We start from the raw sequence: 72,089 nt of genomic DNA on the forward strand, positions 1-72,089 counted from the left end.
AGAATCCAGGAATTAAACGTACAAATTTGGCAACAACGCATTATGGCGTTCTGCGCAGGTTTCTTCTCAAAATCTATTTCCTTAAATGTAAATTAATATTTAAATAAAATGTGAAACATAACACGAAAAACAGTCAAAGAATATATCTATTTTGTAATAAGATCGTTACTTTAAAGTCTTTTACACATTCAAATAAATATTTCATAAAACTGAGCACTTCTTGTAAGATCTAACATCAAGTGCCATCTTGTGTGCTCATTGTAAAACGAATCAAATATTTTTTTCTTTTATTTGTTATCGTTTTCGATATCAGAAGACACAACTAAGTGAATCAGTGTCTTGTGTTGTAGCTGAAACATAACTTTATCATATAACACAAATATTTAAAATATGTACAGCTCACAGATGACGAGAAGAACCCTAAAACAGGGGTAGCGGGGAAAGGTCAACGACACGGTCAAGTCCATTTTCGGTTTTTGAGATGTGGTCTATACTTAGATGTCGTCTGCTACTCCGGGTAGTTATCTGTGTGCTATTCAGTGGTGTCATTTGAAACCCCCGTGTGAAAAGTGGGCGAGCCCATACCTACGTCACACTACTTCTGCTAGGGTTCTTCTCGTCATCTGTGAGCTGTAACGTTTCATAGCGCAGTAGTTAAGAGAGCGAGCTGAAATATGTATGTACTGTCTTCCGGATGGTGATCCACCATAAATGGAAGTAGTCAAGTTTGAATTCAGTGAACTCTGAGAACGTTAGATGGAAGGCATTGGCAGAAGCTTTCGGCTGTCATAGATATTTCAGTTGGGTTTTATTCTCTTCTATCGTGTCTATTCGCAAGTTAGGAAGGGAAAGTAAGTATCACACGTTTCTCCATCTTAATATTGATTTATGTAACAAGCTTCCACATTATACAACCATTGAGACCAGTTTACATTGGAGTCACTAATAATCCATATAAAAATAACAATGGCAGTCAGCCAGCCACTATATTAAAAGGCACCATCTTGGCGTTCACATGGTGGAGTTGAAAAAGGCGCAGTTTGCCGTGGAGCCGGAATCTTTGGATTGCGAAATGAGAACGCTCACTTATTGTTCTGAAGACAGCAAAACCTGATTTCTCTTGTTTTATCCTTATATACTATTATCATACATGGTATTTCACCTAATTGTGTACGTAATTATTGGCATTTATTCCAAAGTTGGTCGTCCGCCTGATTTTCGAAAAAAAAAAAAAAAAAAACTAATAACAGCTACGAAAATTTAAAAATCATCAATTTTTAGGGTCACCTTAATAGTGTATAATGGAATAGGGTAGGGTAGAGTAGAGTAAGGTAAAGATAAGTAGGGTAGAGTAGGGTCAGATTAACTTAGGGTTAGAGAAGTTTTGAGCCATTTTGTTAAAATTAATGTAGAGTTTAATTTCTCGTCTCTGTACACTTGCAGCCAGGTTCAGAATACAAATGCTCGTTACTGTCCCACAATCCAACCATGCGGTAACCTTGCGCGAAGTAGTTCCTTCCGCTTAAGACGACACTCTATAAAGGTCCTCAGTTATATTTATATCTAGACTAGGCTACTAAAACCACCGTAACACATTTTATATTACATTTAATATTTTCCTTTTTATTATGGCACATAATTACTCAAATATATACACACCTCAAAGATTATGCTTGCAGCTTTTTATAAGATGGTTCCGGAATTATATATATTGATACTTTGTGGCTATGACAACGAATCTCTATTTTTAACACAAAATAGCAACGTATATCAACAACAAAGCAATTACAATTATATATATATATATATCGTTTATATATTTCTTCTTCGTTTTCTTAAATAGTTTGTGTATCAACTGAAAGTACATTCTGCCCAAAGATGTTGAAATACAAGTAAAAATACAGGTATAATTACACGCTTGTCAGTTTCATGTTTATAATCGCTTATTAAAAAAAAAAAAATAAACACAACTTCCGCTCTCCTTACATATCATCAAGCAAACGAGCAAGCTATTCATTTCTTTCCGGTAAATTTTCAAAATCTTCTCTCGATAATACCTAGAGGTCTAGGTAAAAATAGAAATGCAAAGACTTGAAGAAAGAAAAAGATTGCCATCTGTCTTTAAAAATTTCCATTTAAATGAAGAAACAACAGTTTGTTTCATCTTTGCATTATAATACTAATCATTTAATTTAGAATCTGAAAAGAAATAATTTGTTTCCAAGAATCAAAGAAAAATGATCATTCTATAAGAAAGAATACGACGTGTTCTTCAATTATAGCGAATGTTTTTGTAGTTGAGAAATAGGGTCGAAAAATTTTATCCTCATTGTAAACCTGTATACACCTAACACTTTTCTCAAAACAATGTAATAATTAAATTAAAACCAATCATTATGATTAATCAAGATCAATTAAAAAGGGAAATTCGAGCAAGTAGATGGAAGGTGCTATTTTGAACACTGCCATATACCTTCAATTTGTTTCATACCAAAAAACAAAAAAAAAAAAAAAAAAACTTATGGGTTATCTTTTTCGTCAACAACCGTCAATTCATGGTTTGTAGAATCGTTAAAGTAAAATCTGTTCGGTATCATCATATACAGTTTCAGAATCGCCCCCCCCCCCCAAAAAAAAAAAAAAAAAAAACACTTAAATAACGCCAACGGACAATCCTCCTGTTGACAAAAACTGATCCGCCAATGCTTATATGACGTTGTCTTACGTCTTTCCAAATTCTCAAGAAAGGGATCTGATGTTCAGTGATTCTTTTTCTTTTTTCTTTTTTTTTTTTTTTTTTTTTTTTGTCAATTTTTAAAAATCATTTTCACAACAGTTTTCTTTTACTTTCCTGTAACTCAGATAAAAGAAACATTTTGCTGCGAAACTAGAGCAATGTAACACAACAAGCATAAATATCTCCCTTGAACATTGATTAAATACTATAGCAATAGAATAATAAGCGCTATATAAATAGTAACTATTGACTGTAGCAAAACCAAACAAATCTACTGTAATAGACGCACTCTTCACTTTTGGTAAACACTGAAGTCTACTGTGTAACACAGATCGAATACTATTACCAATATAACAATAAATGCATCTGATATACTGCTGTTCACGAGAAAAGACGAGAAATAAGGCTTCCTTGTCTCTCCTCGTAAATTTTGTAAGTCACATCTCGTCTCGCTTCTCGAAGAATTTTTTTTCTCCAGTTTCGATTATCGAAAAAGATGTCCTCGTCTTGTTTCATTTTGTAAATTCACATACAAAATTTATGACCTAATTTTTTTAGATTTCCAAACTATGCGTTGCATAAGTGTTACAGAATGGGTTTGCCTGTCGTCAGGAGTCAGAGCAAAAACCGATAGGAGATATCGAGATGCAGATTTTGCAATCGATTCAGCGTGCCAGAAACAGTTAATGTCTTCTACATTAACCCTCTATTCAAACCAGAAGTAATTTAAATTAACCATTTTCGGTTTCAATATTTATCATCATAGAACAAAAATTGTAATAGATAGCGATAAACATATATATCGAAACCGGAAGTGGTTCAATTTACAGTACTTCTGGTCTCAATACAGATTTTCATAGAGCAAGAACTGTAAAATGTTTTGCAATCGATTCAGCGTCGCTAGAATAGGTTCTATACCCTTCCATGGTCCTCTATTCAAAGTCGAAGTGGTTCAAATTAACGACTTTCGGTTTCAACATATATCACCATAGAACAAAAACATTAAGGAATAGCGAGAAATGTTTTATATATGGACTCAGGAACAGGTTCTTTCCTTAAGCTTATTCCTCTATTACAATTAGTAGTTGTAGATATAACCTATTACTTCGAAGTTTGAGTATTGTATTCGGATGATTTTGGAAGTTTTCCTTAGTTCCACACTGTGAAACAAAACTCACTTGTCTTAATTTCATCAAGAAGTTATTAGAATCCTTCAGCGTAACGAGAGGTTCATAAGGGAAATTATATAACATTCAAACCGTATTTATCATTGGAGTATATGGTGTAATGACTTGCGTCTCTTTAAAAAAATTATAAATATTCTTCACTGTGTTTGTACATATAATTTTTATGCTATAATTCATGTATTAAAACAAAGTTTGAGAACTAAGACTGGGATAAACTAGAGTTGTCCGCCGGGCTCTTGAAAGGACACCGTATAAAAAGCATTGCATTTCCTCGTCTGTCCGATTTGGGTGATTTTTGGATCTCTTGTAGCTGAGGATCCCCCGGTCAATTGTTTATATGGGGCCAACTCTCTATGACCAACCCTGTAACCTCTAGAGGTCACCAAAGGTCACACAATGGGTTTTGTCGGAACTGTCGCAAACTTATAGTAATGTAATGGAAGGTCACAAATTGAAACATATTGTTGGAGACGTCAGCCAGCAGATTAGTCCTGCCGTTGCCCGGAGCAGGGAGCTTGGACACCTCTTTCCGTTGCCCCGCCTTGCTACATGATTTCATGCCTTGATGATGCCGTAAAACTAGTAGTCATGTTCAAACTCTACCGTCAAAACCGGAACTTTCAACCTCGCTTCCTCCAAGAATAACGGGCAAGTCACGTTCTGCAGCAAAGGAACGTAGACAGAAGTCTTGCTGGGAGAGCGAATACTTGATACATGTCTAGGTAACCCTGTACCACAGCACACTAGAAACGTGTGCGCAGCAGCCAATAGTTCTGGCTCCGCTTTTGCACATGCAGTACCAACCTAATATGTGGATCTTCGAATTATTCCTCGGTGTCGATAGCTGGTTTCTTTAAATGCAATCCAAAGTTGATGTTTGACGGAACCTGAGAACCGGGAGGACATTTGCGCACGCAAAATACCAGCCTCCTCTAACTGAACTTCAAACGTATATTGCGCCTCACGTTGTACCTTGTCTTCAAGTGCAACCAGTCTCGTGTCCTTTCGTGGCTTCTGGAGATCTCACGGTTAGTTACGTGGACAATCCTTATTTGTGTAGCCTAGTAACACACAAACATTTTTTGTATGCCAAGTTTGAACCAGTTTTGCCAACACCCGTTGTGTGACCTTTGGTGACTTCTGAACGTCACAGGTTTGGTCATAGAGACTTGGTCCCATATAAACAATTGACCGGGGTGTCCTGAGCTACAACACACCCAAAAATCATCCAAATCGGAGAGACGAGTAAATGCAATGCTTTTTGTACGGTGTCTTTTATCGTCTCGTCTTGATTCTGGTCTCGAAAATGAGAATTGTATTTTTTTTTTTTTTTAATCTTGTCTCGGGACCAACATTAGTCTAATGTTATATATTCTAACAATAAATTACACTTAATTAGTCTTGTAGGAAAGACGTAGAATACAAGCAACAATAGGAAAAACTAGGGACTAGTGAGAAAAATATAAAATAAAAAAGTTCAGGTAGCATTTGGCTGAAATATAAATTAGATATGAACATCTGCGTGAATTCATGTTACTGTGCTTTTGTCATAATTATGAAGGTTTACTGGTTTGCACAATTCCAATTGCTTCTTTCTTAAAATCATTAAGATCCGTTTTACTGTCTCCCAAAGTTTATTTGATGTCAAAACCGTCTTTCTGAATATTACCGATTAATACCTTCTATCACATTTCTAATATATCAATATCTTCTCAAGTATCTAACAAATTGCATTGCTTTTAAAAAAAGAAAAAAAAAAGTTATACTTCGGAAATAAATGCAATATAAAAGGGTAATATTAGTGGAGTGGAATTGTTTACTGAAAAGGCGAAAATCAATTGCACAAACCGTTACAATATACATATTCATATTTAACGTATCTGTCAGATGATGACACTTCACCATTATTTTAAGTGTTTCCTTCAAAGTTTGTTAGAAATCGATTTCAGCCCGCGCCAAGTGACCTTTGTGGTGAACAAACATACTGTGCGAGTTTTCCAGCTCCCTCCCACTATTTATTCATCATTACGAGTCTGCCTTAGCCTCGATGCATAATTGTGGGATGATAAACTCAATAAAAGAAAAAATGAAATGAAATCTGTGAGTTTTACGTCCCACGGTTATGCCGGTTAGGCTAAAGGAGACGGTGATGATGAGTAATGAATGAAATGGTGGAATGAAGAAAGTGGGAGGAAACGGGAGAACCCCGAGAAAACCCACGCACACGATGTTTGTCCACCACAAAGTTCACTTGACGGTGGCTGGGATCGAACCCGGGACCCCAAGCACCAGAGGTGAACGCTCTACCACTGAGCCACCGCGGCCCCTCAATAAAAGAAATCCCGCAAGTATAGATACGATTTTGTGGTAAATAAGAATTCGTAATTTCGTTATAAAAATAGTCGTAAAGAGGGATAAGATCGGTGAATAAAAATTCAATGTAAGAACACTATTTTCCGTGGCAACTACAATTAGTTAGCTTTTATTTCACATTAATTTCCATTCATCATTCATCATGACATGAGCTCATACATGACAATATTAAACAGTGTTTGAGATTTAAAAAAAAAAAAAAAAAAAAAAAAAAAAAAACATTAAGCATCCTCATTGAATAAAAGTATCTAAAAAAAAAAAAAACAGAGAACATTAATAGAAAAAAATAACTTACAGAGATCACAGTTTACTTATGCAAATAGCATAACCACCGAGAAAAGCCTTATTTAAATGTTTTCTGGTGTTAAATTTGTTTTTTGTCGGTAAGTATGTCATTGTAAGAAGAGAGAGCCCTCTTCACATCAACATTCGAAAATGATATGTGCATTAGTTGGAGACAGTTTCCGTCGATTTCTGAATGCTCATCTAACATACCCTGCAACACTCCCTCCACATTATCCACTTCACCAGTAGATACTGTTTGCAGCTCATTCTGTAACTGCATGTAAAATGTCAAAAATTCATGGTGGTCTATTTTCTCAAAAATGGGAATTTTCATCACATTGCTAGTAATTGCCAAATAATGGTAATGAATAAATCGTAAAAGCGTAGAAAAACTGTCATTTTTACCTAAATTTCATAGAATATCGAGACTTGTTACAATTTCGCTAATTCGACAGAATTTCACGTTTAGTCACGAACGTTATATGACCTAACAAATAATGAAAAATATATACACCTGTATATATTTTTAGGTACACATCATTTTCATACAAAACTGATACTTTTCGCGTGTCACCAAAATATCGTGTCTCAACCCTTAAGTTTACTGAGAGAAAAGTCCAAAATTTATACAAAATGCGTCATTATCTGATAAGACGAATTCGTTTAATCAATAGAATAAGTGTTGAGCTCCATTTATTAAACTTTTCAAAATATTGTTTAAATATCTTCAGCAACACACACTCATTTGTCTTGTCTTCTATATCAATAGTTCGGGGCACGATGATTATGATAGAACTCTCTCTTAATGCGACGTTCCTGGTTCGAAACCAGACCACGTTTGTGAATAATGGTGTGTCCATAGGTTTCCTTGAGGTTCTCCCGTTTCCTTCCACGTTCTCATTCCGCCAATCATTTCATAACTTTTATTTCAACATCAATCTCTTTTTAGCCTAAAGTGCATAATCCTGGGTTGTTAAGGATTTAGATTTCTAGGCTTTCGGCATCTATGGCCATTTAGCCCATCACATATAAGGAATGACGTCACGCTATCCAAGGAAAGGGAAGGAAAGAGGAGGCCTAGGATCTAAAGGTAGGTACCACCCCGGCATTTGCCTGGTGTGAATTGAGGAAAACTTCATTCAGGATGATTGGCCTGAAAAAGCTTTTTTAAACTTCTTGGATCGAATGGCCCCACCGTGATTCCTGCGACGTTAAATTAAAAAGATTTAATTTAGTTTTTGCATCAATAGTTATAATTTTAGTGACACTTTGCCACCACTGCAAAGACAGGGTGTCTACTAAAACTCCAAACTGAAACTTCGTGACCTTTTCTTTCCCAAACCATATAATTTAGTCTCACTCTCAAGAGCGAATTGGCCGAATTTTCAAGCATACAGTAGAAGCGTGTTTTGCTTGCGATTTGGTAGCGTCTAAAGCTGACCATAGACATTTTTGGTGTTGAATTTTGACGTTTTAATGAACAAAATTTTTCAGTCTATACTTACAGATTTTATACAGATAAAAAAAAAATCGTGACTCAAAAGCTAAATTTCTTGACTTTCATGACAGTTTTCTGATTTCGTGACTTTTTCATGACTTTCGTGACGGATAGACATACTGAAAGAGTAAACATGGGAATTACAGAATTTGAAGTATTGCAGAAGGTAAAATTATATTAGAAGGAAAAATACTACCATCAGAAATGTAAGCAACAAAATAATCATCTAGAACACAACATAGGTTATTTCATCGTCTCTTAAATGAATTCTTTGCGCTCCATAACATACTATTTACAGTATTGTCCTCGCCCGTTCCTCAACCACATTTTTTTTTCCTGTTTTAACATCTTTCATTCCACATTTTTTAGAGCTTTTCCTCAAATTCTTCTATATCCAAGTAATTTTTTAGTTTCATTGCTATGCGATACAACATGATGCGTGTTTAATAACCAGAGAAAAACTCACCTACGTATCCGTTGGCATATTTACGTACTGTTTCAAAAACTCGTAGCCTCTTTCATTGGCACCTTACACTATGCCCTTTCTGTTATGTTCCTACAAATAAGTTTTTCAGAATGTAATAAATGTAGCAGCGTTAAGGCTTTTTTTACATCACCGAGGAAAAGAAGGTAGAACCTTTGGAACAGTACGGAAATACTTCATTTACCGGGTGTTTTTGTTCATTTCTAGTTTCAGTTTCTGCAAAATGAGTATCATCTGCGAAGTGCATATACCTTACAATGCTCCTCAGCCCGTTTTTCACTTTTTAACATTTGGCAGAAATCAACGAATATTAAAAAAAAAAAAAAAAATGTAAATTTTTAGTATGTACAGTCCGCAGAAAAAAACCTGCAACATGAGTATGTAAGTTTATTGTGAAACGACGAAGTCTTTTGCTCCATAATAAGTGTGCAGGGGAGGACGCCGAGGGTTCTCCTGGCGTGATTCGTGCCACTTAGACGTTATGTTGATTCCCTGGGTTGTTAGGCGTAGTTTCACAATAAACTTACATGCTCATGTTGCAGGTTTTTTGCTGCGGACTGTACAAAAGAATACTTTGTAAAGCGTAAAACGTAACTGATTTTGAAGATTATTATTTGACGATGGGGAACATATCGACAATACAAAATATTTCACTAACAAGCATTTTCTATGTATTAAATAATTACAAAGAGATATTTGAATACCGCATTATTTTGAGTATTTGTATTTTAAAAAAAATGCGAGACCAATTATCAACCGTAACTCTACCTTTTACCGAAACACTAGAGTACAAAGATAATCGCTTAAAAAATCATTTTTAAAATACAACTCGAGATCTCAAGTCTATTACCAACGGTATCCGCTTTCTAGTTCAGACACCCTGGAGAAACAATTAGGATGATCGATCCATATTGGCACTTAAGAAGTTTTAACATTTAATAAAAAGCAAGAAACAAAGGTGGAAAAGACAAAAAAACTAAAAGAATATATTTGTAGCAAACTTTATTTTTCTTTTAAATAAAAGCAATGACAATGTTAGTGTAATAAAAAAAGTCAAAACTCTCACACTTCACTTTCAATACTGTCACCCATTCAGAGCTTGTATTCACTTTTGCAACAAATTATTTTTATATAATAATAAAAACAGCAAGCAAGTTATACTGACACAAAATATAAATTGGTTTTACTGGTAACTTTCTTCTTCATTTTTTGATTAAAAGAAATACATTTCAACACAATACGATGTATGTACAAAGAACGAAAAGGATTTGAAAAGAAAATACAAAACAGTTCATAATACAGACTGGCTCAGGAATTTATATTGCAAAATCTGTACACAACTTACGACTGTATTTTATTTCTGAAAATGCGTGATTTTCCTTCGCTCTTACACGTTAGCCACAAGCCACAGGCTGTATAATACAGTACAAGCTCGCTATTCCTTTCAAAGATACTTCGATACTATATAAATCAAGTTATTCTTTCAGAATATTAAGATTTTTTTTTCACATGCATCCATTAAAAGTGTGAACAGGACATAAACTAACGAAATGTCTAACTATTTAACATATACACTTTTCTCTCTACAAAAATACACTTTTATTGACTTTCAGGTACCCATAGGAGGACACAAAATACGTTCACAAAGTCAAAAGCGTGTTCAAGTTCTCTACTCATTTTATTATATTCTACGGCGTTTAATAATGCACAAAGGATTGTACAGTTTTGAATTATGCATTTTTATTATATTTCAGTCTCTGTATCAGGTTTCGATATTTAACCACACCAGAACAAATATTTTCCACAAAGAAAGAAAAAAAAACTCAAGCCCAAAATTTACTTCTTCAGATTACAAACTACATGGGCCGTACACTAGTCAATCATTTAAAAATAATAATAATAATAATAATTTTGTCTACTAAAATAATTTTGGTTTTCAAGGAAGTCATGCTCGATGTGTTGCAATTTTACTTTTTTTTTTACTGAGTACTTCGTACTCATTATAATCTCATAATTAATTATGATACATACATAATACTTACAAAAATATTTTTTGTAAAAAGATTTCCACACAGTAAATGGATGGAAGTATATAGACAGAGAGGTACATACAAAAACTAGATAGATATACAATAACTTTATTACATTTCATGACCTTTTATGAAAAGAAAAGTATTTGCATTAAGTAGATTCTACAGTTATTAAAGAACGACTCTTCTATGGTCTAATACAGTGGTTCTCAACCTTTATTGACGGACGACACATCTTACTAAAAGTCCACGACATCGCAACACAATTGTTTGATATTTTTATTAGTAATAATAATAATAATAATAATAATAATAATAATAATAATAATAATAATAATAATAATAATAATAATAATAATATCATCTATTAGATATAATAATGTAAGCCTATAAATTTCTATAAAGGTAGTGACTGTATGTAGTACTGAGCACTTACTATCGATAGAGTGTTGACTGGTACAGCCTGACTCGATTTTAACTAATTATTAGTAAATTCTTAATGAGTTTTAAAGTCTTAAAATTTTGAGACACACCCTAGGAGACTGCATGGCACACCAGTGTGTCGCAACGGTTGAGAACCACTGGTCTAATATAAGAAGTATTTATTTCAGTTTGGTGTCTTATACACACACTTTTAATGATATAATTAAAAACTATTGCAATTCATTTTAACAAGAAAATATTATTCAAAGGGAAGGGTAAGATTAGTGAGAAACAAAATTGATACTTGTGCAAATTTATCTTGAGCGATAAGAATAACGAAGGAATTTGTAAAAAGAGAATATTCAGATCATTTCTATTTGATTAAACAAAAAAAATACGGAAAACCCGTAAATAAGGAACGATGCATGAGATCTCTTGAAGACTGGCCATCAATATTTTCAGCACACAACTCTTTCCTGATACTTATGATTTTAAAAATAAACCAAGACCAAGTAAATTATGTAATTAAAAAAGAAAAAGAAAGTACTGAAGTTGATGTCACCTGGACACCTATTTTAGCTTATGAAAAATTTGTACGCTTTTTGGAAAAAAGAAACTTACAATGTCAAAGAAACACAGTAAGGACGACACAACTTTAAAAAAATCACTTCGTTAAATCCTTTTCAGTTTGTGCATAGGCCTTAAACTAACTTTACCTTCGAGATTCGTAAATTATATATCATACAAAGATTTCACAAAATATACATATAGATAATATTGATGCGTATGCTTCTTTTGCGTCCAGCGCAATTGTGATGGGTATGTGAAAAGAAAATTATGAAAATACTTCATATTATATGTGCATTTGTATATAGCATCATAGATTTACTATTTTTGTGTGTTTACACACGACTATCTGTAACAGTAACATTAAACGTATTTGTAAGAGCTGCTTTATTTTAAAATACGTAACTATATATATATATAAATTATTCATCTCTAGATTTACATCACTAAAAATAGCTCTTTCAGTCATTTTTATAGATCACAATCTACTGCATATATTGCAAACATGGATACTACTTCATAAAATGTGAAAAAACGCTACCTAATATATTATTAGTATTTATATATATAGCAAAAACTCGTTTGACAGTATATTATATATTCGGATTAAACTTTATCAACATAAAATAATTATTCCATGCTGCATTACATCTTTAAGCTTATCTATTATTTACATAATGTAATCCATAATACTTGTTATAGAGGTAACTATATTTAACAAATGTTCTCCAATTTTGTTTACTATGTTCTAAATTGTTCGTTCCTTTCGAAGAGTTCAATCAAATTCAGTTAACAGGAACCTAACTTTATGAAGAACCTGTAAATCATGCCAAAAAAAAAAATAGTATTACATAATCGCACGTACATGCGTTATGTATAGGGTTGCCAACTGGCCGGTACTTCACCAGCCTGGCCGGAAATATTGCTGTTATTTTGACCAGTATAGGGCTGGCGATCAGTACAAACTTCTTACCAATCCCTTTATGACCGGTATTTTGAAATTTGCAATCCAGAATAAAATATCGAACATTAAAATCCTTCAATGCTGAAGTGTAAGTTTAAAGACTAAATTTCATTTTGTAAATCCAAAATTGTCACGTAAGCAATAATGCAGGCCTACTTTTGTTCATCTGTTTCGATAATTTTAAAGAAGTGCCAGTTACTGGTAAATGCAATAAAATAATCAATACCGACTTTAGTTTCTCATTTTGGGCACAATGTATCTATTGAGCTTATTAGTGAAAGTACTAAGCATATCCAGAATACAGGTGCTAATGCACTTTTGTATACGATAGTATATTTTCTTCCCATGGATGGGTCCAAACAGAGATATTTCACACTTTCACCTATATAATAGGGAATTTTGAGGGGATATTGGTATTTTTTTTTTTCAAAGTTGGCAACTCTAATTATGCATTGTGTTGCATTTTATTTTTTAGACTGTGTTAAATGAATTATTTATTATCACTATTACGAGACGTAATATAAAAAGAACGATTATAAATGAATAAATAAATAAGTGGGCACAAAACATGGATACAATTTCACAATCAATAAAAAAAATGGTTCTATAATAATAAATATATATTTTCCTCATTAGGACTTTGAGTGAATCATTTAATGAAACGTTTTATTTTGTAATGAATACAAATATAAACTTAAAATATTTCTCATAATACTAAAATTTAATCAGAAAACACTTGATTAACAATGTTAGGTTAATTCTAAAACTCTATTTTAAATAATAGAATAATGGTTGAAACTACGGTATTAACTTCGAGTGGTAGTCTTAAAAATCCATCTATATGAATTGCATATTTTTATCTCTTCAAATATTTATACTGTGATGTAAAACAGAATGCTCCAGTTTGGGACATTAATAATAATACGGCTCTACCTACTCCGCAATTGACTAAATAGTCCTATTTATAAATGATATGTTGTTCATACAGGACTTTTTCTTTTTTTTTTTTAACTTTCTTCGCATCGCATGTTACAATATTGCCTACATCACAGATAGCGATAAGACAAATATGAAACTCTTTCATAAAATTTCGAAATTATAATAATGATAATAATAATAATAATAACTGTACTTAGCTTCCATCACTACTATTACTATTACAATCATCGAAATCTGGTAAAGATAACGTGGGGTAATTTCGAAATCGTCGAGCATGACTGCCATGAAAATATCTGGAATTTTTGGTATTAAAAGGAAGCAGGTATTGTAAATCGGTAACATTATTAACTACAAAATCAGGTTGGAGATCCCCATCGTTGATGTCGCACACAGAAGGGTCCAAAGGAATCCAGACTGTATACCCTAACGCGGCTTCTTTCCCTCCTTGTATGTCAGTCTCCAGTTTATCCCCAACCATCACACACTGACTGGGTTCAACACCCAAATACTGACAGGCTTTCATGAAGATTTTCTTGTTCGGTTTCTCCCACGGAAGATCTCCAGACACAAGAATACAGTCGAAGTATTTTTCTAACCCTAAGCGATGCACTTTCTCCCATTGAGCGCATGATGGACCATTTGTTATGAGCGCGAGAAAGTACTTTTCTCGTAATTTGCACAGAAGCGATGCTACATCTGAAGGAACGGTGAGATAGTTATAACGGAGATAAAGCCAATGATAGTACACTTGTTCTGAAAAAATACATTAATTAATTGATTAATTAAAAAAAATTTAAAAATATACATGAAAAATTCTAAAACTATTTTATGTATAATGAAGATATAAAGATTTCAAACTATAAATTATAATAATTGCCAATAGATACTGCAGAGTGCATATAAGTTGCATCCAGCGAACTAGAGATTAATTCAACCTATTTTCGTATTTGCTGATGCCTGTTATAGCCTCTTGAAAAAATCCGTTAGAAAGCTGGATATTTTATTTTATTTTATTTATTTTAAAAAAGAAGAAAATTTAATATATTGGGTGTATCTAATATATTAAAGCATATACATACAAAATTAAAACATACTAAATTATAAAATAACAATATACAATATATTAATGGAATAAAATGAAAGAATAAGGAAAAGTTAACTGCTACAGAAATTGACAAATCAAATTTCCTACTTGTATTTTATGTGCTATTACTTCTCTAAAGGAAATCGGACTTCCTAGATTCCCTTTATTAGTAGAACTTAATGCGCCCAGCATTCCGAGATGACAATGACTTCGGACCTCCAGAAGTCATGTCGTCTCTTCCGGTGTCGGGCAGATTAATTCAATGCACTTATGTCTATAGCAAAAATTTTATTTCTTATGCAAAGAATAAAGAGAAGATAGAAAATGGCTCACATAAGCAAATACTTGCGTGGAGCCTGATTCTTGTATTTTATTTATTTATTTATTTACTTTTTACCGTAACATATAGGATATATAATTCTTGTTTCTAGTTAACAATACTTTTTAAATAGTTTTTGATTCTTTTAACCACTGTAAAATTAACCTTTTATATACTTTGAAATTACTTTCCTCTTAGACTCTGAGTGGGAGTTCATTATAGATCTTCAGATAGTTTCACTGTTTGAAAGTTATTCCTATTTGTAAAAAGAACTGAAATTTTCTTGATGACATTACAGTGGGAATTGATCTCTACTTTAGCGGATGCAAGGGAAAGTTTTCTTTATTTTTACTTATCGATTTATTTATTTAATGATGATGATTTCATATACTCTCAAATGTTTCCAGTTCAGTCCCTAACTGGTCTAGACACTTGAACCAAGTTGCAGGATAGACGCAGAATAGAACGAAGATTTAGAAAATGTATGATTTGGCCCTTATGCACATTCAGCAAATAGTTGCCTCGGGACGGGAGAATGAGGAGGGGGGGATATAATATGGATGCCAAAAAAGCTTTTTGTTTTGTCCTGGCCCGCAGTGCGATGTAAGCTGGCCATGTGCTTTATGTCATTCAAAAACTCTAACAGATTACCAATACATACTTTTTTTTTTTTTTAATTTCAAGGACACTTAAGACCAACACTAAATGACGCGAAGACCAAACTAAATCAGTTAAAAGAGCGGACAAATATTGCCAGTACCTTCGGTGTCAACTATACTCCAGTTCAATTTCCCTAATAGCCACATGTCTTAATTTTATGCGTATATAGTAATACTTTAAAAAGTTGTGTATTTCTTTCTTTCTTTCTATTCGTTTTGCAATTTCCTTTAATTTAATTGCTAATTGACAATAACTAGCCCTCCACGCTAACCTAGTAGCTAGCACGTGCGCCTTTAGTATATGTGATCCCGAGCTTCATTCAAGTGGGAGGAGAGCACAAAAATTTACTTTCATGAATCATCCCCCTTTTGGCATAAATGGGCATAATTGTGGAACGTTAAACTTAAAAAAAAAAAAGTTTTTTTAATAACTGAACCTAAAAACTGTATAATTTCTTAATTTCGCTAGTGATCACACTAAGCACTGTCTATCAAGAAGAAACTAAAATTCTCATCGAGAAGACCTACCGAAAACCAAAACATATTTTATGAATTTTTTTTTCAATACTTATTTTTGCATACGCATTTTATTACTTTGTAAGTTTCCAGCGTTAATACTTTAGTTCTTAAGTATTTATTAACGTTTTCTTACTTGTAAATGTGCTTGCTTACATAAACCTCCAGAAGTAAAAATCGATCGTGAAACGCGGGTGATTGCGATGACATTACACAGTGACAGGTCGCAGCCACTATTTCTTAAATGTTTTTCCATTACACTACGAGCTCAAGACGATTCATCGGGTTGTAGGTAAGATTTGTTTTAGCAAATTTAATTTTGATATCTGTTCCATGGTGTTTATTTACGAGTTGTAGCCGCTGAGAAAGTTGTCAGCAGGAGTTGATTTCTAAGTTGATCTCGAATAGTAAGTTGTGTTGGGAATTAGAAATAGATAAGCATCATATTTACTTAAAAATAGAAATTGACGCATTTTAAATCAAATTATTATAATGATAAGTGGAGAGACTATTAGTACAAAATGTGTTCATAAAGCGATTCGATTGTCATGTGAATGACAACCTAGTGAACAAGGCCACAGTATGAGTGACCGAAATCGTTCAGGAGTTCTTAAAATCCTTGAGTTTAACGTCCCACGCTTATGCCGGCTAGGCTAAAGCAAACGGTGCTGAGAAATTAATGAAATGGTGGAATGAAGAAAGTGGGAGGAAACGGGAGAACCCCGAGAAAACTTACGCACACGATGTTTGTCAACCACAAAGCTCACTTGGCGCGAGCTGGAATTGAACGAAGGATCCCACGCACCACCACGTGGTGAATGCTCTACCACTGAGCCACTGCGCCCCCGTTCAGGAGTTGTCTTACAGATGTACTCATCAGAGTCAGAGTTTTCACTTGTCTTTTTACTAATTAGCTCGGCTTAGTGTTAAGCTCTGTACAAAGGAAAGCAACATCAAATAAGTCGGTTCTTAGTTATTCAAGGAAATGTAACCCTAATAATGTTATATATATATATATATATATATATATATATATATATATATATATATATATTCATAATGAGCTGGCTATTATTATTACTATTATTATTGATAGCAATCTAAAAAACATTTGCTGCAGACATATTATAGTTTGCCAGAGTGTTTTTCGACAACTTTTCCATTGAAAAGAAAGACTCGTTACTTCTCGTAAAAATCGCATCCATAACTTTCTTACATACATCTGGAACACTGCACGAATAGTTGCTGGAACTCTATTGAAAAAGGAACTCCAAGTTTCACAATTAACTGTACTATGGTTCAACTCTTTCATCTGCTACTGTAAGGAACGCAAACAGATGATAAATAAAAATAAAGGGTAAATTACCATACAGGTATTGCGTACAGACTGAAAAAAAAATAAAGATTTACTTTTCTACGTGGGTTGTAAAATGAAAATGAAATCTTAAGAGTTTAACGTCTCACAATTATGCCTGTTAGACTAACGGAGGCGGATGATTAAGACAAGTGAATGATGGAAGACTCGGTGAAATGAGAATGTGGGAGAAAACAGGACTACACCGAGAAGACCACTATGTTGTCCTCCATAAATTTACTTGCCCGGGGATTGAACCAGGGATCTCATGCACCAGAGGTAAGCGCTCTACCACTGAGCCACGTGGATTGTATTCAAAATAACTTTCAGGTATCATCTTGCTCCTGTAATACTTAAGTCACGGCAGCAGTAGCTGCTGAAACATTATAACTGACCATTCCGACTTTGCCCTCTATAAAGATTCTGGCCTCTTGACACTGTAGTAGTGTCTTCATATTGGAGGGATAATAATTCACGTGAACAAGCGACTACCTGTGTAATGAACTCATAATTACATAGGTTTCGTACATGGTGTCCATAATCTTAATTCTCACCCTATTTATTTACTCTAGCTCGTAATTACCAGTTAACCATATAACTTTTTGAACCACAGGAAAAAGAAAATGGCCGTCCTACCTCTGCCTAAGCGTGTTTGCACACCATACCGACAAAGTCGGCGATGGTTTGCACACCTTGCTGGCAGTGTTGGACAGGACGTAAAAGAGAGTAGATGAGTGCAGCTACCAACAAAGATATCTTGTTGCCTTGTACTTACGACGTAGAAACAGGAAATGTACTGCACAAAAGCTTTGGTTTCATCCATTATTGGCTGTATGTCATGTACAGGGTTCATTATGAAAGTAATGAGCATGATACTACCCTGACTCAACAATCCACCGCAGCGCGCGCTGCCGGCGCGGAAAAAGTAGTGGGTGGTCTGTCCTTCTAAACGCGCCCGGAGTCAGTCTGCTGCGAGCAGTGACAGCGTGTGGATGTCGATCCGCGTGAAGCACGATTTTACAAGTTGTAACACGGCGCGATGGAGGGTTCGCTCGAACAACGCTACGCCATAAAATTTTGCGTCAAGTTGGGTAATAATGCTATAGAAACTTACCAGATGCTTGAAAGAGGCCTACAAGCAGGAGTGTTTGTCAAGATCCCAGGTCGGAAAATGGCACAAGTCGTTCGAGGAGGGTCGGGAGGAGGTCGCCGACGAGCCCCGTTCTGGACGCCCAACAACGGCCAGGACCGACGACAATGTTAACCGTGTGCGTGAAGTGTTGCGCTCAGACCGGCGTGTGAGCATTCAACAAATCGCGCACACCCTAAACATGTCAACATTTGCGGTACATGGGATAGTGACCGAGGACCTGCAAATGCGAAAGGTCTGTGCGAAGCTTGTACCGAAAGTGTTGACGAACGAACAAAAAGAACTTCGAGTTTTGCGCTGCAAGGAGTTGTTGGCATTGTGTGAAAGTGATCCGGACTTTTTAGACTCGGTCGTAATTGGAGACGAATCCTGGATGTTCGAATACGATCCAGAATCCAAAAGACAGAGTGCGGAGTGGCACACCTCATCCTCTCTCCGCCCCCAAAAGGCGCGCATGAGCAAATCCCGAATCAAAACCATGCTCATTGTCTTCTTCGACGTTCGAGGAATCATCCATTTCGAGTTTGTGCCACCAGGACAACCTGTCAACGCAGGATTTTATCTAGAAGTGCTCAAGAGACTGAAACGCAGGGTCGCCCGCGTTCGAAGTGACATCAAAGACTCAATGAAACTCCACCACGACAATGCATCAAGTCACACCGCCTTCACCTTCGTCGACTTCCTGGCCCGGAGCAGAACCCCAGTGCCCCCCCCCCCCATGGGACATTCAAGCCCATGTTACAAGGTTTTTAAAAGCCATTCCAGCCAAGGACTTTAAAGATGCTTTCCAGGCGTGGAAAACACGTCTCCAGAAGTGTATCGATGCAGAAGGAGCGTATTTTGAGGAATTTTAAAGATTTGTAACAATCGGAACAATAAAACAGTTTTTCTAAAGCAATGCTCATTATTTTCATAATGAACCCTGTAGAAGGCGTTTTTTACACACTATATGAGAAACTACGCGAAAACGATGTGATTTTTTTGAGAGAAAGAATTGGAAATCATATTCAGCGCCACAATACAGAAATAAGACCCTATATTCCATCAATAGAAATGTTGGCAGTTGCAATAAGTCTTATTATTATTATTATTATTATTAAATTACTAACTGGTCACTTCTAAATCGTAAACTACTTCCATTAGAGGTAGTGACCCTGCGTTTTTTTATTTATTCGCTTCCTCGTGGTCGGTTTTAATAGAAGTTCAAACATCGAATTTTAAACCCTGCGAAAAAGCTACAACAAAATCCCCCGAATTTCCAGTTTTATTTATTTATCTTTTTTATAAGGGTCCTGGGGAGCATTTTCGGTCATTATAGATTTTTTCTCCAAATTCATATTTTCAAAGTTGAGACGTGTGTTTGTTTCTCGATTGATGTTTGTGGTGGAACCTCGTGAGTACGTTAAGGTTAAGCAGGGGCACACTCACGAGGTTCACCGGGTTCGGATCACCCTAAACTTTCTAACTCAACACACATTTGTACACTTTCTCAATAAAACTGTACTTGTTTAACAGAAAAATGATTAATGTAACGTGAAATTTTGATCTTACACTTTATCTGTACTACTCTTTCTCTTATAAAAACGATCTGGTTCTATCATTTTCTTTCTGAAAATATAGGTGGAAGTATTTTACAATTACTTATCGTCTTTTTGGGCGGAGAATAATACTTGTTCAATACTACATAGATGCAGTGGCTAGACTCCTCCCAAGAAAAATCTCTAGGTGTGGCCTGGTCTTAATTATTACTACCTTCCCATGTAAAATTGTTAACAAGGAATATTTAGAGCTGAATACTGAATATGAATGTGAAATAATAATAATAATAATAATAATAATAATAATAATAATAATAATAATAATAATAATAATAATAATAATAATAATAATAATAATAATAATAATTATAATAATAATAATAATAATTATTATTATTATTATTATTATTATTATTATTATTATTATTATTATTATTTGGTCTAGGAATTAATTCGTGCGGTTGGTACGCACACATTGAAGCTGTATTACAAACACAAAATACATAAATACCTTAAGAAAAATATTGTCCATCGCTAGCCACCACTTTCGCCCATCTGTCAGGCAATGTACGGATTCCGTGGCGAAAGAAGTCCTCATCCTTGGAAGCGATCCAGTCAGAGACCCATGTTTCGATATCTTCTGAAAAAGTAAACCGCTGTCCAATCAAATCGTTGTTCATGCAATCGAACAAGTAGTAGTCCGAAGGAGCAACGTCTGGTGAATACGGCGGGTGGGGTAAAACTTCCCATCCGACATTTTCTAAATAGGTTTTGACCGGTTTTGCGACATGTGGGCGAGCGTTATCATGTTGAACAATAAGTTTATCATGTCTGTTCTCCCATTCTGGTCGTGTTCTGGCCAGAGCTTGCTTCAAACGCATTAATTGTCGTCGATAACGTTCTCCATTCATAGTTTCACCCGGTTGCAGCAGCTCATAGTACACCACACCTTTCATATCCCACCATATGCACAGCATAACCTTTGCACAGTGAATATCTCGTTTTGGTTGTGATGGACCTGGTTCACCTGGTTTCACCCAGGCCTTTTTTCGTTTAGGGTTCTCGTAATGGATCCACTTCTCATCACCCGTAATAATTCGATGCAGAAACCCCTTTCTGCTCTGTCGTTGAAGCAGCAATTCGCAAATGGTTTTTCGTCTTTCAACGTCTCTGTCTTTCAATTCATGTGGAACCCAATGTGACATCTTTTGAATCATTGCCATGGCTTTCAAGCGTTTGGAGACTGTTGTTTGATCAACGCCTAATGCTGCTGCAAGTTGTTCCTGCGTTTGACACGAATCCTGCTCGAGCAATGCTGTCAATTCTTCGTCTTGAAATTATTTTGGCTGTCCAGCTCGCTCTTAGTCTGCCAAGCTGAAATCACCACTTCTAAACCGTGCAAACCACTTCTGACACGTTCGCTCAGCTAGAGCATGGTCACCATACACTTCCACCAAAATACGATGACTTTCAGTCGTACTTTTCTGCATGTTAAAGTAATGCAGCAGGACACCCCGCAAAAACACTTTATCAGGCACAAATTGCGCCATGTTCACTTCACTACAAACTGGTGTTGTTGACGCTTTAATCCACTGCCCTATACTACGAACGATACGCGATGACAGGGGTTTGCAACACATGTGTGGATACACGGAACTGTGGGACGCTCCGTTCGTTGCGCCATCTCTTGTCCACCCGCACGAATTAATTCCTAGACCAAATATTATTATTATTATTATTATTATTATTATTATTATAAATGCTTGCTTACTTCTGAAAAGCAGTTCTTAATTGTTCCATCAGTAAGCCGACCACATGAACGTGAGAGTTGTGGCAGTGTCGCCGCTCGACAATCGACACCTCGAGTTTCGTTTCAAAATAATAATAATGATTTGTCAACATATATTCTATTCTATCATTGCTTGTCGCCTGTGACCGAGAAAAGTGGTTGGCACAAAATTCTAATACACTTATGTTGACATGTTTCAAACTTTGAAAATTACGCTTACAGAATAATCCCTAGAAATGAACTATTCCACTGTACATATTTGCGATAGTGGATACATAATGAGTTAATAATGCAGTTCGTGGATGTATTACTTCATATATTTAAAAACATACATTTATCTTAAAGTTAGTCCTCTTTCTTTTTAAAACTTATGCCTAGTGAGCATACTGAGCCAATAACGAATGTTGTCCATGTAGACCATTGTTTTGCTAGCTATTGGATTGGCATGTCGGCCCATATTAGTTACCTGTCTAAGGTCATTTGCACACGACAACGGTAATACATTATTATTTGATCTAGACCATTACATAAAAGAGTAAATGTGACTGACCAGGGGCGCACTTAAGAGAAGAAGATAAACTGGGTTCGCCTTTCCCCGAAATTTCATAGTTTGACAGACACCTGTACCCTTTGTTAATAACACTATACTTGACTAGCCGAGAAATGATTGAGCGTAGTGATCTTACACTACATCCGTACTTTCGTTTGGACCCCCGTTTGGTGTAGTGGCTAGCACGCTTGCATTCTGTTCGCGTTGTTCTGGGTTCGATTCCCAGTGGGGGTAAGTTGAGTGACCAAAATGGTTCGGATTCCACTATAATCATTAGGTCCACGTCTTTTTTAGCCGCCCTGCCATAAACGTGGGACACTAAAACAAACCAATGTATTTTCTTTTCTTCTACGAGGAAAAACAATTTAGTTCTATTATGTTTTTTTTTTTTTTTTCTGGTAATAGACTCTATAAGTAGCACTATTTAAACAATAACTTATCATTTGTATAGGATGTAGAATATAGGCATTACCGGCGCTTCCACCGTTATTATCGTTGCTGTGTGCAAAGTTCGATAAGAAAGTACTGCCCCTGACAAAATCGGTCTCGGCGATATCGCCGGCAATATCAGGGGCTTTGCCGACAGCGTTTGCCGTGTCGGAAGATCGGCCGATAATGTCGGTGCGTGTGCAAACTACGATTTGAGTACATTGAAGTCGATTCCATTGTCAACATTATCGGGGCTCCCATCGATATTATCGTTGCCGTGTGTAAACGATCTATCTAACCCCAGCTGATTGTTAGGGTAAATGGGCTAGAACCTACCTTCCGGCGCTCTCTATAGCAGTCATTTTCATTTTCAGAGCAGTATGCTCTCTGACGTAAGAGTTCGCTGCTCATATTCTTAGTAAACCCACACGGACAAAAACAAGGAGCAGCATAGATAGAAGACAGACAAGACATAAGTTGTAGATACACTACGCACTTAATCGTAAGCTGTCAACTCCTGTTTTATTCCATTCAACTTACTGCATTGCCTTCACTTCTTTGTTCAATTTGATCGGAAAAGCGCGCTCCTACGTGATACATCGGCCACTAGGAACTGATTGCCCTACAATATCAGATGAAAGATCTCAAGCGTTGCACAGTTAGAAAATGCATTGCTTGGAATGGCACTTTAAACACATTCACTTACCTATAATATTACTGTACTCAGGTCCTAAGGCTTTCGACCACAGCAACTGCCTCCAGTCTTCTAGATTCATTTCCGGATTATCAGGACGTAGGCGAAAATTTCTTAGGAAAGTATGAGTTGCTTGCTGGGCGACGTCGTAAGGAATTTCGAATTTCTCATTTAAAATACTAACCAACTGGAAGAGAAAATTAACCATCCTATTAGTAAACCTTGTCTACAATCATCTTACAACATAAATTAATGACATTATTATGAAAACAAATATGTTAAACATTAGAAATTTCCATATAATTTAGCTGTAAAAGAGAAGTAGCAATTATTTACAGTAATACACAAATAATAGAAAAACATACAGCTAAGGATCGAATTAAATTAAATTATTACCTGTTACCTTCCTCAGTATATCTTAAAAAAAGATATAAAAGATAAGATTATTATGAACAAAGAGAATTCATTAATACAATCGTTCAGAAAAAAAAATAATTGTAACTTTAATCTTCAGTGTAACTTTATTTTTACAGTAATTGAAGACTTTTAAAAAAAATCTAAGAATTATCCCACGTTGCATACTGACAACGGGTAGTACAATGAAGACGAGAAAGAAAGAAAGAAAGAAAGAAAAGGCAGTACCAACCTACTACAAGTTTATTTCGCTAACCTGTTAAGCAAAACTGGAAAGAATAATATATTAAAGACATTCTATAAAAGGGAAATATATATGGAAAATCTTTTTAATTTACCATTCTTGGTTATACTGAAGAATATCAATGATTAAAGTGATTTATTATAAAAGAACTGGCGGAATGGGAATGTAGGAGAATATTGAGAAAACTAACTGACATGGTAATTGTCCACAAAATAAAAATGGTAGGCGATCAAACCAACAATCTTCGCATCAGAAGTGAGCACTATAATAGAGCCATTTATGTCCCCCCCCCCCTTCTTTCCCAAGTCTGGAACCAATGCAAGAACTTATGAAAGCACATTGTTTTAGCCCAAACTAGATCCACTATACTCAACACATTTCATTCAGTGTTCTGTCAGGCTCCTTTAAGCATTCTTCAATGAGAGGAGTTGCAGCGGACATCCATTCCCAGAGATGAAGGCACGGTAGTAGAGCACTCCCTACAATGCAATGAGTCCTTGATTAAGTACCACATCATGTGAGTTTCTGATAGACAACATCGTGTCCATGGATTCTCCCGTTCCCTTCCTTATTCTTATCCCTCCAATCTTTCAATAATCATTCGTTTACATCGATCATTGCCCCTTTTAGTCTATAGGACATAATATACAGATTTTACTTTAATTTCTTCCAGAATATCCCAGATTTCACAAGAAGAAGAAGGCTCTGGGGTTGAAATGAGGTGACCGGTGCTCATTTCCTAAATCATCTCCCAGTTTTGTGTTTGGAAAGGACGTCATTCTAACAGTGGCGTATATTTTTGTATAATGAGGAGGTGTCAGTAATTTCAGACATTATAGCAACCTCACTTCTACAGTATTATATTACACTTAAGTGCCAAAGTCATGACACAGCGTTAGGAAATTTGACGTCAGGACATCATTAAGAAAACAACGGCCAAACGGCGGAAGCGGTTTCAGTGTTGTCAGCTGAACTTCTGTGAGTGAATTCAAATGTCATGCATCGTACTGATAGCAACCAGACGGGAATCATTGGTATTTGGGCGCGAGATGATAGCTGGTGCTATGAATGAAGAATTTGATTTCACAAGTCTTCCGTACATTGAACTTTTCTCGCTCCACTGTGTCAAAGATGGACCGTGACGATGCCATTGGAGGCATTACGACCCATCGGGGACAATGCAGTGGCCGCCCACGTGTGCTGATTAACTGCACCCGGCGTCTGGCAGACTTGTCCAGGCAAACAGACAAGTAACACTGTTCCCAGCAACGTGCCTCAGTCAGTTCAGCGCTACTGGATCTCCACGAGAGGTTGTAGCCGCAAACCAGTGTTGTTATTAACAGCTGACCATCGGCAGCGGAGATTCACGTGGGCTTGGGAAGACGTGGATTCGGCCTTAAATGACTGGCAACGTAAGCGTGGTTATACGAACGACGTTTCCAGTTGATACGTGCGGATGATAAGGTCTGAGTGTGGTGCAACTACATAAAGTCATGGACCGAAGTTGTCACCAAAGCACTCTCAAAGCTGCTGGTGGTTCCGCAATGGTTTGGGGCATATTCACATGACATGCTGGCCCTCTAGTCAGTTTGTACCAAACACTGACCACTCCTCGCGTTCAGCAGCTTGATGACCATCTCCAACCCTTTACGGCCTTCTTGTACCGTGCCAAAATGGTGTTATCTAGGATCACAATGTACCATGTCACTGAAACGCAACGGAGAGCGACTGGTTTAAGGAATTACGTATAATTTGAGCCCTACGCTCAAATACGCATTTGGAGCATATTTGGGATATCATTGGACGAACCATCTGAGTGGCCTTACAGCGACTTCTCGCAACCTGCCACGTCGAGATACCGGGAGTTACTCCACGATGTTATTAAATACATTGATGAATTTCGCACTTCAGTTTATCTGTAGCCCACATTGCTTTAATAACTGGTTTAAAAAAAAAAAAAAAAGCTGTTTTGTAAAAGAAAAGGCTACCTGCACATCTACCACGTACAGTTTCTACCAGTGTACAGTACTGCGCTTTTGAATTGAATTTAACGTCCCTTTCAGCAGCGAGGCTTTTTGAGATGGAATCTGAACAACACGAGCTCCCGTCGGGAAAGTTTTGCGCTTTTTTTTTTCGCTTAGGGCGAGACAGCGAAGCACTATCGGCAAGTGTTGTAAGGGGTTGGTCTTGGGAGCAGCCCAGTTAAGGTCGAAAAAATATAGCACTAGAACTGAAATACTTGTAAAATTAATGAATTAATTAAAAAAATAACGTTTTTAGTTACTTTATTTCATTCTATTGGTAGCTAATTTATGTTGTACTGTACAATGATTGCACGGAAATTACATTCAGTAATACAACACCGTAACTGTATTCAAAATAAATGAGATTCCTCTGGTGGCTGGTAACCAACTGCCATATTGACCGATGTTTATGCGCGACTTTCTCGGTTTCGAGCGAAGGAAGAAAATTACGGACAGCACAGTATTAAATAATTCCACGTGCAGGATGTTTTTTCTTTCTTGGAAAGGTTCGTGCAAATTTTGATACGCATTTATTATGATCTTTGAAATAAAACACCACGATGCCTTGCATTACAAGGATTTTACATGAATTAGCATTCCACTTCATACTCTGTTACTAAAGACCACACCGACACAAGAACTGGAGCAATAACGACAAGACAATATCGCGAAACAAACTGACAGAAGTGCTTGTTGAAAATAAAACTCACACAATTTGAGATCAAACCTGCGCAGCGGAGTTAAGCAGTCTACCAACCAGTGATCTACTCGAATGATCTATTTAAGATGTAATAAAGAATTCGAAGCATTTTGAACAGACCGTATAAAGCTAGAGTTTCAAATGCTGTTTTGCTTTGTTCTTAAAAAAAAAAAAAAAAAAAAATGTTAAGGTCACTTTTTCTTCTTTTCGTTTTATTTTGTTTGGATGATAGAAGCGTATGAACTTTGGTGAACAAAGTCCAAATATAGCGACATACAATGACGAGAAAGAAAAAAAAATACTTAGTCAAAGATCAAGTGCGAAAAAGACAAAGTACAAATATAATGAAGGACTCTACTAACTTTGATCCGTACTTTGAACTTATCTTTCATTTCCAATTCCATTTATATTTAAGACTTCCCATTATCATCCTTCTATGTTTCATTTCGATAAAGCAGAAAAAGGTTAACGAAGTAAGCATCTGATAATTACATCTTCATGTTTCTACTGTTTCTCAAAGTGAATCTCAAAGTGATTTATCTTACCAATTTATAAAGTGAGATATCAAACTGAACTTCGGGATACTGTAATGTAATTACGTTCAAATTAACAACAACTTTCATTCGATAAAATGCTCTTGATATAAAACAAATACGTACACGCAGACGTAATAATATAGAATATATATATATAATCCTTCAAAACTAAACAATTATTTTATCTATTCAGATTGCATGACGATCGTTACCAATGACGTAAAATAATTTTTTTTAAATTTCTTTTCTTTTTATCTGTACTGATAAAAACACGCACCTAACAAACTTATAATTTGCTTTACACTTTCTACAAGTTTAAGGAATAATTTGCTTGTTTGGTTGGAGTTTCTTTTTAGCACCGAGTACATGACACCTGGACCTACAGTTTAAGGCGGAAATTGAACCATTGTAATGCGTTCAAATTTCAAGGCCCATACATGCGAATAGAGTCCGAGACCGGTGCACTAAAGGCGGTCGCGCTAACCACTAGACAAGAGGGTGAAACTATAAGGAATAACTATTTTCTAAAGTTGAATATGTACATAGTATGTCGGAAGAGTAACGGATCTTTTTTTTCTTTATAGATAACCACTAAATCCATCTATTGAAGCATCATATCATCGGAAGGCTGGATATCTGCTCAACAAAACGAGACCACAATCATGAATGAGAACCGATAAAAGGAGTTCCAAGTTATAGCAAGAAAAGTGACTGTCTCTGGTGTCACTTCGCCACAAAAACACGACGGAGCAAAGAGCCAATGTTAAATTTTGTTTCAAGCTAGGTAAAACATTTACACAAATACTGGGAATGATGAAACAAGTGTATGATGATGATTGCTTATCTCGTATACGTGTGTCCGAGTGGTATACGCGATTCCCGGACGGTCATGAGTCTTTGGAAGAGGACCCAAAGCCAGCAGACCGAGAAAAAAAATCTCGATGAGTGGGTAGAACAAGTGCGTGAAATAATTGCCGACGATAAAGAATTCGACCTGAGATGGATAGCAGAGAAATTAAATACGGCAAAAGACATGATTTACAAAATTCGGAATTTGGATTCACGTGAACAGTCTAGTTCAAAAATTCTGGCAACCCACCTTCGTTCAAAATGCCTTATACTCTTGTGCATAAGAGAAAGCAGATTAAACAAATATGAGTGAATCCTCTTTACAGTGGTGTAACTAATGGCTCGGAGACCTGCCTGCAGACAATGAAGTGGGACTCTTCTCCATGTTTCTATTGATAAGACAATATGAAGTACTGGCCGATTATTGCAACTTTCAAGTGGACTTAATTGATGCTACAATAATTTGTGAAATTCATGAATGACTATAGATCGGAAACCACCACTGTATATTATTTTGAAACCTATCTATATGGGTCATTCAGTTCCAAGCCGGCTTTTATCCACATACAGGAAATCATGGAAAATTGAAAAAAAATTGTAGGATCTATGTTTTGTAAAACTGGAAATCCCTGAGTGTATTCATGTGAATCACTTTAATACCCTCAAACATTTCCAGAACTAGAAAATATACTGATCTAACAGTTTTTCTCGGTTTTCTGGGATTTGCTGTAAATGGACAAGAGCCAGTTTAGAACTGAACGACTCAAACACAGAAAACGTTTATTTTGGTCATACAAATAGGAAAAACAAACAGTCAATTTAAGAAATACCAATACATGAAAAAATGAAATGAAATCTTTGAGTTTTACGTCCCACGGTTATGCCGATTAGGCTAAAGGAGACGGTGATGATGAGTGATGAATGAAATGGTGGAATGAAGAAAGTGGGAGGAAACAGGAGAACCCCGAGAAAACCCACGCACACGGTGTTTGTCCACCACAAAGTTCACTTGGCGGGGGCTGGGATCGAACCCAGGACCCCAAGCACCAGAGGTGAACGCTCTACCACTGAGCCACCGCGGCCCCAAATACCAATACATGCTGGATATGAAGGGTTATATTGTAAGAGTTCAAGCATGCACAATTTTGCATAATTTCTGGTTATAACCTGCTTTGAATACAGAACTGAACTCAATATAGTTTCATATTGTATTTGATTGTAAGAAATCAAATATCATAAACCTTATTTCGTGAGAGAAACATAGAACACGCATACGTAGACCAGAATATTAGATAACTCTAGAAGCACTAAAAGTTTAGTCATACAATTCTTGTGATCAGAGAACTGATAGTTGATGTTTTTCCTGTGATAGTTCTCTGATCGCTAGAACTGTATGACTAATTGTTAGTGTACCAATTATTTGTGAAAAAATTCTCAACAAGGCAATGCTGTTCTAAAGTTCATTTTTTACGTCGGCAATTTTTCTTTACAGGACGGAAGAGTACAAAAATCTTACAAAAAATTCAGTTCTTTAACATTTAATTTTAACTATCAACAAGAAAAAACCGCTCTAGCGAGACTACTAGACACTGTCGACGGGACGAGTTATGTCCCGAAATCTATGTGAAAATAAACTTTAATGGGTGTTTGAGTTCAAAGTTTTCTTTTTTTTTCCCCTTTATCTATTTAAACACTATGGTACATACTTTTATTTGAAGATTTGTCAGTATGTCACGTATTCACTGAATAACGAGTAATACGGAATCATCTAGAAACAGCACAGAAGAAATGAGAGCATCTGAAATTCCGGGAACTCGAAACCTGATCTCTGTGTACCGTGCTGATGCCTATTCCTCATGCCCGAAAAATAAAATGAAAAATTATATAATCAAAAAGCACATAAAGCCGGTTATGTTTTTAGTATCTCAGCTGGTACAGAAAACGGTAGATTAAGTTTTTTAAAAAAAATGGAATAAAATTGTTGTTTTCAGTTTCACGTCCTACGATTATGTCCTGTACACTGAGAGACAGACGATTAACGTAAATTAATGATTATGAAAACAAAAGAAGGAGATGGGAAAAAATAAAAGAACCCCTTAAAAACCTAAGGATACCATATTGTCCACTACCAACACACCTGGGGATCGAACTAAGAACATCTTGCACCAGAGATGGGTCCACTACGAAAGTTTGAGCCCTGTTAGACGGCAATCAGATTTGTTATTCAAAGATCTATTTACCTCCTTTCTAATCGTTACGGTGAACATCGGTTACGTACCCATACGAACTTAGCAGCTTCCAATTCCGTACTTTCCTTTTACTCTTATTTGCTAACACGATAGCATGAGGGTTCAAAGTTTTCTCTAAACAACCAATAACAAAAACAGAAATATCACATATTAAATAAACAAAAATGCAGTCACAATTACACAAAATCCTGAACTTTGGGCTTACGAGAATATTTCACAATAAAATGTCATGATTTTAAGTTGCTACTCTGTCTTAATAACTACACACAGAATATGATAAATACAAACGTATTTCATCACACAAAGCATGATATCCGGTACAAATTTCTAGTATGATGTAATATGAATGAAGACTCGGACTTTTGAATCTGTAACTGATGATGTAAATATAAAAACATGCAATAAGCTGTTCCACGAAGGAAGACTGCATATAACAGAAAACTGTACTCCTCTATGGCAGACATTTACTTCTAATTATCTGATGTAACCGCTGTTAAAGTGTTCTAACTTCTAGACTACAAGAAAAGCTTTTTTATAAGAGGAATATTAATTGACATATGCAAGAAGAAATTTGTGCTACCTTATGGCTAAATGATTTGTGGTCGCACCTTCGAAACAGAAGACCCGCGTTCGATTTCCATTGGGAGATCATATGATTCGAGTTTTTATGTTAAGAAGTAGGTTCATGTCTCATACAGCTTCGGAGCTGGAAAAAGGACGCTAAATTCACAACCAACTAACAAAGTAGGAAACAGAATACACAGAGTATATGTAAACAAAAGAAAGATTAAGTATTTACTTGGCATGTTCCAAAACTAATTTTTGTCATTTTGGAACATGGAAAGTACTTTCCATTAGAAGTAGAGTTTTGTTAAATAAATAAATAAATAGGTAGATATGGGCATTTATTTCCCAAAATACTAGTTTCAATCTGCAAGGTCAATTTATAAACGGAATCATTAACAATTAACAATAATAATACAAAGTGAAACCGATCAGGACTTATTTGCAAAGGCATGATCCCGGTAGTCGTTTGGTGGAACAGGTGGGATCTAAGAAATGTAGCCATTATTATTCATTTCTTGTATCCACGATATGTCTATATTCCGTATCATCCGACTTGGCGTGTGACATCAGCCAATAAGATCGGAGTGCGCAGTTACTAAACCTTCAGGGAGGAATCTACTCATTCATAACTGATTTCGTTCGTATTTGTGGACAGTTATGAATGATTAGATTCGTCACTGAAGGTTTGGTAACAGCGCACTGCGAACTTATTGGCTGACGCCACACGCCAATTCAGGTGACGCGAAGTATAATCATAAGTCTCCATTCGTTCCACCACTTCAGCCATTTTCCAGTTTTTCAATACCCTTAAACCACAGGAGAAAGAAAGAAAGAAAAAAAATAGAAGTAAACTGGCTAGACCCTGCCTTCGACCAAAAATTTCTTCACTTCCAAAGACGTGATTTACTATTCGCTGAAATTTAATAAATGAATAAGTAATTATGCTATTAATTCTCCAAAAGGTGCTAGACTTGTACTTTTCACCTTTCACTGCAATCTCCTGCTAATTTTCTATACCTATGTCAAACACTTACTGATTAACTATCGCTAAAACAAAAGCTCACAATTAAAAAACATAGTAACATACATAAATGTTATCTGTATTCCACTACAACGCATCTTACAACACAATACCAGAAATGTGTCACAAGATCGCTACGTATAATTAAACTGAATGCGTAGAAAGGAAAAACATACTTAGAATAAACATTGCAATTCTGCAATTGGCACAGAGCCCTACCAGGATATAAAGAAGGAAGTTATTGTCAAATTCCCAATACGACGCAGCAAAGTGACCTTAGGGAGAAAAAAAAATCTAGATTACAGCAAATTTAAAAATGTTCTAACAACTTTCTTCCACGTATATATTTTTCAAATCCATTACTTTTCATAATATAATACTAAGCTAATGTAACGATAAAAATACCAACAACTACATATGAAAATATAATGTATTAAGTAACAAGTACTGTTTATCCAATGACACACACAAAACAAGAAACAGACAGCGTACTTATACTAATAAATAGATCATTACTCGTAATGAACATTATCTGTACATGGAAGAATTGGGATAGCACCAAGTTATCTTTTCTTTTTTCTGATTGCAGTTTATCTTAAGTTTCTTCTGTAACCGTTTAAATGGACAGCTGAACACAATGAGATGCCCATACTATTCGCAAAAATTCTGCCAACAGTTACAGATTACGCAGGCAAGTTCTACTTCCCCTCTCTCTTCATTTTCTTTAATGGTAAACATAATATTAAAATATATTCTTGGAAAGAGAACAGGAACACAGTATTTCGATTTTAAGATCTTGTATTTAGTGTGTCTTACCTTACAAAAAGACTAATATGAGTTGGAAACAAGATTGAAAAAATAAAGGACAGATTCCACGTAAAGTACTGATTTCTTTTTAAACCTTCACCGAAACAAACATACAAAAATTCTCTCTCCACTACTACCATTCAATATAATACCTCAACTACTAGATAAGTGCCAACACAACAAATAAACAAAACGAAAAAAAAAAAAAAAAAAAATCCTTTCTACCACGTAAAACGCTACATGCTTTTTAAGTTGTACGCAGGGTCAATTTATTATTAAAGAATTATTATTCGCTTATGTATAAATTTTCCCTTAATGACACATCGCCAAAGCAAATACAAGACGATCTCACTGAATAAAACGAAAGTAATTTATAATAGAAGTACACGAAAACGAAAAAGATGTGATGTGAATTCTTGTTTTACAAATGTGATTAAAAACTGATAGCAATTACACTTTTAGAAAATTAGTTTTGTAATTATGTTTTAAAACAGAAATAATTTTAAGGTAACCAGTTAATTTTTATCTCCTATATAATTAGCTTTTTGGGGGTGGGGAGCGTGGTAGAACGTTCATCTCTGGTCATGGGGATCCTTGGTTCGATCCCAGCTCGCGCCAAGTGGATTTTGTGGTGGACAAACACCATGTGCGTTAGGTTCTCCCATTTTCTTCATTCCACGATTTTATTCATTTCTCAACATTACGGTCTCCTTTAGCCTAGCCGGCATAAACGTGGGACGTAAAACTTAAATATTTCATTTCATAATTCGCTTTTCGAAGATTCTTCTGGTACTTTCTTGATCAATACACTTTATTCAATAATGTCATCTTTGAAATCAAAATTACTCTTTCTTGGGCAAAATTATGAATTAGTACTGTAATTATGCGTAAATTATACAGTAACTAAAAATGTGAAACAGCAATTAAATTAGGCAATGTAAGAAAGGGTGAAGCAAAATTAATTTCAAAATCTCCCAGACCGTATAATTTTTCTTTCAAACTGATCAAGTTTAAAAATCTAAAATATCTTTAATTCGAAATTCAGGCCTTGTTTTATTCGTGTTACGAGTACGTAATTTTTTTTTTTTTTTAATAAATAAATAAATGCATGTGCGTATATTGTGGATATAAACCTCTACAGAGTTACTTTTAATTGTAATCATTAATGAACTAAGAAAAAAGATACGAATAAAACAACTATTATTAGATATTATCAATACAGGTTATCTTAATTTTTTCTTTTTTTTTTAAAAAAAAAAGATAGAGTTACCTACTTCCGCTCGTTCGTTGCAGCAGACACATGGTCCCTGAGAGCGATCACAGGAACTGCAAAAACATCAAAATATAAACACGCTCCATACTCAAGTCAGTCGACACATACATACTAGCATGTATACAAAGGATTCTTCATTCTCTCCAACACACAACCACGCACTGTGCGTTGCACCATATTCTTGTTCACCAACATACAATATTTGTATGCATAAGAAAAAATAAAAAGTTACAATTTTGCAGAACTCACGCTTGGTTATCTTGAGGACTATATTCAATACGTAATAATAATTTAAAAAAAATATATATCATTTAAAGCACACACAGCCCGCTGGATTGTAAAGAAAAATAAAACATCGTACCAGCGGTAAACTTGTACATTGCACATGCTTATTTAATCACCGAACAATCGCTTCCCAAGCTCCATAAACCTGTGAGTTCTGCAAACTGTTAGTGCATCATTGTCCTTTAGAACAGTTGTGACACTGTTATTTGCGTCTACCAAGTTACACAAAAAATCTTCAAATGCAGACTTTGTGTTGGCTTGTAAACCCCTTTTCTGTACTTTGCGTAGCATGGTAATAATTCCTTGCGCCCATCCACTTTCGATGGCAAATTCCGATATCCAAGGTATTAACGCAAGAACTGCACTCATTGTTTGCATCCCCAAAAACCAGAGTTCCATGAGTTCAAACCAGTATTTCTTGTAATACATTGCAACTACCAAAGTCTGACCGTCGTCAGACTCATCAACATTGTATGCGTCCCACAAAAACCTAATTGTAGCTTGTATGTAACGACAGATTGAAAAATCATTTTTGTTCACCTTTTTCGCTTGTTGCTTTAACAGCAAGAGACCTAACACTGCCAGATTACCGTGCAACACCAGATTATCTTGTACACTTTTCAATTCGGGCAAGTTACTAAAAATAAACTTCAGAATTTGTGCATATAATGCACTTTCTGCGACTAAATTTGCCTCAAGTACGGTAATGTTCATAAATATATTACAAATGGAAATCATGGCAGTCCGTGAATCATTTATTTCCTCCAAAGCCTTTGGATCTAATTCAGGTTCCGCCTGTATTTTTATTTTCCCTCTCTCTGACTTTGGAACCACGGGTTTTTTCACTTGAACTACAGACCAATGATAAGCAAGGCATTCATATAACACTTCATCTTCTTTAACTTCGATCAAAATTTTCCGCGCCTTTTCTTCAACAGCCAAATGGCATAATGCCGGCAAAAAAAGACGCAATACATCCACCTGACTAATAGGATCGTGTTCTACCTCCATGTTATCATCATTCGACGTGGTACCACTGCGACGTTTCTCTGTTAATCGCCTACTTCTATACGCGAAAAAAGTTTCATTTGCAAGTGTGAGCATGAATGGAAGCAACGCATAGACGGCACCTCGCATTGCTGAGGTTTCCTGAGCTAACCATGCTGACAATACCCTAATCATAGCGCACACAAATACTTTTTCTGCAACGGTAAAACCACTTTTAATCTTGACTGAATTATTTGAAACTTTTGTTAGTACGTGAATAACCGCTGTAAAGGCACCTTTCAAAGAAGTGTATAACTGCTGTTTTTCTTTCTGTTCGAGTTCTAGAGAACTGTCGGTAGCTATGTGTATGATTGCATGTTCCAAAACCAAAAAACAAGCCGTTACAAGATCTGCATTATTCATTATCGAGTCAAAACCTTTGTCCTCTAACTGCATACGGACTTCTATTGAGCAAAGCTGTACAAGGAGCAAAAAGAACTGCTTCGGTTTTTCTTCATCTACAAGACACCATTCTACACCTAGTAAGTCAATCATCGCAGAAGCCAATTTTAATGCTGGATCTCTCTGTGCTTTACCAAGCTTACTGGTAATAATATCACGGAGCCCCCTGTACACACTGTTAGGCCATATTTCTTCTCGAGCTGTTGCAGATATAATATCTCGCTGGCAATTAAACACTAATATATGAAGCATAGAACACAAATCAAATTTTCTCTCATTTTGGTCTGTTTCGAATTCAAGAGCAATTTTGTTCATTATAGAATGGTACGTGTGGTAATTACTGTCCCACGCAGACGGTCCATAGTCTCCAACAAGCGTCACTAGAACATTAAGGGCTTCTTCACACTGAAAACTTTGTTCTGCAAAAATTTCCGACATTTTCTTCACAGCTCCATTTTCAACCAGTGCTTTCCTGCCCTGTTCATGGTTTGCTATATGTTGTAAGCATTCATATGCTTCATTGATCACAATTAAATTATCATCATAGTCGTCAGCATCGGCTTGTTGGACAATACTAAGAAATACCGGAATATTAGCCAACATCTGTGGATGAGTAGCCAGTTCGGGATCTGAACAAAAGCATGTTAATATTGACAAAGCAACAGACTTATACATTAACGGAGGACAATCATCTGGCCCATCTGTTGTAAGAAGTAGCCTCTTCAGAAACTTGAAACCAATGGCTTCAAAAATCAGCTTTTTACAGTGGGTATCACACTCTGGACCTTTTACTAGTTTTGTAACAAGAAACAAAGCAGCCAGTTTTTCTGTATCACTTGATGCTGCTTTTAAAATTGCAACGCATTTCTGAACAGAATCAGGAATTACTGCCATTGTTTCCCCCTACAATATCCACCACCAACAAAAAATAAAAGAAAAAACCCTTCGTATCTCTCGAATGATTCGTCACAAGCACAGGTTTCACACAAACTATCAAAATAATGTTAGGACTCGCGAAATATCTTAAGTAAAACTTTCGTTCAGTAACTTAGTTACAAATTCACTGGTAATCTCGGAAGAATCATAACACCACACGCACAGCAAAACAGTTTCACTAGCTCTGTCAAGGTTTCACGCTGAACCACCCTCGTCAGTTCGAAAGCAACGCCTTAAAGATTGTTGACTTAACGATATTTTTGGACTTGTTTCATGATCTAAATTTGGAAACCGTAGGTTTAAGTTTCCTCTGAGTTCGTTCGCTTCATTGTGTCTATTTTTGGCATTCTGCTAATGTCAACCTCAAAAACTCACAGCACCATGCATGCAGACGTAGTCGCACAACTCGCATAGAATTTTGGGATCATGTCCAAGGCAATGGAACACAGCAGACAATCGCCTAGACAGAACATGCATTACATAAAAGAAACCTACAAATCGCCGCTACATTGCCATAAAAAGAAAATTTACAGTACCTTTTCACAAGCCAATTTATCAGCTTTCCTAGTTTGTATTAATGTATTATCCAAGTCAAAGAGAATTGCAGATATTGAGTTTAATTTCTTCTGCTTGACGCTTGCAGCCATGTTTCGTTACGTCACAAAATCCACCCACTTACGCAAGTGCAGAGGCTGCTATGCTCCAATGTACTGCAGTTGCCGTGATGCTGTTCGGATCGATTATGATGGAGGTGGAAGTAGAAAGCTACGCTTTAATGTCATTTTTAGGCATCATGAACTTTGAACACATACAAATTGATAATGAAATATATCGTATTGCGGAAAAGGTCCAATGAAAGTACAGGAATAAATCAAACTCTAGAGCTCGAAGGAGTCCGTTCACTTGTTGTCATAGTAATTACTTGTGTAATTTAATTTTATTTATTTAAGGTCTTATATGAAATTTATGCAGTCTAAATTCTGCTTCTAAAGTAATGGCGACGCTCTAAATATTTCAAAGATATGAGCCCTTCACCTATATTATTACATTTCCCAAAATACTGTCAAAAGTTACAAATATGGTAATCTAATAATTCATTTGTGTAATTGACGAGTAATCGTAAATTAATATTTAGTAAAAAAAAATGTGAAATTCCACTAAAAAGCCCTTGTATTTAAAATCACTCTGAAGTTAAGAATTAAATAATGTAAGTTGTATATTCAGTGGCGGCTTTAGTGGGTAAGCCGGGTAGGCACAGGCCTACCCAAAAAGTTTTAAAAATATAAATTATAATCGCTAAAAGATACAACAAAGAGTAAATATATTTTCCAATATTTATATTAATGGTTGATAATTATTTAACAAATAACCAACCAGTACCGTAAAAGTAAGTTCCTACTGACATTAATAAATCAAATGTGTATATATATCCATAAACGAGAGAGCGGGCCTACCCAAAATTAAAATCCTAAAGCCGTCCCTGGTTGTATTTATTTTTCATTTTTGATAAATAGTTTCAGTTTATTCAAACATACTAGAAGCAAAGAATTTCAATGAGTTTATCATTACGAAAATTTTAAGAAAAAGTAGATTGGTTATAGGCTATACACAGAGTTAAGAGCCAGAATGATACATCTCTACTCACGACTGAAGGTCAGTAGGAGCGCAAGGTGGCTCAGTGGTAGAGCCCCTTCCTCTGGTGCGTGGGATCTCTGGTTCGATCCTCGTCTAAGTAAGTTTGTGGTAGACAGCAGCATGTCCGTGGGTTTTCTCGGGTTATTCCCGTTTCCTCCCACTTTCTCATTCCACCAATTCTTCCATTATCATTCACTTGCCTAAATCATCCGTCTTCTTTAGCCTAACAGGACGTTAAACGTGGGACGTTAAACTGAAAGGTTCAATTTTCACGACTAAATGTCAGTTTGTATTTGCACATAATAATTTTCCCGATTTACATAGGACTTAATAGAGTATTACACTCATTAATATAATGAATATTGACTGAGGAACTAATTATCCATATTTGAAACGTTTAAAAAGAACCTTAGTAGAAAGTCCTGTAACACCTACTAGAGATGAGAGCTCCAGTATCGTACACTTAAGCGTTTTACCTTCTCAAGTAATCAATTAATGGATTGGAGCAATGAAACATGCTAAGAATACAGGCAGCATGGGTATTTAAGTTCATACAAGATAAAAATAATACTCGGAGGATAAAATAAAATTCATATAAGATAAAAAATCATATATTGTCGATTCTTTTTAAAATTTATTTTTGAAACAACTTTTCCACTGTTCCCAGTATCATACGCTTAACTTTAATACCAATTAGTAATTACACTTTATATGAATAAGAAAATACAATTTTAAGGTATTTACAATGAATATGCCGGTATTGGCTTTAACCTTTTGGGGATCCGATGGTACAATTTGTACCATACGTGTGTTTCATGGTACATTGCGTTATAACTCTTCTATTTGAGCTTTTTCGCCCGTTTTTTTTTTTGTTTTGTTTTGTTTTGTTTTTCAAGTCCAGAGGCATTGTAGAAGACCTTACGTATGGTTTCACACCTTCCTGCGTCGAGACATAGGAGGTGATGACGTCATAATTTTAAAATATATATTTTCTCTTATTAAGCCTATGTTCATTATTTTTTGGCGGGCTTATTTTTGCACGTAGAAGATTGAAATTTTGCATAAACATTCAGACCACCGAGTAGTATTTACCAGATTTTTTTCAGATTTCTCCGTTAAAACAGGGGGGATCCAGAGGGGCAAAGGGTTGAAAAAAGGGATATTTTTACCCAAAAAATCCCTTTCTTTGGGATTTTCCCGCCCTACATACATGATGGAGACACGTGAATCATACCGTCTGAAAGGCCGTTCTATTCTGAAGAGAATGACGGTCGGATTATAATCCTGCGGTAATTAGGGATGTCTCAGGGAATTTTTATTAAAATATACTTCTGTATAGGGGTAAATGGGACATTTTCAGTATATTTTTTGTGGGCTTATTTTTGCACGTAGAAGATTGAAATTTTGCACAAACATTCAGTCCACCGAGTAGTATTTACCAGATTTTTCTTCAGATTTCTGCGTTAAAACAGGGGGGTCCAGAGGGGCAAAAGTTGAAAAAAGGGATATTTAGACCAAAAAATCCCTTTCTTTGGATTTTTTCGCCCTAGATACATGATGGAGACACATGAGTCATACCGTCTGAAAGGCTGTTCTATTCTGAAGAGAATGACGGGCGGATTATAATCCTAGGGTAATTAGGGATGTCTCAGGAAATTTTTTACCTGAGACTATGGTGTTTTGCGGTAATTTGGGGCATTGTGGGGATTCTTGATAAAATTTCTCCCGCCCTTACTATTCAAGATAGAAACTTGAAATTTGGCATACACATTCAGTCTACCAAGTAATATTTATCAGATTTTTTTGAGATCTCTACGTTCACACAGGGCCGCTCCAGAGGGGCCCAAAGTGTGAAAAAAATTTCCCCCGAAATTTTCCCTTTGACATCACTTTTTCCTATCCTGGTATATGATATGGGCATGCAAGTGATACCATTTGAAATCCAGTTCCATTGTGAAGAGAATGAGGTATGAACCATGATCCTAGGATAAATAGTGACGATGCAGTAGCTGCTTGACTGAAAGTCTAAAAAATACCCCAAAAAGCCCGGATCCCTTAAGGGTTAATACTAGTAATGAAAGTTACTTGTATTCTTTACTAACAATGTATTGATCATTAGGAATACATATAATCAGTGCTGATTTTAGAGGTGGCCCGGGTAGAATTCCCCCGGGCATGGGCGAAGGTATGGGGGACATAGAGAGGCATTGCCCCCCAACCTTTTGACAAAAAATAAAAATGCCACCTATAAGATCCTTCAATTCTCACTTGTATTTACCGTGCTCCCCAGCAGACAAAAGGTCTGCCCCTCAGGAGACAATTCCTAACTCATCGCATGCCCCTGGGACAAATTTTCGATCATGTTCAATAAGTGTTAGCAGTATTTCTGCAGTACTACTTTGACCCCTATATATTAGAATTCCCCGGGGGAAATCGTCTGAAATCCTCACTGCATATAGTCTAATCATCACTGAGAACGAAAATATTTTATCTACAAACCAAAGCACAACAAAAGAAAGTACGATTTCTTCACTCCAAGTCTCACTTGTCAAGTTCACACACAAAGCGAACAATGTTTACTGTCAATACATGTAATGCATGTCCACCCCGATAACTGTTAACATTGTACCCACTTCTCCTGAGAACGCTATTATTTTATTTACGGAGAGTAAACAATTGTCCAGATATTCCATATATTGAACGAGTTTCGTCTTGAATTCATCACAATGTTCTTTTAAATCTTCCTTAATTCAATACTGGGCATTAAATCTACTGCTGCTGTTGGAGTCGTTAAGTGTTTTAGCCGGTCTTAAAATTAATTTTTAACTAGTGATTCATGATTTCTAAATTATAAAATTTCGCGACAGGCCTTATGGGACTGGGCGACACCTGGTTAGGAATCACTGGTTTAATTGATTATTCTCTTTAAAAGGATGCGCACGGAGGTATAGGTGAAAAAAAAAAATCAGACGCTTTTCTGAAACTGCAATATCTTAGCAAACACACAGCCAACAATCTTTTTTATACTTTCTTCGCCTTATTTTCCTCTTTTCCTTGCAGCCCTTTTTGTAAAATGTCTCTAATGGGGCGTTTACACTTAGTCGATTTGCGTTCGATTCAGTTGAATTGACGTCACTTTCAACTTAATCGACCGTGTAAACGGGACTTCAACTTAATCGCTTGTTGATCGAAGGCGACTAATCGACTGGCAACTGAATTGAAAGACGTTCTATTTTCTGTGGTTGAAATAATTGAACACATCCATCGATCTGATTCGGCCTAGTTGCTTCGATTTAGTGGCAAATGCAGCGAGTCGATTTAGTCGTGCGACTAAATCGACCAAGTGTAAACGCCCCATAAGAATGAACGTCGCCTTTAACATGGTTGCAATGATATCATTTCTACTCGCGGTACTGGCATTGGGAATAGTCAGCATACGGTTTTGGAACAACATGACATATATGAAAGAAAGGTGACTACTTAATAGTTACAAATATTGGTTAAAGTGGCTACACCGTCTTATTGCAACCTATGTTAGTCAAACTCTTTAATATGGCAGTAATCACTCGTCAGAACGACTTTGCATGAGGCCCTTTGAGTTGTACGTCCTATGGTTATGACGGCTAGGCTAAAGGAGACAGTGTGATGATGACAAATTAAGGAAATGGTGGACTGAAAAAGTCGAAGAAAAAGGGAGAACCTCGAGAAAACCCATGTACACGGTGTTTATCCACCACAAAGCTCACCTGGCGCGATACATTGTCTAGTGTATAAGTGTGCGAAGTCATTATTAAAATCATAACGTAAGTTTATCTTACTTGGTGAGAACAAACAAAATCCCCCCAGCCATCTCCGATCGTGCTGAATATGGATTACCAGTATTTTTCCGTAAGAATTTAATTTCTATGTTAAAAGGAAAAGGAAATTGTAACAAAATTGGTGATATTCTGTTTCTGCTGGCTACACTGAACCGTCCGATCAGGCAGTCGGAGTACTTTGTAGCATGAAGTAGGACACTCGTGTTATTGAAGCAATTACTGTATCTAATAAGAGCAAAATATACTCATTAAGCATACTCAAGGTTAGTTTAATTTGATGTATATTAACTTATCAATCCGTCCATGCGAACTTTTGCCTTAGCTCACAGTCGAGAAAGAAAGAGTTAGCTACAATATATGGACCTTTTTTATGGAGTCAGATTTTTGAAGACATTATTATGTTTTCTCGATAACTTAAAAGGCATAGGACACTGCACGACAACTACTTTTCTTCTCCTCTGTATTGAAAGTCCTCCCTGATGAAAATCTGAAATAATCACTGCTCTGAAGGATTCCAAATTTCCAGTAGTCCTGGCCAAAAAGGACTATGGGTGACCTAATAGCCTTAGTTAGAAATGTGTTGAAAGCAGAGTTGCCAACCTCAGAGCAAAATTATCGATCTTCGTCTTTAAAATTACCGTATATTACAAAAAAATATTGTATATTCGTTATGCACGTTATAGTTGTAGAAACAAGTAAGTATAATATTACTAATAATAGCAATAATATATATTATCTAATAACCTTCAGTTTCGAATTCCGAATCGGCGTCACTGTCCTCATCATTTTTGTAAAACCCTTATTAACACTATTCTGAAAAAAAAAAAAATATTTTCTCCCCTCGTAAATGTAATGGAATTTAAAGAATGGATGCAGGTTTGCCACTTGTCAATTCTCAAATCATTATTCTTTTAGCGGGAGTGACTTTTAAAACCCTCAGCATGTTTGTATTACAATTATTTAATGCAAATCTACCATTTACTTGCACATTCAAAATTCCGAAAAGGGTGCTTTCGAAAATTATCATATATTCATCTATTACCGTAAGAGCATTATGTTATATAGCATTCAGGCTTAAATTATTGTATGGTTGGCAAGCCTGGTAGAAAGTGTGATCAGTATATCGACTCTATTATATTTTAGCCTTGGTAAACAGCAATTTGATAGCTACCTCTCCTTTCATGATTAAGTATACATAGTCTGTGCAGAGTAAGTGCCATGGAGTGATATTACATCTCTAAAGATTTTTTTTCTTTTTTTTTTTTTAAGCTCGGGAACACGCGCTGATCTTGGAAGAAAAGAGGTCTTGGACCCCCAAAGTTTGCTTGGACCCCTAGGACTGGATATATTTGCTTGGATATCTGAACGAAACAAACATACTATACCTGATGACCTCTCCTCCCATCCGCATGACCTCTCCTTTTGCCGCAACTCGGGAAGTGCCAGAATATGGGAGGTAACATGGAAGAATGAGTTTTGTGTATGAAGAAAGAATTCCAATTTGGATAAATAAATAAAAGAGAAGAAAACCACATTTGTGTTATAAATCTCTCTCTCTCTCTCTCTCTCTCTCTCTCTATATATATATATATATATATATATATATATATATATATAAGGGGTGCCCACAAGGGGGGCTATGACGCAGACTGCGTCATTGAAATATTTGGGGGGTTAAAAATCTATATAAATATGTTTGAGGGGGTGTAAAAATTAATCTAAAAGATTTTGTTTTCGTGGAAGAACACCTACGGATAGACAATTGAGGGGGGTGCGTCATGGAGATGAGGGGGGCACCATTGTATATATATCGTGTGTGTGTATTAACATTTTTCTATTGAATTCTTGTCAATGTAAATAAACAAATAAAAAAAAATGAGAACGTATGATGTAAAATACCCAGGCGCCACAACCAAATTATAAATGAAGAAGCCTAACCTCTGTTGTTGAGGCTTCAAATGACGAATGAGAGACGTGAAATGATAAGAGAAGAAATTAAGAAATCAGTCAGGGTTTTAGCGATCAGTGTTTCCTTCAGGAATACTTCCCGTGGACTTTTCCCTTTTAAGTTGTCTATCTGCCTATCCCGGAGTTAGGATAAATTAAAATGCGATTGCATGTCACCCTTGAGCTCCATCATGGCTAAGCAGTTAGCGTACGTGCCTTTATCGTGGGAGGCCCGGGTTCGAATTTGGGCGAGAGATCATCGTGATTCTGATCCCACGTTAAGCTGTAGATCCTTGTTTCATATAGCCTTGCTACTGAAGGGGACGCTGAACTCAATTCAAAATCGGCCTATTTGAGAATAAGAGACCCGTAATTATACCAATATATCTTTCTTGAACTTCCTTTTTATCATGCTTTCGTTATTTGTCATGTTTTTTTGATAAGAATTGTTCGGCGGTTCTGTACTTTTTATCTGTGTTTTTCTTTTTTCAAATCAATATAAAAAAATCCAGATGTGTTGTTTCCACGTGAGAGGAAGGAAAACCAAATACTTGTTGCTGTTCAAACACGTGTTATAAAATGTGCTTCGAAGTGGAGCTTTGTTTAAACCAAATTCTACACGTACTATGCATTATCTCCAATCCTCCATGAACTATTTTCTTTGACTTCCCAGACAGGCTAATCTGCGTCAAATCAAGAACTTATTCAATGGAAACCTTTTTATAAGACTCAAGACAATGCACTATATAGTTAGGTCTACATGTTGAATGTGAAAATTTCTTAAAAAAATGCTTTTTGATTTGTACGAGGTGTTTTCGAAAAGTATCGAACCTTTGATTGACAAAACTGCATTTATTGATGTAGAAATCCGAAACGCTAATCCTTTTTAAAGTAATCTCCTTGGTAATTTACACACTTCTCCCAGCCATTGTTGGAAACACTTCTAGAACGCAGTTTTAGCAGGGGTGCCCACAAGGGGGGGGGGCTATGACGCAAAGTGCGTCATTGAAATATTTGGGGAGCGTTAAAAATCTGTATAATATGTTTCAGGAAGTGTAAAAATTAATCGAAAAGAAGATTTTTTCATGTAAGAACACTTACGGGTAGACAATTGGGGAGGTGCGTCATGGACAGGGGGGCACCACTGGCTTTAGGAATGGTGAGCAACTGTGCCATCGCATGATGCCTACTCTTGACACAAATTGGGTCCCTTTTAGGGTCATTTTCAACTTGGGAAATAACCAAAAGTCTCACGGTGCCGTGTTGGGTAAGTAGAGAGCTTGACAACACACAGGAATGTTGTGTTTGGTGATGAAAGCCTGAATCAAATTTCACGGACACTCTCCACATGCCAAAATTCTCGTTCAAAATTGAATGTACCAATTCAATTGAATGGTTTCATCTCGAGTACCGCGAAACTTTTGGCAACATTTGATGCAATATCGCTGCTCAAGTTTTTCTGTCATTTTACAAAAGATTGAAATCCAACGACCGCTCACTACACGTCTTCAATCGACTGTCAGTGTCTGACGTTTTCTGCGGGCGGGAAAAAATCCACGACTGTACATTACTGTCCCCTCTACATCTACACTAAAGAAAGTCTCCTGTACTTCGTTGGTTTACGCGGCAAAAAATAAGGTTCGATACTTTTTGAATATACCTCGTATAAATGAGTGTCAGTATATAAATGACTGCCTCAATTCAACATAATAATTGTAACCTATGTTACTCAAGTTGTGCACTAAAGTGTTTAAATGGTAGTCGTTTGATTTACTACCTGACATGATAAGAACTCATTTTACTAACACAGCATTTATGTTGTTTTATATACTCGGCGATGAAGAACATAGTGAGCATAAAAATAACAGAAGGCAGCATTTCTACACATGTAAATGTTGTCAGAAAATTCATACGCTCACAGAACTATTTTCACGACAAATTAGAAGAAATATAATGCATTGTTATTTACATCAAATATACCACATTAAACTTTGCTTGTGGCAAAAAAATGAAAATGAAACCTGATGCAAGTTTTCAATGTTAGTTACTAAATATTTATACAAGTTTATGTGAATGCTTAATCTTTCCCTACCCGCTTAATCTTTCCCCATCCTCTCGCTCTGACGTGTAAGCGATTGGCAGAACAACCGGCACACAGTGGTCGGAAACTGGAAAAAGCGATCAAAAATCGAATTTGTCAACTTCGCTGCCTATGAAATCAATATTGATATTTGATTATAAGTATCTCTCCTACTTTCAAACGCGGAGTTTCAGGACATAGGAATATTTTCGCTGTCCATAAAATGTATGTAAACATGAACAAATAAAAATGCAGAAAAATCAGTAAAAAATTAACCAAACAATATGATATATTTTAACCACTCATATCGTTTCTGTGGTCGATGAAAGCGGTTGGGTAGTACATTGGACTCAAATACTGTGTGTTTAGTGAAGCTTTGTTAGTATTATCGAAAAGTTACATATACGCTGATGTTAGTAGCTCTGCAGTCTAAGCTTATCCTTGCTTATCTGCAAAATAAGGTTTCTTGGGTTAACCATGAGTAGTACAAAGGTTGAGCATTGGAAGTAGCTGCAGCCAAGTGCAGCTGAACGACTCAGCCCCATCTAACTGGAAATGCGTGATGAGTAATGTTGTGGTCGCAATTGAGATCTGCTATCTGAGCCTTACAAAGGGAAAAGGTATATTTTCTTGTACCTAATTTGAATTGCCCTTCATCCCTGAATCAAAGTTGTAGTGAAAGCCTCATACATACTGCAGTGATAAACTATCAGTCATGTGGAGCTGCTGTATATTACACGTCAGTGCGGTAGTGTATAAGAAGATTCTATGCTGAATCTGTTAATCTTACTGAAGCAATGTATTCCTGAAATAAATTACATTCCAGTAAGTATTAGTGTTTCTTGGAAGATGATGCGAGTGCAAAACCGCGGACTTCAATTTTGTATCCTAAGGCCAATTTGTTTTACACCGTCTTTTTATTAGCTGCACATACATTTAGAGGAAGATCACATTGAACCTGTAACCGCCTTTTGAACACCTGTCATAACTTCGTACTGGCCAGCGATGTCCAATTCACATAAACCATCATGTTATGTTTTCAATTTATAAACTGTATGTATGATTCACGATGATGGATTTCAAGATGGCGGCTTTCATTGTTCTGTGTCCTCCCCAATTTCTCCTCACCTTTATTATTCCCCTACATTGTTCTTTTGGTTATATTTTGCAGTATTTGACATTTATGCGAGGAGTTTCCACACTTTTGGACACCCTGTATATATAAATGCACGTATTGCAGCAAGAGTTCTTCAAATCAATTTCGCAGTAGTTGCAATCGATTTAGAAAGGACAATTACGTATAGAACGATAGAGAGACGTCCGCCAACTTCCATTATTTCGGAATAAACTATTTTTATCCGTTATTTCCAAGTTTCCGACCAATGTGCGGCGGGGCTCATCCAGAATAACGCCTTTTTAGCTAGCCAGTTCCGATCAGCATTTCGAGCACCTGGCTACTATCTGAACAGGTAGCCCTCTAACTAATTACTTCAAGTTATACTATCATCTACACCAGTTTTGTATGGGTCAGCTGGACCGATGCATAAGCTTCCACCCCTCATTTCCTAGCCCAGGGATCAGAATAAGTGCACCAGCACGGAATCTGGTTCAATTGATTAGTGTGTTGATAAGCGTCTGCTCCTGAGCCGGTCAACCTTGACGATGCGGATGACGACCAGGACTTGCGTACGGATACGCAACCAACAGTTAGTAATGAATCTGCACCACCTCCACCTTTTACGGATCCAATCTATAATTTTCTTCTAACTAACTTTGATACGAAATTTAACAACTCAAAGCATATTTTTCAATAGTTTGTAAAATGCGTACCATGGTAAGAGAAAACCGGAATTCGTTTCACCAATAATGACGTCATACTTAAGTCCAACAATCCAGACTTTCATTGGCAGGTTCGTTACAAAGCTTCCTTCAAGATCTTCGGTAAAAATGAAAATATCATTGTACTGTAATCAAAACGCCAGACGCATGGTGGAAAGACTACATCTACTACGCATGGTGGAAGGTGTAGTCTTTCCGCTATGGCCAGATGCAAGCTCCACTTGTTATTTTCAGTCATCAAGGGTCTTCATAATAATTCACCTCTATTTGTATAGGGGTCTAAAGTGATTTACTTTATTATTGTTGTTGTTAAATCCCATAACCCATATATGTGTATGTCATATCCAGTGGCGTATTTAGGGGGGTGGCTTCCGGGCTTAAGCCCCTCTGAAATCTTACTTAGTATAGTAAAGTAAATGAAATATCTTGCAGAATTTTCACATTTCTCGGCAAAGCCCCCCCGAAAGTTATCAAAGCCCCTCCCGAAACAAAATCGTAAATACGCCACTGGTCATATCTAAACTCTATATATATATCACTCTTGAACAGATGATGTTATCATTAGTGGTATAACAGGCAAACAAACGAACGGTTAAAATTACAGCGTACTTGTAGTTATCTGATACACTAGATTTTGAGGCAGCTTTGATACTTTTACTCGTAAATCATTCTTCTTAGCAAATGAAAGTACTTGCTAATCACTGATAAATAATTGTTATTAATGTTAGTATCTCAATGGCTCAGCTGGACGGCGCATATGTATAGAAAGATCACAGTGGCCCTGTTCCTACTTCCACATTCCTTCGTTCGTTCACCTAGTTCTGTAACACCAGCGTAGTGTTATTATCACACTGCTCAACACCGTCTCCGTGTCCAATCGATAACACGAGACCCTTTGTTAACCGAAACACCGGATTCCTTGATGTTGAACTAACACGCTGAAATAGTAGTCATGCTGGGACCATTGGTCTTTGCTGAAAGTGAATTGCTTTAACACAATCATTTTTGCTGTGTATGATCTTAGGCCATGTAGTTAGAGGATGCAGATAAATGGAGATGAAGGTCAATTAGAAGATCGTAGGAAAGAGTGATCGAAGGGAAAGAGCTCATTTGTGTTGGGAAGTACGAATGAGGAAAACAAGAGGAAAACAGCTTATAAGATAGAACCTTGCATTTGATGTATTAATGCATTTAGGTATGTATATCATTCATATACACATCTTAGTGCTTATTTCGCGATTTTATGAACAATAACCGTGTTGCTAATGTTAAAACACAACCACAGCAGAATGTAGGAAATGTATCCAATTGACGCAAGTCAGTACGTCATCATATGTTCCAATTTGTATTCTATGTGCAACTACATTTCAGAATTCCGTAATAATGAGAAGAATTACATCTAAAATATTCAGTCGTTCCTGAGTTTACAGGGAAGACCAGTGTATTGTTACAATTTATATGCATACAGAAATCTCTTGGTAACTCAGACTTCAATATCCGGTATTTCGGTTGACTCGGAATTATATATATATATATATATATATATATATATATATATATATATATATATATATTCGGAAATTAAATGTTATTATGCACTTAACAAACATAATTTTAAGTACAGTGTGGTTCAAGTCGAACTAGAAGTATGCTCTGGTAATGGAGATATTGCGACGTAGTTGCCTTTGCCTCATTTCGACTCCTAAGCTTCTACGAGGAAGGTACCAAATTTTAAAAAGAAGATATGCGAATTTCTTCTTTTTAAAATTCCTGAATATGTTATTTATTTGCAAATATCAACGCCTAAAGGAAATTAAACTTATCTGGTTAATACAGTGTGGAATTTCCGTTAGCCTGAAGAGCAGCTCTGATTCTTTGTGGGATGGAGGCATATTAGTCATGACTAGTTTCCGGATGAATATTATACCTTCTTCATGCAGTGCAAGATAGAAGAGGATATCTGCTCCAAAACTGACAACAGATGTTCGATAATTTTGATCCCTGGAGATTAAACGGACAAGAGAAGGTGTTGTAGTTCATCCCGGTGTTCATGATATCACGTATCACTAGTTCCGAAAGCGTGAATTGGCGCATTGCATCTTTGAAGATTGCGTAACTGTCCGGAAATAAAATCTGGACCGTAGGATGCACGTGGTCATCTTAAATGTCTACATAATCATTGACAGTAATGCGTCCTGTGAGCCTAATAACAGAATCCATAGAATAGCAGGAAATTATGGCCCATAGTATCACAGGGCCACAGCATATTTCACGGTGGGAGGGAGATAGTTCAAACCATAACTTCTTTTGGCGTCCATCAAACATAAATATGGCATTATATCTGGAAGCTTTGCTGGCGTCTACTATTAATCCAATATTCTCGGGATTGCTGCCAGAGTGAGTGTTGCTGTGCTGAGCTTTCGTACGACCAGTACACTCCAACACATAGCTCTGAAGATGTTGCCGCTGTATGGTAACGAAAGCTCAGCACAGCAACACTCACTCTGGCAGCAATCCCGAGAACACTGGATTAATAAATATGGCATATTGTTAGACATTCCGAACTACTGGGGTGTTCATGCTATATATTTCTCGTCGTATTGTAATTGTCACAATAGGCTGTTCCATGTGCTGATTGAATTCCGGAGTAATTTTTAACGGATGTGTGTGCAAGGAGGCGTGTACTAAAGCGGGCAAACGATGGTGATATAAAATGGGAAATACAAAACCTTTCTGAGTTTCTGTAAGGTCAAATAATTGTGGTCAAATGCCGGTTATTTGGCACCAATTTGTTTGGTGTGTTGCGAGGAACAGTATCCAAGGACATGACAGTCTACACAATTCATGGCAAAACAATATTGGCAAAAGAGCAGTAATGGACGGAAGAAAAACCTTAGCATAAAGAAAATTGTTACCAAAGACCTGTAGGGAACCGGTCAATGAGTGTGCTAATGTGTATTTTACGTCACTTTATTAAGGCATGTTACTGGGGATAAAAATGTGAATTTTTATTATTTATGTTTCTTTTGTAGCTTGGTTAAAACTCTACCCATGTAATTTTAGTTATTAGAAGTACGGGAATATGTTTATCTATTTGTGATAAGAGTTACCGGCACTGCTTTCTTTTAAGTAGAAAATACTTGTGCTCGACCCTGAACTGAACATCGAAAAATAAATTTGTTAGTTTTCCCTATTTAACTACTGTATTCGAAAAGAATGTAGTTGGGTAGGATGTAAGAATAATAAATATGATCTACATATCTAAAGTAAATTCAATGGATTTCACTGAACGCCCGTCGTAGACTGCAAGGCGTCCATTGAATACGAAATTATTTCCGCTGAATGTTCTTGAAGTTACCTAGATGGACATCCACTGGAGATCATTCTTTCTTCCCAAATATTGATGGGACATGAAATTGATATATTGAATATGATATGGATGTCTGGACTACAGCCATGGTCATTGTTGCCAACTCTTATCGGCAAATGTCGCTAAATTCAGCTTCGAAAGTCGCCAAAACTGATCTTTTGTTGGATTTAAAACTGTTTCCCTCTTTTTTTTTTTTTTTTTTTTTTGGCGAAACAACATATACCGTACGTAAACATAAGCAGAGCTTCCTCGTTACTAAGCGGTTAACGTACGCGCCTTTGGCGTGACAGACGCTGGTCCGATTTCCAGTGGGAGCTCATGCGGTTCACAACCCGTTAAGCTGTAAGTCCAAAAACAAAAACCATGTAAAATAGTTATATATTCACAAAGAAACATTGTCTCCTCCTCCATAATTCTCCTCAGGGCTTACTATGCTTAGTTTTAAAAATACGTCACTTTTAAGGGGGAGTAAAAAATACACACACAGATCGCACACTTTAGTCCCCTTAATTTATCAATTACACGTCACTGCACGACATAGTACACACTAAAACTAGATATATTTTTAAAAAATCGAAATATCCTAGTTCATTGGTGGGCGAACTACGGCTCACGGGCCAGATGCGATCCCCTGTAAGGTCATATCCGTCCAGCGACATGTTATCTGATCTAACGAATGAAATAAAGAATGGGGTTTCTTCGAAAGAGTTGTATTAGAAACAGAGCAACCGATGAGCAACTGACTTTTTTTTTTCGGGAGTCGCTCCATCCCAATTCGTACCAGATCGAGAAACTAATCCTTAATAGGGAATAATATTATATAATTTATGTTAAATGTAGGCACCATTTTTGCTTTCATAAATTATATTGGCCTGGATAAGATCTTTCTTTTTTTCTTTGGCCCTCTTCTAGAAAAGTTTGCCTGTCATAGTTCGTTTTCGTTATGTTGTCAGTTGTAACAAGCCACAGGAAAATTCTCGATTGTATCACGCATTGTGTATTCAAGTAGCGACGTCATGAACTGTACAGATTACCCGAATTGTGCCCAGTGGAACTCACATAATGATTCGCGTTCAATTTATTCTAGGGGCGCCATTTAGGGAGGGCAGAAACCAGCAATTGCGTCCCAAGAGTTTGAGGAAATACATGTACTTTAATAGATTGTCTACTAATATAATAGTACAAAACATGAAAGTATTATGTCCGTGGTACTCTTGCCCCCCCCCCAAACGAAGTCTGAAATGACGCCCCTGTTTTATTCACCAATGTCTTGACAATTGCCAAGTAAGTAATATGATATTTTTAAAAAGCAAGCACTAAAAAAAGTCGCCAGTTTTATCGTCAGGACACTTCAAAAGTCGTTGAAAAAGTCGTTAGTCGCTTTTGTAAAAATGTCTCTGTCTCCTCAAATTCACTAGATTTAGCGACTTGTCGCTAACATTGGCAACACTGGTCATTGTTGGAGATGGCCTATCATAGGTGTCCAAACTCGCGAGCCCGATGCTCGTGAGCTCGGCACTCGCACTCAACCGGGCTCGGGCTCAATAATTGAGCGCGAGCCCGAGTGAGCCCAACCCCCCATGAAATAAGTGAGCGCGAGCCCAAGTGAGTGCGAGCCCAGTTGAGAGAAGTGAGCGCGAGTCCGAGTGAGTGCGAGCCCACTTGAGATTAGTGAGCGCGAACCCAATTGAGAGGTGAGTGCGAACTCGAATGAGCGCGAGCCCAGTTAACAGATGCGATCGTGAGCCCGAGCCCAGTTAAGAGAAATGATCGCGAGTGAGAATGAGCGCAAGCCCAGTTGAGTGAAGTGAGCGCGAGTCCAATTGAGAGAAGTGATCGCGAGCCCGAGTGAGGGCGAGTCCAGTTGGGGAAAGAGATCGTGTGCCCAAGTGAGAGCGAGCCCAGTTGAGAAAAGTGATCGCAAGTGCGAATGAGAGCGAGCCCAGTTGAGAGAAGTGATCGCGAGCCCGAGTGAGCACGAGCCCATTTGGGAGAAATGATCGCAAGCTCAAGCGAGCGCGAGCCTAGTTGAGGGAAGTGAGCGCGAGTCCGAGCAAGTGCGTGCCCAGTTGAAAGAAGTGAGTGTATGCTCGAGTGAGCGAGAGCCCAGTTGAGAGAACTGAGCGCGATCTCGGTTGAGAGAAGTGATTGCGAGCACGAGTGAGCGTGAGCCCAGTTGAGACAGGTGAGCGTGAGCCCGATTGAGGGAAAGCTCAGCTGAGGGAAGTAAGCGTGAGCGCGAGCCCAGTTGAGACAGGGGAGCACGAGCCCGGGTGAGTGCGAGCCCAGTCGAGAAAAGTGAGCGCGACCGTGAGTGCGAACCCAGATAAGATTAGTGAATGCGAGCGCACGTGAGTGCGAGCTCAGTTGAGAGAAGTGATGGCGAGCGCTAGTGAGCGCGAGCTCGAGTGAGTGCGAGCCCAGTCGAGAGAGATGAGCGTGAGCCCGAGTCCAGTTGAGAGAAGTGATCGCGAGCGCGAGTGAGCGCGATCTCGGTTGAGAGAAGTGATTGCGAGCACTAGTGAACGTGAGCCCAGTTGAGACAGGTGAGCGCAAGAACAGGGAAGTGCGAGCCCAGTCGAAAGAGATGAGCGCGAGCTCAGTTGAGATAAGTGATCGTGAGCGCGAGCCCAGTTGAGACAGGTGAGCTCGAGCCAGAGCGAGCCCAGTGGAAAATGACCGTCTATGTGGCCTACTGTGATTCTTTAGAAAGTTTAATTTTCAATATTTCACTCAAAAAGTTGTTTCTTTGCCCTTACAATTTAAATATTGAAGTAGCGAAATGTGTTTGAACTAAACATAAATGTTTTCAACGAAAGCATCTCCTTTAATGGTTCAACAACAACATTTAAGCCTATGGTTGTGTGAATTTTCATCCTTAATTCAACCTATTTAAACCCGGATTAAACGGAACTTGCTTGGCACCTTTCTAACTCTGAGTAATGAACTTCAAAAAAATATATTCATGGTGTCCGTTTATTCATAATATTTCCATTTTTATTAAGCATTACTAAATATATTTTATAATTGGTAATATTCTATTCATGAAATACTGTGTGTACAGGTGTAAGGTATAAATACGCATTATAATAAGCGACATAAGAGTGGGTTGTTGGCTCGAAGAATATTCTGACTAATACATATGGTCTCCACTTGCATAAAGGTTGAGAAACGTTGCTATAACTAAACTTCATGGTGCAACAGCCCATAAGAAAATTGTGGCCGGCCAGATGGCACCGCTTCAACTGAGTGAAGCAGGATTGGCTCGTAGTACGATTATTTTGTCTTTGTGGCCAAGAGTCCACTTTTTAATTCAGATAGTTCCGTAATTCTTTACACCGTTGTGTCAACACCCACACACATATACACAAAAATCGTATCCCACGTAGATTTGAATCCGAGAGGAGCACACGTTTCAAAAACACGTGAGTTAATAAAATTAAAATTAAAAGGAAAAAGAGAAGAACACATCAACACCGGACGTATCTAATTTCTTGTGCTTTCTTGATTTGTTATTGCTTGACCTTGCTAGCTTAAATTCACTTCGAATCTTCTAACGATAGAAACACGAAAATAATTGAATCGATGCTGGCCGAAACGATTGAATTTTTTGTGTGTGAAATTGGTTTATGAACATTTTTCAATTCTCTAGAACATTGGTTCTCAACTGATTTGTCGCAACACACTAGTGTGTCATGCAGTCCCCTAAGGTGTGTCGGGAAATTTTAGAATTTAAAAATCATGACGAATTTAATAATAATTAGTTAAAGTCGAGACAGACTGTACCAGTCAGCATCTCCAGTGGTAGCAATAATACTCACTGCTATATAGAGTCATTATAAAAACTAATATTGTAAAGTGATTGTAAATACAAATACAATGTTGAAGTAGAAGATGGCTGAAGAGATTTAAATATTTTTTTTTAAATCTCAGAGCTATAGAAAATAAATTCGAGTCATTTCTGCTACCATTGATTTAATTAAATCACTTGGTGACCAAGAGCCTAATGCCTCTGACTACCTGATTACTCCCAAAGACACCATTTGGATACACATAGCAAATTTAATATCATATAGCTTGGTTGTACTGGTCCAGTTCGACATAACATTTGTTATGACTAATATGCCTTCATGTAATGATAAGTAAAGTTTCCTGGGGTTCCGTTATGCATTGGTTGCACTGTATATGTATATAAGGCAGAAATACACATGAGTTTTCTACCGTGAAATTCTTCAAGCTTAAAATCCAAGGATCATATAAAATAGAGGATCTGCCCTTACAACAAAATCTTGAAGCCATACGTCACAGTTTCGCCACCCCTACTCTGCCCACTCCGCCCAATAGGATCGCAATGTTTTGAGCCAACAATCATGGCGGAAACGAAAGTAGCCAATCAGACGATGGCAGAAACGAGAGTAGCCAATCAGACGTGCCGATGCTCGGTTGTTTTTTGGCTTCATCGATTTAATAGGATGAAGATACTTATGGGCGGATCCTCTATTTATAACATCCTTGTTAAAATCAACTGAAGTAAACGAAATCTAGTGTAATATCTCACGTCATATATGTCCTTCAACACTTTAAGCTAAAGAAGAAGATAGTAAGTGCAAATAAATAATAATCAAGCAATTATTAAAAATTATAAAGCGGAAGTACAATCATGCGAGCAAACAACGTTCTCCACTTTCAAGATATTATGAAAATGAAACGAAATATTTCAGTTTAACGTCTCATGATTACGCCCTTCGGGCTAAGAGAGACGGGTGATTAAGGCAAGTGCATGATGATGGAATGATTAGTGGAATGAGAATATGGAAGGAAAAGGGAATATCCCGAGAAACTCCACTCACACGATGTTGTCAACTACAAACTTACTTAAGCGGGGATCGAACTAGGGATCCCACACATGGTAAGCGCGTTATCACTGATCCACCGTTCCCCCATGAAGACATTCTTGAATATAAAGAAAGGTTTAACATCAATCTTTGAAAGGTTTAACATCAATCTTCGAAAAAAGAATCCCCTAAATCTTTTTCTCTTTTATTGAATGATTCTAAAAAAAAAAAAAAAAAAAAAAAATTCAAAACAAATACTGTGAGTGCAGAGATAACCATAACCTGATAATCATAGAAATTGTTACATATTTATGTGTAGTCTTCAGTAATAATAATAATAATAATAATAATAATAATAATAATAATAATAATAATAATAATAATAATAATAATAATAATAATAATAATAATAATAATAATAATAACTTATCGCACAGCTGTTTAAAAAGACCATCTTTTGAAAAACGAACGTAGAAATATGAATAGTTTGTGTTAAAGTAGAGATCTCAATTGGACAAAGTAAATCCCCACATTTGTTTGGTTTAATTGGTTCTATAACTAGAAAAAAAAAGGGACCTTATGCAGAGTCGTTCTGAGAATTTGACTAACATGTTCCCTGCAGTAGTCAGACCTTTAGTATGACGCTAATCATACGTCAAAACGACTCTGCATAAGGCCCAAGATTTTAAAAGAAAGGTGGGTGATCTTTCTCTCTTTTTCTTTCTTTCTTTTTTTTTTTTTTTTACTTTTTTTTAAAAAAGAAAACAAACCTTTGCATTTATGCAAGTTGCATATAATAAACGCAGAATACTATCTTCCTAAAGTCAGGGGCGGATCCAGGGGGGGTGGCGATCGGGGCGATCCCCCCCCCAGAAGAGGAAATTTTCTTGTTTTATATATATAAATAAAATCCATCCAAGAATTTGGAGTCCTTAAAAGTAGCATTATGACAACCCACCGCCCCCCCAGAAGTCGGTCCTGGATCCGCCCCTGCCTAAAGTAGACAAGAAGAGTGCCTAAAATACGAAATGAAAAGTGATGCAAATAGTATAGTGAAACGCGTTAATTGCCTAACAACATAATACATTTTAACGGCATGTTTTTATATGGACATTACACCTAAAGGAGTTGAGGAAGATATCCAAACATCGTTTAATTCCGCAATGTAGTGAATGTCTGTTTCGCTTTCCTTAGAATTCTTTTACTCACTGTAAACTTTGAGTAAATTTTAGAACAAGAACTTGGCAACGTTTCCTGAAAGTGCCCTTGTATTTGTTGACAGAACTGCCAAAGCATGTAGCCTAATGTCAGTGTACGGAAAAGTTTTTGCGTTTCCAAAGGTTACTGCTACACGTGTACACTGGGTGTCAACAAATATCCGGAAGCTTTATTCAATAACTAGCAAATGCCCCCCCCCCTCCCACATACACGTGTTAATGAAAGCATTATTTTGCGTACCTCCTTCCTTCTGCATCTTTCAAATAAAATTCGTCTGAATTGGAAATCGTTTGTGAAATTCGAACATCTCGTATCAGTGGCGTCGATTTCTGTATAACTTGGGGGGAGGAGGGCGTTCACCTATGTGTATTTCGTTGTTAGATTCCGAAGTAAAGATTCAAGGATACATATCTAGATCTCCTGTGCATCAATGTAAATTTTTGGGGGAATTTTACATCCTAGGCAAAGGTGCTGGGGGGCGGAGGGGGCCAGGGTCCCCCAAAGCTCATGTGGAGCCCCCTCATTGAATTTAAGAATATACAATATTTGGCATAATTTGAATGTAATTTGTCTCAAAATCATCATATACGCCTTCTGCATTTGAATGGACCTCCCCCCCCAAATTTACAGAGAAATCGGCGCCCTTGCCTAGGTTGGTATTCATACCTTCTATGTGCATCTTACAGTTAGAAAACAACCACATTTTTTTCTTCGCCTCTAGGTCAATTTAAAAAAAAAACACGGAAATAAGTACTTGATTATTTTAAGTGAATACCAAATTGCATGTCTGTAACTTTAAAGGGATTCCAAGATACGGACACTATTATAATAATTGTTACTCTCACTTCCCTCTACTACATCGAATTTCTAGAAATTCTTTCTTAGTTGTATCTTACTTCACAAATCCTTTTGTACGAATTTCATTTTTCTATCTTTCAGTTTTACGACCTATAAAAATACCCGTTCGCCTAAGGGAGACGATGATTACGGCAAGTGAATGATGATGGAAGAATTGGTGGAATGAGGTGTGGGAAGAAACGGGAGTGTCTAGAGAAAACCCACGGACACGATGTTGTCCACCACAAACGTTCCTGGCCAGGGATCAAACCAGAGCCCCACACATCAGAAATAAGCGCTCTAGCACTGAGCACCGCTCTCCCTTTCAAGTTTCTAGCTTAAAGAGTTTGCCCAAGATGTTGATCAGTCAGTGAGACCTTTCTTTATAGTACGAGGTAGAGATATTCTATATAAACCCGACAAAAATATTTATTTACTTAGCAACCATTTCTAGGTGAAATCTCCAAATTATATTTTTTGGCGCGTAACTGATTACATTTTTCTTTTCGGGAGGACCTGCGTACGATCGTGACTGATAAGTTTTTGTCCCGATCTCCTTTCGAACATTCATTCTGAAATCACGCATTAAATTTGAAACATTGATCTTTAGTAAGTTTGAGTGCCAGCTAGGAAAATTGTAATACTATTTTTTCTTTTCCTTACAGGCCATTGATTGAAGCATGGCGGAGCCAAATGTGGAATTCTCGAAGGAAAAGTTGCGAGGTGTCATGAGGATCTTCCTATAACTGAAGTCGCCAAAGGAAATCTATGGTTGAATCTTACACACATTGGGTGTACATTGCCCTTCATACTTCTTCGTTAAAAAAATAAATAAATAAATAAATAAATAAATAAATAAATAAATAAATAAAAATAAAAATAAAAATAAAAATCGGATTATTTTCCCGATAAATATGCAGCATCATTTGATGCCATATCCGTGAAGAGGTTAGAGAAGTTAGAACAGCGATGAGCTAAGTATGTTGACTTTTGGGGAGGATACGTTCAATAGTTTAAACTTTTTGTGCTTGTAGCTAAAATCCTAGGACGGGCCGAGAACTCAACTTCTTTGTGTATGATTATTATTATGAGTAATAGTGCCTGATTTAGAAAACAAACTAAAACACAACTCTTCTAGGTCACTTTGTTTACATTAAAATCGGTCCTCGATGGACTAGACGGTTTAGTGTATACTCAGTGTTTATTTTAGGCGTCTGACCGAAGACATTAGTCAGTGAAATATTATTGCTAAAGTCTAATATTAAAGTAGATATACTTTCCAAAATAAGAGTGAATAATTCGCGTGTAAATTCTTAAATCTGACACTATGTATTACACATCTCTACTTTGATCCGATGTAGTAATTCTTTTTACACACTTCATTGTCAACACTTCTCTACCACATTCGCCCTACACTCTGATCTATTGGAAACCTCCCAGCTGGTCTAGTGGCTAGCGCGTGTGCCTTTGGTGTACGTGATCCCGGATTCAATTTCTTGTGATAGAGCTTTTGGAATTTTAACTGTTCTCAACCTTTCTGTATTCGTGTCCCTGTCGTGTCCTGAACAGTTGAAAAAAAAAAAAAAAGAGTAACATAAGAGTCAGGATGTTTCAAAACGGTGACTAATGCATGAACTGTTTATGCAATTGATTCCGGGTTCGATTATCGGTGACAGCACAAAAAATTAATTTCAAAATCATTCACTTTCATTGATCATTTCTTCTTTAGAGAGCACGACTGACTGTGGAATTTTAAACTTAAAAAAAAAAAAAAGATTTCAATTTCATTTTCTACCACATTCGTTCCGAGAAGATGGATTTGATTTCTTTTGATCTGATTCATGTGGACAACGGTAGGAGCTCATTGTATATAGATTACGATGAAATTATATTTATTTTCGAATAGTCTATAATCAGAATCACGGAGCGTTAAATTCAAGAAAGAAAAATGAAAAGAAAAGAAGAGAAAAACGAAGGAAGACTTGATTTGATCGACTTGATTTTAGCATCCCTTTAAGTAGCGAGGCTATGTCGTCGTTTGAGAACCAGAGGAACGTAACTCCATTTTCGAAGGTTTACAGGAGAGAGGGGAAAAAGTTGTTTCTTTTTTCAAACAAATGTTGTTTTAATAAGATGGTAACATTATTGTATAGCAGACAAGTCAATGACAAAGTCAACTTCAAGAGCACTCAAATAACACAAAGTGAAGCTTTCAGAATTATGTTCATAATCCAAACAAACAAAAATTCCATTCTTGGAGTTATGTTCCTTTGGTTCTCAAACGACGATGTGAGACGTAGACCTACAACTTGACGTGAAATCCAAACTATATGAGCTCCCGCCGGAAATCGAACATGGGTCTCCCACGCGAAAGGAGCGTACGCTAACCGCTTAGCCACGAGGGAGCTCTAAGAAAAAGAAAGAAACCATTAATGTACGTCGTTACAGTGCTGAACTCCATGAGATACTCCACAAACTCGTCCGCAATTATCCAGCAATAGTCAACAAACACTATGTCTTCACTTCGTACGTCACTGTCCGTCCGTCCAAGACCTGCGTGAATTTCTGTATACACCCTTCTGTGCCCACTGCATTTTCCCGGTATCTCCCCTACTGACTACCACATTTTCTGGCAGCTCGATTACTTCTTGGGAGAGAATACCTTCGCTAATGATTTGCCACTGACAACGTGCAGTTAAGAATTTCTTCGCATTGCAGCCCCAGACTTCTTTCACCACGGAATCAAACGTTGGTTGAACAATGATAAAAGTGAAATTGCAAACGACGAATATTTTGACTAACAGGTTGTAGTTTTCTTTCTTTTCTTTTTTTTTCATTTTGGAAATGATGCACCTGGGATGGAGATTTTCTTCGCACCAACCTAGTACAGGGTAAACAGAAAATCAGTCCTTGATTTGGAAAGAACATAACTTTAATATCAAAAACACTACTCTGCTCGAACTTCCGTAGTACTTACAAAAGCTAAAAAAGAAAAAAAAAGTTTTCGATTGATTCGTTGTAATTACAAACACGTGATGTGCGCGCCATCTGATAAGTGGAAACTATCGAGACAATAATGCAGCTCTACCCAAATCTTATGAAGCATAACCGATTTAATGGAGCTTATAGTTGCACTAATGTGTTTCTGAAGATCTGGTAAACCTAGTCTATGTACCTACACTACTCAGAACCCTGAGTGATCGTCAGGAACATATCAGTGCAACTATAAACTCCAATACATCGGTGACATTTCAGAAGATTTGGCTGGAGTTGGATTATCGTCTCGATAGTTCTCGCGTAACAGAGGACGCACATATCACCTGTCTGTAATTCAATTACCGTCCAGCAAAACTAATTGTCCTTATGCAGAGACGTTCTGACGTGTTATTAGTGCCATACTAATGAGTTCGACTAACATATGTTTCCTGCAGTAGTCAGGTTTTTAGTATGACGCTAATCACACGTCAAAACGACTCTGCATAAGGCACTTTGAGTTTATGTAACTACTGCGAAAGTTTGAGTAGAATAGTGGTTTTGGTATTAAAGTTATACCATTTTCAAATCAGGGGCTGTTTTGTGCTCACTCTGTAGTGGTGACTTAGTGGTGGCTCTTGAAGGAAATCACATCTGTAAAATTTAAAATTTTATCGCTTCAAGCATAGCGTAGAAGCTTTCTTAATGTACTAATTAATTTTTGCTGCTTTCTGAAGTTGTATGAAGTATTCTTCGTTTAGCTTGTAATGTGACTTCTCTCAATTGCCCTCACTCATCATGTACTGAATATTTTACACGTCAAAGATACAATCGTATTAGTTTAATTACTAGGTCTATAGTTTTAATAAATATGCTTTCAGTAACACAGTTCCTTATGATAATTGCTACTTGCGTAACTACAGTATATATAACAGTCTTGGATTGGAAACAGCAAATCGCCCAAACGTACAGCAGTTAATTCTATTTTTGTTGACATTAAGTCAGCAGTCTCAAACTCACCGTCAGATGGGTTTGCAATTTTCATAAAAGAAATTGAAGCAAAAATTACTTGAGTTTGGACTATTTCTGTCGCAGCTCATCTGTATTCGTTTCAGTTTCTGCTGACTTTCTGCAACACCTGTGCTGTCTTTTCGTAATATTAATAATATGATTCAAGTTCTGAAAGCGTGGCGAAAGGTGTAGAGGAAAAGATGTGTATTAGCTAAGAAATGTACGTGGGTATCGCTTGAAATGACGCAGAGGATATATTTATACGCACTTCTGTATCCAAGAATTAATCAGTGGAATCTCGTTGCCTTAAAATGTGATCTTTCACGGTAAAAAGTAATGGAAAACATTCTACATTGAAATACAATATTCTAATTTCGATAATGGTACTTTAGTACTTTTCATAGGCTTTCAAGAAACACAGTGTATGGATAATGTAAAATCAAAAAGGATATCATGTTCACAATGCAATAAACAAAAAGATGTGTCACAAAATAATAGATATGTTAACATACATTTTAATGTAGATATATGTAAATGAAAATCATACTAAATATTCGATCACCTCAAAAATAAGTTATCACTATTCAAATATATCGTGATAATAATCAAGGATGTTATAAATAGAGGATCTGCCCATATGTATCTTCATCCTATTAAATCGATGAAGCCAAAAAACAACCGAGCATCGGCACGTCTGATTCGCTACTCTCGTTTCTGCCATCGTGTGATTGGCTACTTTCGTTTCCGCCATGATTGTTGGCTCAAAACATTGCGATCCTATTGGGCGGAGTGGGCAGAGTAGGGGTGGCGAAACTGTGACGTATGGCTTCAAGATTTTGTTGTAAGGGCAGATCCTCTATTTTATAAGATCCTTGATATTAGTATTGTAAGACCCATCTATCTTACTTGATCTATGAATAACTCCAAGCCATGAGTTTTCATTCATCACAGAGAGATTAAATCAGAAAATAAAATTAAAATTCAAAAAGAAGACAGTAAAATTGGAAAGTTTGAAAACTCTTACGCAGTGGCGGATGTAGTAGGTAAAAACTAGGGGGGAGGAAGCCAGAACTATATGATAGGTATATCATGAGTTTACGAAAATCATTTTAATTTCAAATTCGCTTACGCACTTCCTTAACAGAAACTAGAATTAAAAAAAAAATGATTAATTTCTTTCACTAATCACAGGTACACATACAGTACGAATTACCAATTAATAGGTTATAGACATTTGCAGGTACGGTAGCTAAACGTATTAGGCACAAGACATTGCATTTAAATGACAAAAAATATAATTAACAATCAAGTTAGAAATTGTCGGTGAAAATAAACGTTGAATATAAATATACAGCTTAGGACTCAAGCGTCCAATAAAGAATAAAAGACAACGTTTACTATAATTTTCCAAAAATACATAAATAATAGCATCAATTGTTTTTGTCATTCAAAGAACTGGGGGAGTCTAGTAGCACCCCCCCGCAGCCCCGGGCTAGATCCGCCACTGATCTTACGTGAGGAACTTTGGGAAATTGAATGGAACATAAAATACATTCGTATGCATTGGGGAATAAAACACAAAGCATAAAGACTCCCAAGAAATGATGGCGTATGATAACTTTACGCCTTAGTCCAGAGCATAGATTTTCAATCATTTTTATCTCACACTCTCTATTTACAAACTCTGTTCAACTCGTTAATTTTGAACCATGGCTTTCTTTTACAGGGTTCGATTTCAGGTGTTTATGATTGATGCATCTAATAACCTTCATGGATCACCATCTCTTTAAGCTGCCCATCTGCCATCACGATTTTTTTTTTTTTTTTACTGGAATAAAGGAGTAGATTCTGATGTCATCGGAGGGGGGGGGGGAGTTATATGAAAAGTTATCTAAAGGCGAGAAGGTAGCTTAAATCATTTATCTGTATCAAAGTAATTTACTTTAATATATTAAATGAAAAAATGAAATCTGTAAGTTTTACGTCTCCCTCTTATGCCGGTTAGGCTAAATAAAAGGAGACGGTGATGATGAGTAATGAATGAAATAGTGGAATGAAGAAAGTGAGAGGAAACGGGAGAACCCCGAAGAAATCCACACACACGGTGTTTGTCCACCACAAAGTTCACTTGGCGGGGCTGGGATCGAACCCGGGACCCCAAGCAGCAGAGGTGAACGCTCTACCACTGAGCCACCGCTCTACCACTGAGCCGATTTTCAGAGATTTGAGGAGCCATATCTTGGGAGCCGTAAGTCATACAGAGATCATGTTGGTGCTGATCAATACCTAAAAGGATAGTAAATATTTTGGTACCAAATAGTAACCAATGGCCACTGTCCAACTGGCCACTGGTTTGGCCAATGGCCACGAATTAATTTCGGTACCAAAATGTTTATCTTCCTCTTGGGTATTGACCAATATTATATCTCTATGGCTTACCGTTCCCGTGACATTGGCCAAAAATGGCCAATTTCTAGATATTTAACGAGCCATAGCTCGGGAACCATAAATTGTAGAGGGATGATATTGATATTGATCAATACATAACAGAATGGAAAATATTTTTGTACCAAATAGTAACCGGTGGCCACTGTCCAACTGGACCACTGGTTTGGCCAATGGCCACTTGGCCAGTGGCCACCAACTAATATCGGTACCAAAATTTTTATCATTCTATTAGGGATTGATTAACACCAATATCATCTCTCTATGACTTACCGGTCCCGTGATATTGGCCAAAAGATAGTTCCGATCACGTAAGATTTAAGAAGCCAAATCTCGGGAACCGTAAATCGCACAGAGATCATATTGGTGTTGATCAATACCTAAGAGGATGGTGAACATTTTAATACCAAATAGTAACCAGTGCCCACTGATTAACTGTCTACTGGCCAACTGGCCACCTTTCCCCAGATATTGGACAAAAAAAGTTCAAATTTCTAGATATTTATGCAGCCATATCTCGAGAAGTGTAAGTCATAGAGAGACGATATTTTGCTAATTTTTGCGAGAAAGAGAAGAAGGTTTGGATAAAAAGATTTACTTTTACATCTAGGAACAATGACAGTTATCCTTCCCGCTCCATCTCTCCATTCTTTTTAAGTTCGTTCTGGCAATGCTCATGGAGCATTCTCAACTAGGTTTTTTTTTTTTTTTTTGCTTTCTTTCTGCGTAGGATAAAATAAAAAAATAATTGACGTCTGGCACGTACTTTTTCCTTCTCTGTTAATGAAAGAAAGTGTGATGCAGTGTGTACATATTATAGAAGACAAATTCAATCACAACACAAAATACCTGGCATCGTTTCAAATCCTTTTCACATAAATTTTTCGACAAAACTTATTTTGCTAGCAATTTTCAGTTGCATGTAACTATCACTAGCTTTCATTAATAAAATTCTGAAGTCAGAAGAAATAAATTCAAAGTCTTTAATGTATGATATTTCAATGGGAAAAAAATTATTATTTTGTAATTTTTAGTTGCTTGTAATACATTTCGTTTACTCATTTACTGTATATCTAATCTGTTTCGTGAAAACTTTCCCCCATTGAAATATCATACATTAAAGACTGAATTTATTTCTTCTGAAAAAAAATCTTTGAAAGTTTTTTTTTTTTTTTTTTTTTTAAGATTACAGTATTATTACTATTATAATAAGTTTTAATATACAACGTTGGGACTGACAAAATATAAAGACGTCACTGTCTTGTGCTTATACCTTCCACAACATCAAAGTGAGAGGGGGTCAATAATAGGGTGACCAGATTTAGAAACCAAAGAGGGGAACACTCGGCAAACTGGCATATTTTGATAATTCACCTGCATATAATCACTGTTATATCTTTATTCCTGCCACTTTGATTGTCTACTCAAGAAAGGTTATCCGATATCGAAACATACAGTTTACGACGGAGCTATAAATGTACCACATTGCCTTGACACCTAATCTTCCGTTCCGAGCGCTGCTATCGGCTGAAGGAATTCCACTCCCTTTCGCTGAGGCTCTCTCGCTTAGCAACATCTGAACCTTTATTGGCTCAACGCGTGGGTGTGTCGATGGTGAGCTTTAGTTCACATTTTGGCCACGGCTCAAGACATTTTGGCAGCACTTTAGCTGATCCAAATATATCAAAATACTTTGTAAAATTTCGCAATCTCTCAAAATGATGAATCAAATATGGGGTTTAAGTAAACATAAAAATTGTACACGTAACTACAAGCCAAAAACAGGATATCTTTTAAGGGACACTTCAGGTCCAGTTTTCATTATTCTCATGACACCGGACAAGGAATGTCCATATGTTTCGAAAAATACCTTTCCAAAAAATGAATTTTTCCAAAACGAAAAATCAAAAACTAAATTTTTTTTCTAAAAATGAAATTTTCGAAAATCAAAAAGCAGATTTTTCGAAAAAGGACATCCCTACCGATGACCTTCTGAAGAAACCCTAGCGTCCATCAAAATGGAAGGAGTCAATTAAAACACACACATATAAATCTACAATTATGATTGCTTATTACCAGTGTTCGAAGTGGAAAGAAAGCAGAGGTGGTATGTTTTATTACGATTTTGACTCGACATACCGGCTATCTAAATTTTGAAATACAGTGAGGGTATGTTGCTAAAACATTGCATTTCTACTTCCATAATGACTGAAAACCATTAGAAAGCTTCTCTGCAGTTACGGGGGGGGGGGGGGCTTTGATTTCTTGTCAACAACTTCTGAAAAAAAAAAAGTGAGAATTATACACGAAAATGCTCAAAAAGAGAGTTTTTATATCAACAATTTCCTGCGGGAAAATTCATGGACCCCCACTCGACTAAGAGTTATTCCAAACCCCCGGAAGATCCGCCCCCACAGCGTACAACCCCGAAATCTGCACGTACGAAAGAAACAATTCAATATGGTACCCAGTACATCAAGACATAAAAAGGATGAACTTATTTGAAGACACCTTATTTTAGGAACAAAAAGTAGGAAAAAGATAACAAAATGTCGGTGTTGTTAACTTAGAAATTATTTCTAAGAAGTAAAATCTCTTTAAGTACAAAGCTATACGTTAATTACCGTCGAATCAGGGGCGGATTCAGGACGGACTTCTGGGGGGCGGTGGATTGTAATACTGCTACTTAGAGCTACTTTTAAGAGCTCCAAACTCTGGGATGGGTTTTATTTATATATAATATTAAAAAAAAAAACTTTCCTCTTCTTGGGGGGGGGGCAATTGCCCCGATCGCCCCCCTGGATCCATCAGTAAGTCGAATTATACGTTCTTCAGTGACTTCCATGGAGTTTGGGGTGCTTGCTTTGAAAGTACCTTTTCTTTTTTCCATAATATCCCTTCTCCACTTTGGTGAGGAGTTTCAGTAAAACTCTGTCATCTGACATGTATGAGTAGAAAAGTCATTCATTATTGTGAGTACAAGTCTCCTGGTGACACGCAACCCACTGTACAGTCCAGTTTCAAAGATTTTCTTTTCTTTCTTTCTTTCTTTCTTTCTTTTGTACAATTCAGTCATAATAATTTGTATTTTAAATGGGGCCTCTAGTTCTCATTTTTAGCCCTGATATTTATCCACACACAGAAATTTAAGGAGGTTCAAACTGCACTGCATAGCTTGACTTTAAAGAATTCGGTTCACCTATCTGCTTATTTACAGTGAATTGCTTTGGCATTTTTTAAATATTTTATGGCTCCCCGGCAGGGAATCGGCAGTGCAATTTAAACCTTTTTAAGTTTTTGAGTGTGGTTAAATATTAGGGCTTGAAATTAGAACTAGAGGCTTCATTTAAAATATAATTTATTATGATTGAATTGTACAAAAAATGAAAATAAAATTTTTGAAACTGAACTGTACAGTTGGCTGCGTGTTACCAGGAGACTTGACCCACAATGATGAATGACTTTTTTACTTATACATGCTAAATGGCAGAATTTTACTGAAACTCCTCCCCAAAGGGGAGAAGGGATATTATGTGAAAAAGAAAAGGTACTTACAAAGCAAGCGTTTTAAACTCCATGGAAGTCACTGAAGATTTGACTCAGAACGTATAATTTCACGGAGAAGCGAATAGTGAATTGTGTTGATTCATGCCTTTTGCCCGTGCTTTTATATAATTTAACTTTCTGACGTATTACACAGAAAAATTAAAAAAAAAAAGTTTTTCAATAAGTATTTTTGTTGCTGCTATTTTTTTTTTGGGGGGGGGGAAGTCCGTGCATTCGTTTTTTATATAACGTTATCAGATGTGTTTATGTTTGGTAAAAGCAACGGGCCAAAAAGCTTACGTAGAGGTTAACTGGCTGTTATGTTGTTGCTTTTCGATGGGAAAGTTTGTTTTCCAATTCACACAACTAACTTTAACCATATGTTGTTTTCGCTTTTTATTTACTATTTCCCACCTTCCGTGTTCAAAAATGTGTACACTAAAAATATAATTTTAATCCACCATCCATTGCAATTTTATTTTTAAAAAACTTTATGCATTATTATACTAATTTATTATATGACAATCTCCCCCTGGGAATTATTGAGCGGCTACTGAAAATATCCGCATCAATAAAAACAAACTTTATGCATTATTATACTAATTTATTATATAACATAGAGATATTTAGCATCTACTTTCTAGTGACGGTATGTCTTGATCACTGGAAAACCAGAGGCGGTATGCCTTCATTACTGAAAAACACCAGAGGCGGTATGCCTTCATCACTGAAAAACCAGATGATGATGATAGAGGATGAAATGGTGGACTGAAGAAAGTGGGAGGAAACGGGAGAACCACGAGAAAACCCACGAGCACGATGTTTGTCCACCACAAAGTAAACACGGCGCGAGCCAGGATCGAACCAGGGACGCCAAGCACCGGAGGTGAACGCTCTACCACTGAAACACCGCGCCCCAGAGACTTTCGAGACTGATCATGGTCTCGTCTCGATTTATAGAGGTCTGTCTCGGTCTCGGTCTCGTCTTGATATGTAAAAGTTCGTCTCGGTCTCGATCTCATCTCTGTATATAAAAGTCCGTCTCGGTCTCGGTACCATCCCTACATTTAACAACTGTCGCTCTGTCACACGACGCCATCATAGTTGCTTTGTATTTTCCTGCAATTAACTCGGCCGCTGATTGGCCATTGAATGCTCTTAAGTTGAATTGTTCAGAACAGGACTCAAGCGAAATCTCCTGAACGAAACAAATTGAGTGCAGGATAAAAATGGGATCAATGCTGATACCTTTTTCATCAAATAGTTTTGAAAGGTTGTGAAAAGAGGATTCTTCAAATTTTGTTTGGCCGCGTATAAACAGCATAAGGGGCTATTTAGATAAAAGAGAGAACAGAGGAGGCTTGGTTTTTATTTTTTGAGTTTGAGGACATAGGGTCTATTGTAAAACTGCACTATAATAATTTGCTTTCTACTACCTACGTTAAAGCAAACTCACTCTTGCCGTAAAAAATTTAATTATGGTACTCATGACTGAATTGAGTGAGTTTGATAACGTGTACTATCCTAATTTTACGATTGCAGAGACAAGCTTAAATTATGTTTCTGTACTAGTCATTGAACCTCTTCACTGTATGCATTATTTAATTATTCCAGATACAAACTGTAAAGATGATGCCAAATCAAATTTATTACGAACGATTTGTAACAAATGAACTTTGTACTACCACAGCAAATTTATATTGGCTTCCGCATGTAGCTCTTATTTCATGAAATTTAAATTATAAAGCTAACAATTGCTTAGTATATGTTATCAGTTTACATTATGCATAAAGTGTACAAGACAAATCCACTATTTCACTTTCATATAACTACATGTCTAATATTTGAAATATATGTAAGTGCTATATCGCAAATTCTCATGAAATCAACGTAATTAAACGAATTAATTAAAAATAGATTTGTCCTTAAATACCTAGTACTACATACAAGATTCGAAAAAAATGAAATTGAATAGTTCAGTTTAACGTCCTACGATTATGCTGTGCAATAATGATGAGAGGCGATAATGATGAGAGTGAATGAAATGAAGGAAGTTGCAGGAAACGAGAGAACGGGATATAACCTACACGCATACTGTTTGTTCACTACAAAGCTCAATTGGCGCGAGCTGGAATGGAACCAGTGACCCCACACACTAGAGTTGAACACTTTATCTCTGAGCCACTAAAATTTTAAATAAGTAATATAGGTAATAAAAGTACGTTTTAGAGAGAATTCGGCTGGTATTTCTTTCGTTGATGACTTCAAATATTCAAAAGTGTTTTAAGAAATATTTTAAAGGATAGATTATATCAATATTTTACATTTATTTTTGAATTTGATTATTAAATCTATATTTTAGTTCTAATCTTCAATACTTGTTACATTATTTGAGCTGTTGCGATCCGCAAATATTGATAAGAGCGTTACCTAATGATACTTCTCGATTTTTTCGTTGAAAAGAAGCTTCATAAAAACTGTAAAGGTATCGTTCGACAGCGTTGCCATTGTAACATACTTATCGAGATATTGGATAATTTTTAATTAGGATAATACTATTATTGATTTACAGGCATTTAGCCTCTAATCAGTATTAATTTATTTTTGCTGGCAATTTGAGATTCATAATAAAATTATTTTCTTTAGTTAAACTTTTTCATCTTATTTAATTACTATCAGATGAAGTCTTCGGGTGTGCAACACTGGCTAGATTGAAAGTGGCGGAAAGAGATGAAAGTGGAAGTTGTGTGTTTACGGGTTATCTAATATCAAAATAAGCATTGTGAAGTATTAATCCGTGAATTTCATTTTGGAAGAATTATTCTCTTACTGGTTCACCTGCAAGAAAGAGATAGGGATTGATTTCCCTGCATTTCTAGGTATTTTCATAGTTTACTATTGGTCGATGTGTTGATTGTATAAACATAATATTTCTATAAATAAATAATTATTCTGAATTTTTTAAAAAATAACTTATGTTTGAGCTAAATTTGATTTTGGTGACTTTCGTTGCATGACTGTGTAAATTAATATGCAGTGTAAACAGTTGTTGAAGTATTACGGTCAAGTTGCGACATGTTTGTAGGTCGAATGAGTTGGAGTTTCATTGCAGTTACAGTGACTAGCAGAATTATTCGGACACTATAGTGTTTGAACAAAAGATGGGATTTATTTCAAAGAAAAAGCAAATACAAATAATATGCTATCATTTTCTCTGACATCCAACATACATAAACAATTGTACACTTCGAAAATAAAATAACTTAACAAACAATGTAAAGTAGCGAGATCAAAACAAACACAATACGAATTTAGGTGTTGCAAAATTATTCGGACACCTGACCAGATATGACACTTATCGAGTAAAAAAATATAAAACTCAATATCTAGTATGCTGTCCTTTCTGCTTAAGAACTGCATGTAGTCTATTTGGCATACCATTCACAAGTTTGCGAGTGTATGCAACAATAATCTTGGCCCATTCTTGACGAAGCACGTCCTTCAGATGCGCCTTCGAGGTTATGCATATTTTTCGAACTTGTTTCTCTAGTTTATCACACATTTCGAACTTGCTTGTCTAGTTTATAACACATTTCTAACTTGTTTCTCTAG

At 36.5% G+C, this 72,089-nt stretch overlaps 3 protein-coding genes across 4 annotated transcripts in view; 1 reads left to right on the top strand and 2 right to left on the bottom strand.

Moving 5' to 3' along the window:
• Positions 1-13,680: 13,680 nt before the first annotated feature.
• LOC145665083 (N-acylneuraminate-9-phosphatase) lies at positions 13,681-18,242 on the bottom strand. Its single transcript, XM_081732352.1, has 2 exons — positions 18,056-18,242; positions 13,681-14,240 (listed from the first exon to the last, which is right to left on the bottom strand). The coding sequence occupies exons 1-2, from the start codon at positions 18,240-18,242 to the stop codon at positions 13,681-13,683; spliced, it is 747 nt and encodes a 248-aa protein (XP_081588478.1).
• A 5,417-nt stretch (positions 18,243-23,659) lies between these two features.
• Positions 23,660-37,452, bottom strand: Neurochondrin (neurochondrin). 2 transcript variants are annotated; one of them, XM_081730183.1, is made up of 2 exons: positions 34,255-37,452; positions 23,660-23,756 (listed from the first exon to the last, which is right to left on the bottom strand). In XM_081730183.1, the coding sequence occupies exon 1, from the start codon at positions 36,879-36,881 to the stop codon at positions 34,647-34,649; it is 2,235 nt and encodes a 744-aa protein (XP_081586309.1). In that variant the 5' UTR covers positions 36,882-37,452; the 3' UTR covers positions 23,660-23,756; positions 34,255-34,646. The 2 variants fall into 2 exon arrangements, with proteins under 2 accessions (XP_081586309.1, XP_081586308.1); XM_081730182.1 differs by having other exon boundaries at positions 23,664-23,756; positions 34,251-37,452.
• A 33,615-nt stretch (positions 37,453-71,067) lies between these two features.
• spn-A (RAD51 recombinase homolog spn-A) overlaps positions 71,068-72,089 on the top strand; it is a 24,079-nt gene continuing 23,057 nt past the window's right edge. Inside the window, exon 1 of the mRNA XM_081730184.1 lies at positions 71,068-71,356. The gene's annotated coding sequence lies outside the window, so the exon portion shown is untranslated. The remainder of the gene's footprint in view (positions 71,357-72,089) is intronic.

This window comes from Thermobia domestica, chromosome 11 (genome assembly GCF_964235325.1).
Source record: "Thermobia domestica chromosome 11, izTheDome1.hap1.1, whole genome shotgun sequence".
NCBI lineage: Eukaryota > Metazoa > Arthropoda > Insecta > Zygentoma > Lepismatidae > Thermobia > Thermobia domestica.

Excerpts from the sequence above, each read along its gene's own strand:
- Neurochondrin (XM_081730183.1), bottom strand. The coding sequence starts at position 36,881 with ATGGCAGTAATTCCTGATTCTGTTCAGAAATGCGTTGCAATTTTAAAA.
- LOC145665083 (XM_081732352.1), bottom strand. The coding sequence starts at position 18,242 with ATGGATGAAACCAAAGCTTTTGTGCAGTACATTTCCTGTTTCTACGTC. Across the intron at positions 14,241-18,055 it reads GCAAACACGCTTAGGCAGAG|AACAAGTGTACTATCATTGG; the intron begins GTAGGACGGCCA and ends GTATTTTTTCAG.